Genomic DNA, 72,089 nt, shown 5'->3' with positions numbered 1-72,089 from the left:
CATTGGATCTTGGAAGTAGATCATTGATAACTAGAAAGACCCTACATTCTTCTGCCTTTATCTCCATTCATACCTTTACTGATGAAAGCAGCTTATAGGCATGCCACATTTATCCAGAAGCTACAGGGCAGGGCAGTTTTCAAAGAAGTAGTTACGTTACTCTGTGCAAGCATATTAGACAAAATAAAAATAAAATAATGTTGTGGCACCTTAAAGGTAAAGGTAAAGGTTCCCCTTGACAATTTTTGTCCAGTTGTGTTCGACTCTAGGGGGCGGTGCTCATCCCAGTTTCCAAGCCATAGAGCCAGCATTTTGTCCGAAGACAATCTTCCGTGGTCACATGGCCAGTGTGATTTAGACACGGAACACTGTTTACCTTCCCACCGAGGTGGTCCCTATTTATCTACTTGCATTTGCATGCTTTCAAACCGCTAGGTTGGCGGGAGCTGGGACAAGCGACGGGCGCTCACTCCGTCACGTGGATTCGATCTTATGACTGCTTGGTCTTCTGACCCTGCAGCACAGGCTTCTGTGGCACCTTAAAGACTGCTATATTTTACTGCAGGCTTCCATGGATCACAGCAATCCTGTGATATCCGTCAGGCTGAAGGACCATAACTGGCTTAACATCACCCAGTGAATTTCAAGGGTGAGTGTGAATTTGAACCCAGATCTCCTCAGTCCTAGTCTAGCACTTTAACCACTATAGTATAGAGGCTTTCATACAGAAAAGGCATGTATTTGGTGACCTGCTCAAAAACAATCCAACCATTGCTAGGGATGTCTGCAGACATTCTCTGAGGACAAGAAAAAAGAGAAGAAACATGTTCCGCTGAACAGTTTTCATAAACATGAACAACGACTTCAAATCCAAAACAACATTCGAGTTTATTGCAATCAAGTTCCACATCCTTTCAGAAAAGGCAGATAGGAACACTGCACAAAGCTGTCACAATGGAGACTGCAAAAATAATGAAAAATATATAAACTACATGCATTCCAATGACCTGTGTTGCTTGCTGCCATAAATTTTTAAACAACAATGAGAACTGAACTGGCATGACTTATTGACCAGAAAAGAAAAGAAGAAGAAAAAACATTCCAGAAACACATGCAGTTCTTGACAATATTGTTTTGTTTAATTTCTCACCAAAAAGGGGACCGTTTTGTCACATCCATCATCACAGCCTTGTTATGTATGACAGATTTCTCTCCATAAGGTACAATTTTAAAATCAATCAACCAGCTCAATAGAGTTGTCAAGTTAGTCAAATCCCATTCCCTCAGACTTCAGACCCCAAGCTGATCCCAGGGCCCTGAAGATGCCACAGAGTTGGGCCCTTGTGATGTTACCAAGGTGGGTCCTTGTGATGTCACTGACCCAATGTGTCCTAGAACTTTGAACTGCCTAGAACCTTCAAAGGGACTGCTAATTATGGAAAGGGGCCATAACACTGAACTCTGGATAAATAGACCAAGAATCTTGATAAAACCTGACGGACAGACAGACAGAAACCTTTATTGGCATCCTGTACAAAATTAAAAAACACTAAGATGTAAATAAAACATTCAGCAGCTAACACGTGGCAAGGAACAGCCAATAACATCATTAGGGCTTAGCATTCAGCAATAGCATGATGTGTCGCCTCTGCATGATGGAGTGGATGTATCGGGCTGTTGTCAGGTTAAGTTCCTTAATAGTGCCACCTAGGAGGTGTCAAAGCTTTCTCGGGTCGTCCCATCAAGAATGGAAGAAAAGGAAAGTGCTGAGATAAGACAGGCGGATATCCTTATCAGTAAAACAACATATGCTGCAAGGATTCAACCCTTCCCTGACCACAAGGGCAGACTCTCAGTTTTCTTGAGAAATAGGGCCAAACCTTTTTTGGAAGTAAACTGTCAGAAAGCAGTGCTTGGAATAGAATGTCCTGGGTTGAGAAGAAACAGATTCTGATCCAGTAGTTAAAGAATCTGAGCCAAGCCAGGGTCTATTACCTGTTAATCAAGTAAGATGACTGTTGTGTCCCCCTTTATTATGTCAATGGTTCATGCTTGTTATGTTAATTGTTCATGTATATTCATGTTGCTGAGAGAAATATGATAAGAGGCGGAGCCAGAGAGAGGGTCAGTCAGAGAAGGGAGTATGAGTAGCATGAGAGAGTGGAGAAGGGGATAGAGTGTGGAGTTTGGGGAAATCTGAGAGGTGGTTAGTTAGGAGTGTATTATCAAAGAGAAGATTGTTGTTAATAATAAATTTACCTATAGGAGATATTCATAAATCACTATCAATTTCTGTAATCAATAAACAAAAGTTACATTTAAAAGACTTTGAAGTGTGGAACTGAATCTTCATCTTCCTGAAGTAATTTTGATTTAGTGATCACCTGGTGGCAGCAGTGTAAAAGAGGGGATTGTTTGCCTTCGAGTGCTCTGAGTCTTGACGGTCAAGCAAAGGGGAACGAGGGTGAACGGCACAATGACAATTTAGACACAAAATAAAATAAAATAAAATAAAATAAATTATTATTATTATTGTTATTATCATTGTTATTATCATTGTTATTATCATTGTTATTGTTATTGTTATTGTTGTTGTTGTTGTTGTTGTTGTTGTTATTATTATTATTATTATTATTATTATTATTATTATTATTATTATTATTATTATTATTATTATTATTATTATTATTATTATTATTATTATTATTATTATTATTATTATATTTAGTTAGTGTTTAGGTAAATCACATCCAGCCTCTGCAGCCACTGTGGCTGTTCCCACTGGAGTGCATGTTACACATCTTATCTACAGCTTAGGGAAATTTTCAAGGACCTCCACCACTCCTGCGGCTTGAGGAAAGATGACCACCAGCCCATGGACTACTTTATTTCCAGGCTTTGTGCTTGGACATGTTTAGCCTTGAGGAAATGAGATGGGGGGGGGGAAGATATGATAGCACTTTTCAAATATTTGTCATACAGAGGAGGGGGCAGGATCTGTTCTCAATCATGTGCAAAACATGTAATAAAGAGCTCAAGTTACAAGATGCCAGATATTGGTTGAATATGAGGAAAACATCCTAACTGTTAGAGCAGTTTGAGAATGGAACCAATTACCTCAGTCCTGTAAGTGGTGACGCGCTCCAAGTCTGGAAGCATTCAAGAGAAAATTCCTCTGTCAGGTATACTAAAGTTTGAATTCCTGCCTTGAGCAGGGAGTTGGACTCAATGACTCCAGTCTCCTGATCATCCTTGTTGCCCTCCTTTGAACTTTTCCCAATTTGTTGACATCCTTCTTAAAGACTGGTGTCCCATCCTTGACTGAGTGCTCTGAGAGTACTAGCTGAAGTGTCAAGGAATTGTTATGCAAGAATGAAGAGGACACTCTTCTTCCAAAAATGAACCCTGAGATCTTTTTTGATGGTACAAGCAATTTCCAGAGGTCCAAAGCCAAACACCCATCCATGACTGAGTCTTGGAGGACTCAGTGTGTGTGTGAACCTTTTTTCTTTTAAACAAACAAGCAAAAAAAAAAAAGCTCTCTTGCAACCTGCAGTGGCTGTAGGGAGCAATTCGACAAATGGTGTCTGTTTCTGAAGGGTTCTAAATGTTGTCCACTTTTGGGAAAAAGCTCCCACAAGCCTCAAATAAAATACAATAGCAGAGACAGGGTCAAAACATGGCAGAAAGGTATTCTTTGTGCTCCAGAGAGAACAAGGGACCTTTTAGATCAACCTATTAACAAAATCTTTGTGAATACATAATTGGGAGGGGAGCAGAAATACAGCAGGGTGCCTCAAATAGCATGGACCCATAGTTTAAGAACATGAACCTCTGTTGCCTCAGCACTTTCTATGTGAAGAAGATGTCCATGATGGGGATAGAGTCAAGTGTTCTCCTCCTTGCATGTTGCATAAAGCATGACAAATAACTCCTGAATAGGGCTAGAGATCTGTTTTCATCTGCTCAGACCTGTAATCAGGGCTTCCTTAGACAAGACATAGGCAAAGCAGCAAAGAACCTGCAACCCTTAGAGGCCTTCAGACATGACAGCCACAGGTCAGAGGTTTTTAGACAAAATTCTTAAGTTTCATTTCACCCAGCACTGTCTTATTCAACACCAGCAAATGATCTTTTAGAAATAAGCCTCAGGGCCATTGTCAAAGTAGTTAATTCATCTACTATGGATGAGTTTTAGATTCAGAATTTATTTAGGAAACAAAACAAAATGGTGGTACCTCGACTTACGAACTTTATCTGTTTTGGAACGCCATTCGTACGTCAAAAGGTTCGTAAGTCGAAGTACCATTTTCCATTGAAATGCATGGGAACGGAATTAATCCGTTCTAGCATTTCAAAAGATTACCTTTGGAGGTCTCAAACGGCTTTTCCCCTGACATCGGAGGAAGCCTTTTGAGACCTCTGAAGGAAAAAAGGCAGGGGAAAAGGGCTTGAAATTTGAAAGGGCTTGAAATTTGAATTTCCCACCCTTTCTCCCTGCCTTTTTGGCTTCGGAGGTCTCAAAGGGCTTTCCCCCTGACATCGGAGGAAGCCGTTTGAGACCTCCAAGGCAACAAGGCAGGGGGAAAGGGGCACAAAATTCAAATTTCCCTCCCTTTCTCCCTGTCTTTCTGCCTTTGGAGGTCTCAAACGGCTTCCTACAAAGTTGGGGGGAAAACCTTTTGAGACCTCCGAAGGCGCCGATCGCTCCATTCGCAAAAAAATGGCATTGACTTGCAAACGGAACCTCACTGTAGGTCGATGCCAATTTTTGCGAATGGAGACGTTTGAAAATTGAAAAGTTCATATGTAAAGGACGTTCATAAGTTGAGGGTTGACTGTATCTGTTTCTGAATGGACTTGAAATGAAGTGAAGAAGCTCAAATCAAGTTGGGGCTTTGCAATATTTCAAAGTTTGCTTCTGCAGTTGAGCAACAGCTTCCATTTCAGAGGATCCAGGAATGACTGACAGCTGGGCAATAGTACTCAGCTAAAGCAAGGGTGGATTCACAGAAGGGCAGGAACTAAGCAAGGAGTAAATGGCATGGTGCTTATGGAAGGAAATAGGGAAACATTCCTCATCCCAGATCAGCGCTCTGTATTTTCTGCCATGTATATATGCCCCCCCCCATTCAGACAAATACAAATGCATACAAATTCTTTAAAATATTCGGATACAAATAGAGCTAGATAGGCTACAACTCAGCTTGAAGCAAATTCACAAGACAAATAATTGAGACCAAATCAAAGTGAACGGTATTTCCACGCACCCTATATGTACTTGGGTAAAAGTTTCTGCAAGCATATTCCTGGACCAGTTAGAAACCCAGTTTTTATATGAGGGTCTTGCCTGGATCTCCAAGAAAGAGCACCTTTTCTTGTTTCAAGGTCCCATGAGGAGCAACAATGAAAACGGAATTAGAAAAATATTTTGAAAGGCAAAATGTACCATGGCCGAATTTGCTGAGGAGTCTCTTCTCACCTCAAATTCATTTTCAGTTCCCTTTTATGATTCCTTAGCAGTTATTCCAATTACAGATCAAATGACACTTGGAATTCAAATGTGTGCTAGACACGGTGGTATATTCTGAACCGTTGGATATTGGCAAAGCACAGAGGGGCTTTTCAAAGGGCACAGAGCAAAGCACAGAACAGCCATCTCATCAAGAAAGAGGTCTCCATGATGGATGAGAAAGTACAACTGGGAATGCTTTAAAAACCCTCATAAAACAATTTCTCTTCGGATGGGAAGATAGAATTCTTTGAAATTTGTGCAAGAGATAAACGCAACTGAAAATCACATATAAATACATGATTTCTCCCTGTCATTCAACAGCAATCAGCTAATCTAATTTAATGCAATGCTGTGCAGTACTTACAGAGGGTTAATTTGTACTGTTTTGTGCGACCCTACCTATAATAGCTAATTTCTGCACATTAGCTTGGTTACCCTGCTCAACCTCATCTCTGAAGCTGTCAGATTTAAAATTACAAATGCACTGAACTGTACAAAAATAATTTCAAAGGCTGGCAAAACTCTTCAAAATGGGTTGGCTGGCTTGGGGTGCCAGTGGAATTCTTGCTAATCACAGTGGGTATTTTTTCTTTTCTCTTCAGCCTGGTTTTGCAAATTGATTTTAATTCACCTGGTTGCCCATCTGCCAACTATCTGCCATGGGGATGATCCAGATGGATCAGATACATGACATGACTGAGCAAGATGGGCATTAATTGCTTAAGTGATGACAGAAAGTTATCATAGGTTCTTTCTTTTTTTGGCTCAGAACCTACTGAGAGAGAACATGAGATCCTGGATTGAGCAGGGATAAAAACCATTGCCTGACTTGTTCTTTGTGAATTTGTCAAACTTTTTCTCCTTGCCTGCAAGTAGGGAGGGTTTGGGAGACTGACGTCAATTATAGTTTTTGTATTTGTGAGCTGATTCCGTGCCTTTTGCCCAAATTGTGCAGAACTGAAATAGGCACTTTTTTTTGCACAGCCTTTTGAAAACTGAAGCATCTGATGGGTTATTTGCATCTTTATTTATCCATAACCCAGTCCCTGAAGCATATCAATGTTTCAGAAATGTGACTCTGGCTCACCTCCATATCAGAGCAGTCATTGTTCCGAACAAGACCGTGATGACCAGTCACAAAAAAGCAAGCCCAATTGCTAACCATTGGAGACATAAAACACATTTGCTGTGACAATCAGATGTCTTTCAATATTTAGGAAAATGACTTGTTTGACTGATGTGCTCATCTGAAGGGATGAGGTGGCAATGTGGGTTAAACCGCAGAAGCCTCTGTGCTGCAAGGTCGGAAGACCAGCAGTTGTAAGATCGAATCCATGTGACAGAGTGAGCTCTTGTCGCTTGTCCCAGCTCCTGCCAACCTAGCAGTTCGAAAGCATGCAAATGCAAGTAGATAAATAGGGACCACCTCGGTGGGAAGGTAACAGCGTTCTGTGTCTAGTCATGCTGGCCACATGACCATGGAAACTGTCTACGGACAAACATTGGCTCTACGGCTTGGAGACGGGAATGAGCACCGCGCCCTAGAGTCGGACACGACTGGACAGATTGTCAAGGGGAACCTTTACCGTTACCTTTATATGTAATATATAGTTTCTCTGTGGCATTTAGGTAAATATGAGCAAAAGGCTCTTTTAGACCTCCCTATCCTTCAAAGGATGGTTTGCGCTAAATATATGAAAATCTCTCACTCTCCATTTTGTATTGTATCTCTAGATGCCACATGAACGTTTTCCCTGTCCTTGCTTCAGAGCAGTTTGCAAGACTTCGTTTTTGCATCCTGCACTAACTTTTTTCTCACTGATTTTGTACATTTATTGTACCTAATATACACCCAACATATTCATTAGTTACACATTTTACCACATTTAAGTATTTTCCGATTGTTCTAAATCATAAGTGTGGTTCCTAGGCTGGGAGGGATTTGGAATTAGCATTACTTTGGCTTGGCCTAGTAACAGCACAGCCAAACTGAGCATCTTAGGGGATGACTATATTGTTCATTTATTCCTTAATTTATGTTGGATTGGGCACAGATGAATTTGAATTAAAATTATGTGACTACACAATGCAAACCTCAACATGGGGAAGCCTGCTGTGGAATAATCTTTTTTGAGTCAGGGAATCATCTCTTTTTTTGTTGTTGTTGTTCAGCTGGCAGTGGAGGTTTAAATTTGTTCTGATCCAGTTCACATCACTTTTATCCATTTTCTGCCAGTGTGACCATCTGATCCAATGTAAACAGGTACTCTCAAGGGTGTCAGTTCCCCTCAAACAACTGCCTCTAATTTCCACACAGTGTCTTTTTGTATTTTCAAGTTTCAGCTCAGTTGAACAGTTTTGCAAGGGCATGCGGGGGGGGGGTAAATAAACCAAAAATGGAGAGGTTAAAATAATCAATTAGCATCTTGTTAGCACTTTAAGGCAGTTTCTGCTCCTGGATCATGCTTCTGCCCTCCTGTGTCCTACAAATCATTGTCTGGACAGCTGTACAGTGGTGCCTCACATTATGACGTTAATTCATTCCAGTGAAATCTCTGTAGAACGAAAATGTCGTAAAGTGAAAATAAAAAAGCCATTGAAACACATTAAAACCTGGTTAATGCATTCCAATCAGCTAAGAACTCACAGTCCAGCGAAGATCCTCCATGGGGCGGCCATTTTCGGGTGCCTGTGCAGTGAAAAATGGCTCCTAAACACAGTGGGGAGCCATTTTGAGCACCTGGTGGCCATTTTGAAAACCCAACGATCAGCTGTTTTGATCGTCAGGAAGCGAAAATCGGTTCCCGAAACAGGGAATCAATCATCGTGCAGCGAAATTCCCCCATTCAAAATGTCGTTTTGCGATCACTTTTGCAATTGCAAAAACCTCCTCATAATGTGGATTCATCGTTAAACGAAGCACCGGTCTTGTGAGGCACCACTGTAGTGATTCACCCCCGGAGACCCGGTTTGATGAACTGCGAATACACAGTAGATCAAACCATACTTTCCCCAATGTGTATGTTACACTGTGAACTAACTAGGGTTGCAGCTAAGAGAAGTCAAGTAATGGCAACACCACAAAATGCAGTTCCTGGATTAATATCCTTGTAGATATTCTGAAGAGTGTATAAGGTTATACAAATTTATTCTTTCTTATCCAATCTTCAAATATATAAAATAGCTGCAAAGCCTCAAATTTGTATATTTAATATTTTATCCCTCCTTTGACCTCTAACATGCACTTCATTTTGCATGTGAAAATCTTCTTGTTGGCCTGGCCGAATTTTGTTAATCCTTATTTTATGCATCTTAAAATAATGGGTTCCTAAGACCTTAATTTATATTAATGCCATCTTCTCAAACTTTTGACAGAATTCCATTCATAATGAAATGTTCGGGAGGTAATTATTACACTTTCTTCTTCAGGAATTATGGGAATTATTTATACTCCGAGTCTTAATATCATAGCTTCATTGCCTAATAGGAAAAATCCACAGGAAATGAATCATTGGAGGAAGAATTAAAAATCTTTTCTGTTTCAAATATATATTTTTCACAAAGATAAAAAGATTTCTAATAGCATAGAATCCACACTGCTGCAGGCAGAACGTGCAAATCAGAACTTCGTCTTTGTAACTCAAAGCTACCCATTAATACTCTTGCACCCTTTGTTGAAAAAAAAAGCTATAAAATGCAATGCTGTAATGATTAGTTAATGAAACAGTGGAGTGATAATGAGGCTATAAGAAATGTAAGTTAAATTATTAAATTTTTGAAAAAGATACCACCAAAAAAGAAAGGTAATGGAATTTCAGAAACACACAGCCTTACCTTTTTCAGCTGAAGTACGGTCAAAAGATACAAACTTTGTGGTAGCTCAGAGCCTTGCCTACAGCCTCGAGTCATGTTCTAATGGAACTCCTGACATTACAAATGCCTTCATTTGACAGTTGTTCCCCTCTTGTAAAATAATGGGTCATGCGCAAAGCTTATTATAAATTACACAGAAGCTGTAAAAGCCATAAAGATTTCAACTGACATTTACTACGGAGAAGTAGCTTGAGGATGTTGATACATATTGATAAGAATCTAGAGTGTGACATTTGGAAAGTTTACTCCTAATTCATTTGCAGAGCATGCCATATATATATAGTCTAACACACGGCTCTGTCATGTCATTCCATTGCGGAGTATACACCTGATGTTTGCAAAAATACAGCCATCTTTTTATCGCTTGTTCTCTCTCTCCTTCATGCTCAAGCAGTTTTCTTTCCTCTGTGGAATACACCCTTCATAATTATCTATACATCAACTCAATCTGATGTTTACATTCTGATCATCCTCGAGTCAAGTGGAAATAGTGAGCTAGGATTACAACCCCGCTCCTCAATTTCTCTATCTAGAGAGTGTAGGCAGATGGAGTAGGTGTCACCTCAAATAGTTATTTACACATCACAAAAAAAAAAAAAACCCAGGAGATATATCACCCAAAAAAAGGGGGGGGGTACTGATTTGCACAAACTTTAATGAGATATTTTACATGCACTGAAGAAAAAGTAGACATTTTATAACTGAATTACACTGCATTTCAGCCGATAGTGAGAGATCTACATTCCAAGAGATAATTATGGACGCAGTGTCAAGGTTCTTGACCTGCCTCCCTGAGGTCCTTTAACTTCAAGTTAGACCGACTGGACAGCTCTTTAAATGGAGGGCATCGCCAGAAGGAGGCACAATCCCCTTCCTTTTCCAAACTTTTAGAGGGCACGTGGTCAAGATTGTACGGCAATTGTTCTCAGAAGTGTCAAAATGGCAGCACTCAGTGGAGTCCTGGGCAAATCTGTGCAGTAGGATGACCAAGTTCCAGAGGTGGTGGCAAATGTGTGGCTAAGATGGACTGGTGGTCAGGTTCTGAAGCAAGCCGGTGAGGTCACCGGGTCTTTTAGAAATAAATTGTTCAACCTGAGTAGTAGTTTTTTACATAAACCCATCAGGATTCCAGTTAGCAGCTCTGATCAACTGATTCCTTCCTGTCTGCCCATCTTCAGATTCTCTTCTCGGGATAAGGCTGGGTGGTGGGTTTGCTGTGGGCTACTTAGGCTCAGGCCAGCTAGTGTATCGTTCCTTGGAAAAGCTGTCCCAGAGACATTGATAATAAAATAATGGAATTCAGCAGCCTCAGCTCAAAGCTTTTAGCACTTGTTTTTTTTAAGTCAACCAGAAAAACATGAGAAAGCAAAGCAGAGCACAGACAAAGAAGGGGAAAATGTTTCTCTCTATACCTTTTAAAAAATATATATTTACAATTCTGTCCTAGTCTTATAGTTCTCTGATTCTTAAAACATTAATGCATGCCATAAATTTTGTTGCCTGATATTGTGGCCAGTGTAAATAAGACCTTTCCAACACAAAGTGTAACATTTATTTGAAAAGAGAAGCGTTTGCCTGAGTTCCATTGAAAATTTATTCCATGCTCAGATTTGTGTTTTTATCTTGGGAATTAAAAATAACCACAACAAAGCATCTGAGGAATTACACGTATTTTCCTTTAAATAAAGATAGCAAACTCAAACAGAGAGATTTTTATCTGTGACAGATGAAGCTATGGCAATTACAATGAGCCCCATTGTATCCATCCTTTTGCTGGTTTATGTCCAGCAATTCCTCCAGGAAATGTCACAAATCCACGGGATGTCCTTGAGCTTCAGAGTTTTCATTTCAAGCTTTGATTTAGCTGATGAAAACCATACATATAATGCATTAATCCAGATGGTTCCCTTAGCAACTCTGCTTTTGCAAAATGCCGTAAACAAAATCCAAAGTTCATATCAAGACAATGGTGGATGACAGTGAGACATTGCCCATTGGGGAAGCAGGTAAATTGTTGAAGTGGAAGGTAGGGGTGGACAGAGTTCAACACAGATGAGGTTTCTGGGGGAAAGTGTTGATAGGTAACAAGGGCAAAAGGAAGCCCATCTTATGCATTTTAATTAGGAAGTATGAAGCATTTAGTATCAGTAGCAAGAGACGGTTTATTAGTTTTTGTACATATATGCCCTCCTCCAGATATTAGATAATCATCTGCAGTCCAAAGAGTCATTCTATCACTTCTCAGTTATGCATGGCCTCAAGATTGGTATGCTATATAAATTCAGTTTTTCTGCATTCCGTTAGGACTGACCTGATTCACAGTTCTCTGACTAACGTGTCAGTCAGGATATAGCTAGCTACTGAAATCTGGCCTTTCTAAATGATCCGATGCAACCTTTTGCACAATAATAATATCAAAAATTTTTAAATCTATTCTTAAAAGAGCAAATAAATTTACAAATGTGCATGTATTATTTCTGTACTGCCTTTTTAAAAAATCTTAGATTAATGAGAAAATATGGTAGAATGGACCCATGCAAAAAACAAATGAATCGAAATGAACCAGTATGGCATGGATATAAGAACATCATCTGTGAAGAATACAGATGGAAGGAAGCAGAAATTGGAAAAGGTACTTTTCAGACGACATTCCATAGAATCCCCTAGGCAGAATGGGATTCCATTATGGAATATATATATATATCCCAAACTCATAGGAAGCCACAGTAGAGGTTCCTCAAATAAGTTATGCACACCCCAAGCGTAATTCTTGAAAAACTTGTCATTCTCAATGAGACCGACTTTCTCTATATGTTGTGAAATAGTTTGAAGAAATTGCTAACCTTCCATAAGATTCTTCATCACCAGCATAAGAATGGACACTTCTATAATGTTTTGTTTGTTTGTTTGTTTGGTCAGTGTAGCGAAATGCCAACAGGTGATGTCATTCCTGCCTGCCCATCACAGAAGCTCAAAAGGGAGGAGCCAAGGATAGGGCAGGAGAGGTGGAGTCAGAGAGACAGTTGGGGATGTTAAATGGCAGTTAGGGTTTAGGAGAGAGAAGAAGAGGGTTAGTGATTTGAGCTGAGAGAGTTAAGATAGAGAATTGAGATGGTTAAAATGTATTGAGCAATCAGGAATGAAATTATAAGTACTATAAGATAGCTATTGATTAAAAGTATATAGTAAGGTAAAGGTAAAGGTTCCCCATGACAATTTTTGTCCAGTCGTGTTCGACTGTAGGGGGCGGTGCTCATCCCCATTTCCAGGCCATAGAGCCAGCATTTGTCTGAAGACAATCTTCCGTGGTCACGTGGCCAGTGTGACTTAGACACGGAACTCTATTACCTTCCCACCAAGGTGGTCCCTATTTATCTACTTGCATTTACATGCTTTCAAACTGCTAGGTTGGCGGGAGCTGGGACAAGTGACGGGAGCTCACTCCGTCGCGTGGATTCGATCTTATGACTGCTTGGTCTTCTGACCCTGCAGCACAGGATTCTTTTGCGGTTTAGCCCACAGTGCCACCACGTCCCTATATAGGTATATAGTAGTTCAGAATAAAAGTACTTGAAACCCCATACATAATCAAATCCTTGGTAATACCTGATACAGTTCACACGTGATTTACCTTTGTGATTTACTTGACAATAAATGAATATTTGTTACTCAAACCTCTGATTCCTAAGTTCAATAAACCTTAGCTTTGGCAGCACACATGTATAACATACATAATCGGTATTAGGAGGATAATACCTGGTGGCAGTTAGAAGAGAAAATGGTGTGAGCCTTTGTGAGGGCCAAAATAAACAGGGGCAACAAGGTCGAACGCCACAGTCAGCCTTCCACGTGTTGGAAGTATTTGTGCCATCCTATCTATGTTTTACATAAACTGTCTCTGAATAAATCTGGTGTCTTTGCCTTTGTGAAGCTAAGCATTCACACACAGAGAGACAGACAGACAGACAGACACATACACACACACCAAACAGTGACTGATCCAAAAAGAGATTGATCTAAAAAGACACAAATAGTGCATTACATGCTTCTACGTTTTAAAAGGCCATGCCAATATTTTCCCATCATGCAGATATTTCCCCTTATGTTTTGCACAGAAGGATGTTCTTGGTGTTTGTTCAAAGAAATTTTTTAGAAATGGGAAAAATCTCATCAGGAAAGGAAAAAAAATAAAGCTTTATGTCTTGTGGATGGAGAGAAAACATTCTCACAAGCAAGGCTTTACATTCCTAAGACATATTAACATGAGTCATCCCTCAATTTAATATTTCAGGAAATTGTCATTCCAAACTGCAAGATCGAATAAGCCTAATGAATATGAAATATGCTTTGATTAGTATCCTAATTGCAAGATACAGTGCTCCCAAAAGGTCTTATATACTATACTGAGATACCCAACCTTTATGTCTCCCTGGAATTAATTTATCTCCGAGACCTTTGAAAACTGGTGGTGATTAACATAAAGCTGTGAGATGTTGTCAGGTGTCATTTATGGCCACACCACTTTGATAGTTGAAGAGTTACATTAAAAACAATTACTTACGGCCACAGTGTCACTTAATGTGTTTCTCTCTGCCTGACAATTGACTTGCATCTGAAATTGGTAATACTCCACCCGCTCCCAAATAAATGAGATAAAAGTATATTTTGACAGAAGGGTTACGTACATGTCATAAGGAGAAAGCATTTTAGAATGTTTTGTATGGTAAGCATATCGCTTTAGGGTTCGCTCCCATCAGCAAGTGTAAGACATATTACTACGGGTGAAAAGAAAGTTTTAATATAACTTTATCAGCTGAAACCTGAAGACTGTAATAATGGTGGTGGGGCCTTCCAGAAACATCTGTTCCACTTTCTTGATGCAGCTACAGCCTGTGTATGCTGCCATGGTGATGCCATCACTGGGTACCATTTCTGTTCTTTAAAGATGACAGTGCATTGTGAACTCTAAGGCAGTGGTCCCCAACCTTGGGCCTCCAGATGTTTTTGGACTACAACTCCCAGAAGCCTCCACCACCACCTCTGCTGGCCAGGATTTCTGGGAGTTGAAGTCCAAGACCATCTGGAGGCCCAAGGTTGGGGACCACTGCTCTAAGGCATCTTTCTTATTTGTCTTCAAGCAAAAACAACCCAATCTGGCATTAGAATGATACATTTAAGGATGAGAAGGGAAACAGGAATCAGTTGGTCTTCCTGCTGTTCTGTTGATCAGAAGGATCTGTAAGAATTAAAAGCTAAGGCTGAATCCAAATGTCATTTAACAATAATTAATTATTGCCATAAAGTGGATTCTGACCTATGACAATCTTTTCCAGGGTTTTCTAGGTGCAACATATTCAGAAGTGTTGTTTTTTTTCCCCCCACAGATGCTCTGTGAATTCCAACTCATGAACTCTCAGCCAGGTATCCAATTCATTTTGATGACTATCTTCTGGACCCAGCAAAATTCAGCATCCTGTTCACAATTGATAGAATGTTACAGGAGAAAATACACTGTTTTTCCTGAGATGGAAAAATTGTTGAAAAATACGCACATCAAGAAAGGTCCGTAGTAAAATATAGACAAATATTTTTCCCCCAACCTTATCTAGAAATCCAGAAAGAAACTTGGAAAGCAAATGAAGATAGGATTCAGAGAAAGTGAGAAATGAAGACTGGGAAACTTTCACACAGTAAATGAACAGAGAAATTCGATTCAATGTGTTGCTACACATCGGCTGCAATCCAGTAGTAAGTTGATACTAAAGTAGTCTCATTGAAACAATGGTACTTACAGAAAAGTTGACTTACCAAATCCCTGTTGTTTCAATGAACCTACTCTAGTTCTCACTTGCTACTGGACTGCAGTCTGTGGACACTATATATGGAACACAAACAAACAGAGAAGAGTTTATTTCTAAACTTTGACCTCAGAATATAAAAATTAAGCCATATGGACAAGCCTATATGCTCACATTTTACTAAATTCAGTTTTAAGAAGCAAGTCTCTTACTGTTGCTAAGAAGGATTGACTGTCCTAGAATTATTACAGCTCTCTATTACAGTCAGCTAATTTTATTATTCTTTTTTTTTTTTACTGGAGATTTGGAAGTTAGCCACCAATATGAGGGCATGGAGCTTTCTTTTCCTGTGCCAAAGAGAAACCGGTGTAAAAGCCCTCAACAAAACTCTTGCCAATTGTTTCTGTTCTGAAGTTTTGGAAAGATTAGGGGTACTTCATTCTCTCTGCTCAAGGAGGCCCCAGGGAGTCTTCTCGCACAGCCTGCCAAAGCCATAGGAAATTGTTTGCAGTAGTTTTAGAATATTTACTGCCGCAGAAGATTAGCCTGAAATGCCCAGTTTCATTTCATGTTTGTTTTTTTTAATGGGGGTGCAGGGAAGAAATGGAAGAAGAGGTCTGAATCACATTCTTGATTACTTGAAGTGCACCACATATTTATTGAAACAAGAGTATCAGAGTAGAGAAGCCAAAGGTCTGGCTTTGTTATTAGTATGATGGGGGTACAAAAAAAGGCAAATGATGCTTTAGGCTGCATTAACCGAAGAACAGGGATGTGGTGGTGCTGTGGGCTAAACCGCAGAAGCCTCTGTGCTGCAGAGTCAGAAGACCAGCAGTCGTAAGATCGAATCCACGCAATGGAGTGAGCTCCTGTCGCTTTGTCTCAGCTCCTCACCAACCTAGCAGTTCGAAAGCATGCAAATGCGAGTAAATAAATAGGCACCACCTCGGTGGGAAGGTAAAACAGCACTCCCTAGTCATGCTGGCCATGTGGCAACGGAAACTGTCTTTGGACAAGTGTGGGCTCTAAGGCTTTAAAACGGGATGAGCGCCACCCCTAGAGTTGGACACGACTGGACTAAAAAAAAATGTCAAGGGGAACCTTTACCTTTTAACAGAAGAATAGTCTCCACATCCCATGAGGTACTAGTTCCCCTCTATTTGGCTCCGGATAGGCCTCATTTAGAGTACCATGTCCATCCTGGACATCACACTTCAAGAAAGATGCTGACAAATTGGAACAAGTTCAGAAGAGGGCAACAAAGATGAAACCAAACCTTAGGAGGAAAGACTGAAAGAACTGGGCCTGTTCAGCCTTGTGAAAAGAAGACAGGGGGATGATATGATAGCACTTTTCAAATACTTGGAAGGCTGTCATACAGAGGAGGAGCAGGATCTGTACTCAATCACCACAGAGTGCAAGACACGCAACAATGGGCTCCAGTTACAGGAAGCCAAATTTCAGTTGAATATCAGGGAAAACTTCTGAACTGTTAGAGCAGTAGGACAGGGGAAGCAATTACCTCGAGAGGTGGTGAGGGCTCCAACGCTGGAGGCATTCAAGAGAAAAGTAGACAACCACCTGGCAGATATTCTTTGATTTATATTCCTGCATCAAGCAGGGGGTTGGACTTGATGGTCTTATAGGACCCTTCCAACTTCACAGTTCTGTGGTTCTAGAGCAAAGTCAATTATGGAGGCATGTTTTTGGAAAGTTTAGAAGGATCTCTAAGTGAAGGATCAACATAAGGGCACAGTACTGAATAAAAAGGGCTTTAACTAGAGATTGGTGTTCTTCATTAACTAAAGTTTTAACTAGGGATTGGCACTGCTCACCTTTCAGTATTCATGTTTTAATCATCTTCTGTTTAAGCTACTGCAAGGGACTTTTTTAAAAGCTGGAACTGCAATAGGAAGAAAATAGCCCAAATTCATATGTGACTAGATGAGATGGATGTAACCAGCCACAAAATGCCCCCGGGAAGAATATTCCATTACCCTTTTCAGATGGAAAAGTGCTATTGCCAGATAGATAGATAGATAGATAGATAGATAGATAGATAGATAGATAGATAGATAGATAGATAGATAGATAGATAGATAGATAGATAGATAGATAGATAGATAGACAGACAGACAGACAGACAGACAGACAGACAGACAGACAGATAGATAGATAGATAGATAGATAGATAGATAGATAGATAGATAGATAGATAGATAGATACCGTATTTTTCGCTCCATAAGACGCACCTTTCCATAAGACGCACCATTTTTTTAGGAGAAGAAAACAGGAAAATATAATCTGTTTTCTTCGCTCCATAAGACGCACAGACTTTCCACACCCCTGTTTTGTGGGGAAAAAGTGAGTCTTATGGTGCAAAAAATACAGTAGATAGATAGATAGATAGATAGATAGATAGATAGATAGATAGATAGATAGATAGATAGATAGATAGATAGATAGATAGATAGATAGATAGATAGACAGACAGACAGACAGACAGACAGACAGACAGACAGACAGACAGACAGACAGACAGACAGACAGATAGATAGATAGATAGATAGATAGATAGATAGATAGATAGATAGATAGATAGATAGATAGATAGATAGATAGATAGATAGATAGATAGATAGATAGATAGATAGATAGATAGATAGATAGATAGATAGATAGATAGATAGATAACACCAGCAACTTCCAAATGGGACATCCAACTGAAAGTCAGCCATCTCATCCAGATTGAAAAACTGATGCAACCAGCCACAAAATGCCCCTGGGAACAATGTTCCAGGCCATGTTCTGGGCAGAAAATGGATATTGCACAAATCAGACTCTTCTGAGTAGGACAGCTGCATGAAATCCACCCATCCCATCCCACTTTTGTGGCTAACTGTTAGGGACCCTTGACTTTTGTTGGTATGTCCCATTTGAAGTCTCCATTCTAGGCTGGAGTTTTTGTTTTTGTTTTCAGTACTGATGTTCTGCCCAAATTAGGTCCTGGGATGTTCTTCCTAAAGGCCTTGTGTGGCTGTTTGCATCAGTCCCCTTCGGTTGGATGGGATGGGTGAATTTCATGGGTCTATCCTACTTGGAAGTTGCCAGTTCTGGGCTGTTTTTCACAACATTGATTTTCTGCCTGGAAGAGATACTGAAATTATGTTCCTGGGGTTTTATGCAGCAGGTTGCATCTGTTTTATCCATTCACTTAATGGGACATGGTGGCGCTGTGGGCTAAACCGCAGACGCCTGTGCTGCAGGGTCAGAAGACCAAGCAGTCGTAAGATCGAATCCACGTGATGGAGTGAGCGCCCGTTGCTTGTCCCAGCTCCCGCCAACCTAGCGGTTCGAAAGCATGTAAATGCGAGTAGATAAATAGGGACCACCTCAGTGGGAAGGTAACAGCGTTCCGTGTCTAAGTCGCACTGGCCATGTGACCACGGAAGATTGTCTTTGGACAAAACGCTGGCTCTATGGCTTGGAAACGGGGATGAGCACCGCCCCCTAGAGTCGAACACGACTGGACAAAAATTGTCAAGGGGAACCTTTACCTTTACCTATGTGACATGAATTTGTTTGGGTTATCCCACTCAGACATTGCTGTTCCATGACATCGTGTTCCATTCCAGCAGGTTTTGGGGCAGTTATGGGCTAATGAAAGAGTAATATTAATTGACTTTGAGGTCCAAAATATTATTTTGATGTTTTTTCCAGCACAACCCACTATTTCTGGTATCACTTGTTATCAAGAAGTCCTCATTCCACCCTGTTTCATTCAGTTCTAGCTTTTACCTAGTCTTGTTTGCATTGGCCTTTAGCCGATGCACTGTCTTTCACTCAGTTTCAAATCGAAATCACACACTCATCTGCCTTTATATTTAAAAGCAAATCTACTGTGGTTTTGCACAAGCTGCAAATTTACTCTTCAGAGCTAGATTGCAGTAGTTTAAGGGGGAGATGATATGGCATGGAGCCAGACATGGGTCTCTCTCGACTGTTTGTCTGGGAATATGTGTATTGTTCTTGGTGTATTGCAAAAGTTTGGATTCTGTGCCCCTCAAAATGGTCTTCAATGGAAACTCTTCTGAGAGGAGAAGGTAAGAAGGCAGACTGCAGGCTGGTGACTCTGATGGTTCAGAGATAATGGCTAAAATCTTGTTCTGTACATGATCAGTCACAGTGATTTTTCAGATATAAAGCATCAGAGTCTTCCTCACAAAGATATTATGGTTTCTCTGGAATCTGTTTTGTAATCAGCAAGCCACTGGCAGCCATCTTCCATTACTGGAAATCCCTGTCATCAAGATGACTACCTCTGGGTGCCAATTTGGTAACTAAAAATTCGCTGCCATGCTGGGCTTCCAGATGATGAAAGGGATTCCACAGTACTCTCAAGACCTTCAGGTGGAGGGGATCAGAAATGATCTTTTTCTGAAAAAATCACCAAGGCTGGTGATGTCATCATTGAAGAACAGGATTTCATCCAGTGAATCCAATTATGGTTTTAGTTTGAACTTTACAACAGCTATTCAAGGTGCTGAGCTGTTTGGGTGGCTTATGGTTCAGCACTTTGAATTGTTCCCATAAAGTTAAAACAAAAGCCCAATGTGGATTCACTGCCATCATGAAACTAGAGTCATCAGCCTCCACTGGGTTGGACACAATGGTATTTGAACTCCCTGCCAGCTCAGTAATTCTGTAATGCTAACTGTTTTTACTTTAACCTTGTTGTATGGGCAACAGATATCCCATATCTGCTATACAGATTCTCTCCTCTCCCATTCACCTTGAGTATTATTTATTAGCAAAGTGCGTGTGTCTGTGTGTCTGTGTGTGTGAAGGGAGAAGAAGCATGAGGCTGCTCTGATCTGTAAATATCCATAGTAGTGCCAACATGCACTGTATAAATTGTACAGTGTCGTATGTTGTAAGTACTTAGACCGGACTCCTCCAAGAGGCATATAGATTTTATAGGCAATAGTAATGAAGATTAAGTAGCTCTCCCCTTTCAACTGACTCAGTATTGAATCAACTCTCCTGCATTTACTAGCAGTAGACTTTATCTTGATTTATTAGACCCAAAAAGAAAAGTGAATAAACAAAACCTACCATATTGTCGGCATCCATAGCAGAAATGTGATTTCTGACTCTTTTTACATTTTGATCCTAGCAGTTGTATCTATCACCAAATCTGGGACTTTGGGTGGGATTCTATGCTAGATATGTGAGTGAATCTCTTCAAATGAGACAAGCAGTATTAATACATTGGTCCTACCTAACCTGATTCCATATGCATTGTGCCCAATTACTCAGTCATCACGAAATAGTAACTAATGAAGAAGGTATGTTGCAGTGAGCATGAGGGCTCTAGAACATAGATGGGCAACCCCCTAGTAGGTTTGGGAGTCAAATTATTGCTCACAGCCCCTGTTCTGGTCATGTAGGTATATCTCTGTGTGTGTGTGTGTGTGTGTGTGTGTGTGTGTGTGTGTCTGTGTGTCTGTGTGTCTGTGTGTCTGTGTGTGTGTCTGTGTCTGTGTCTCTGTGTGTGCTGCTCACAGCCCCTGTTCTGTGCATGTAGGGGTCTGTGTGTGTGTGTGTGTGTGTGTGTGTGTGTGTGTGTGTGTGTGTGTGTGTGTGTGTGTGTGTGTGTGTGTGTGTGTGTGTGTGTGTTTAATGTGTACTGTGGGGATGATAGGGGATGCCTCCTGGCTATTAATGCAGAACTCCTTAGGAATAGAAATGAGATTTTTTTAAAGCAACAAAACACAACTATGGTTTATCTAAACCACTAGATAAATCCCTGTGAACCCTAGACAACTTACTCTGTAAAAGTTCAGGTAATACTAAATTAACAAAGACATTGCTTTCGAATTTGTGACAGGAAGGGTTTGCATGTGCACACACATTAAAAAAAAGAATGGATGCCTATGTCACTGTCTCTGGCATAGCTCCAATACTGTGACAGCTAGTTATCTGGTTTCAGCATTTAGCTGCAGAGGCAGAGGTTGGGAGTTTGATTTCCCACTGTGCCTCCTTGACAGTGGCTCAACTCAGTGATTCATGGGGGCCCTTCCAGCTCTGCAGTTCTAGGCTTCTTCTTCTTCTTCTTCTTCTTCTTCTTCTTCTTCTTCTTCTTCTTCTTCTTCTTCTTCTTCTTCTTCTTCTTCTTCTTCTTCTTCTTCTTCTTCTTCTTCTTCTTCTTCTTCTTCTTCTTCTTCTTCTTCTTCTTCTTCTTCTTCTTCCTCCTCCTCCTCCTCCTCCTCCTCCTCCTCTTCCTCCTCCTCCTCCTCCTCCTCCTCTTCTTCTTCCTCCTCCTCCTCCTCCTTCTCCTCATCTTCTATGCTAACACCCTAAAAGTTTGTTGTTTTTTAAACTGTGAATTTTAAAGAGTGCCCTGCAGTACCAACTTCAGTCACTAGGTGGCAGATATCCCTAAAAAGACTATAAAGAATCTAAGTATATTCATTTCATGAAGGCCCCCAAACCCATAAAACAATGCAGAGGCAGAGGTTCGGAGAAAGAAGGAAGATGTTTTTATTTGACAAGGTACAGAAAGGGAGAAATGAATAGAGAGGATGACGATTGGGTATCATAATAAATAGCAAGAAAGTTCAACAACAGGAACAACAATAAACAACTCTCTTCTGGAAGATACACACTTCAGTGGTCCCTGTAGTCATTCTGAATAACAACAATCATCATTGGGGCTTTGGGAACAATATCAAGAAATTCACACAGTACTATAAGCAGTTGCAGATCTCAGAAATCACACCATCAGGGCTACAAAAACCAGCAGTATTAGGAACAGCATACATACTGTGCCGATATTTAACAGATACTTATTTTTTTTGTTAAAACTTGTATCTGTTATATAATACCAGTCAATGTTTTCATAATATTGACTGTGTCTGGTGTTTCTGAAGAACAGCAACAACAACAATCATCATCATCATCATCATCATGATCCCATCCATGGGCACAGACTTTGTTGTGGTGGAGGGACTTGCATGCTTCAGTGAGGTTGAGAGCTATGCTGAAGGGTCTCACAAACCAGGCAGGTCTCAGCAGAGAAGCCAGACCAGCTGTGTTCATCAACCATCAATTATGATCAAAGGAAATGAATAGAAATCCATACTGGATTGGTTGTTGCCCGGGTCAACAAGGACCATGTCAGATGCTATAGCCCCTGGGCATCTGGTGACAAATGGGCTACAGGGCTCAGCAGAATCTGTTGAGGGACCAGGACAGGCTGCTACAAAGCTACTGGAACAAACTTGGACTCTCGCCGAAAATTGAGAAATTATGAAATTATGAAATGTTATTATGAGGCAAACCCAACAGCCTGTGTTTTTCAAAAAGAAATCAGGAAAACGAAACACCTGAATAGCAGCATAACTGAACAACGATTAATGGGCCAGAGAAGGTTTATCATCTGGAGTAAAGTGTTTTCAGAACTAGAATTGCAATAACTAGAAAAGGTAGCAAAATCAACACAGAACAATGACCAAACTATGGAAGACAAATGGAGGGTAGAGGTAGACACAATAGTGGAAGAAAACATATCAATAGAAGAGCAACTTATGGAACAACCCAGAAATTATGAGTTGACAGAACGGCAAATATAGTAACCCACATTAACCAGAACACAGAAAAAGGCTTCTCAATTTGCGCCAATTAAGGCTGTGAAAATGTAGAATATTTTGAAAATAACAGAATTAAAGGCTCAATACAAGAAACAACAATTTGAAAATAAATTAAACAGCTGGAAGAATAAACCACTACAGGGACAACTGCCTGAGAAATTTTGATGGAAAGCATGATCATAATTCAACATGGGCATGGCTAGAACTGGGGATCCTTAATAAAGAAACTGATTTTTGCTGAACGAGAATAAGTACTCCAAACCAATATAATGAAAGCTAAGATCCAAGGAATTAGTGTCAACTCTGCCAAGAAAAAGATGAAACTGTGTTACACCACATCTATGAATCTCCAAAAATTACATAAATAGATTGCAAAGTTAGACATAATAGAGTGGCAAACTTAGTGCAGTGGTTATTATGCAAGAAGTATAATTTGCTAGCCTCCAAAAACCCATGGAAACATCAGGTAAAGAAGGTGTCAGAAAATGAGGAAGTCAAGATCTTGTGGAATTTCTAGATCCAAATGGATAGACACCTTGAACATAACACACCAGACATAGTAGTAATAGAAGGAAGAAATGTCCAGATCTTTGACATTGCAATTCCAGGGGATGCGAGAGTTGTAAGTAAAGAATTGGAAAAACTAACAAAGTACAGAGACCTGGCCATCAAAACATCTCACATCAGGAAGAAACACTTCAGTGGTCTCCCTAGTCATTGGGGCTTTGGGAACAATATCAAGAAATTTCACAGAGTACTATAAGGAGTTGCAGATCTCAGAAATTACACCATCAGAGCTACAAAAAGTGATAATATTAGGAGCAGCATACTTACTGTGTGAATATTTAACAGATATTTAGGGTTTTGGATTTCTGTAATTTACATTGACTGTGCCTGGTGTTTTTGAAGAAGAAGAAAGGAAGAGGAGGAGGAAGAGGGATGGATGATAAAAAGCACAGAGAAGGAGAGGGAACAACATTGTGAGGGGACTGGTACATTAAGAGATTTCTAACCTTTTCAAAGCTGGTTAAATCTGCTGGCTTGAGTTTACAGATCAGTAGAGGAAATGCATAAAAATTGCCTAGGGGAATTTTAGCCAACTTTAAATGAGAAAGGACAAGATGCATTAACAGTACTACAACTTGGTGTCTTTAATAATACAAACACAGCTCTAAGATATTAAAAAAGTGGGTGGAGGGAGAACTGACTACCAGTATGTGGCTGATAAGAAACATCAAACTTAAAACAGAATTCTCTCTGCTGGAAGTGGAAAAAAGTTGAAAAATAAATGAACACCTGGAACTGATAACATAACAGAACGTAAAAGATGCTAGCTCTCTTTCTTTCCTTTTCCTGAAACAGGATTCATCTCCCGTTGGCTTCAGAATAGCAGGTTTTTTATAAAAAATGAAGAAACTGAAAACAGTAATGAATTTCCATAGAGGATCTTCATCAAGAACTAGAGAAAATCAGGGTACATATTACAGGAGAAGTAGGGAAATCATACTCCTTTATAGCTGTGCCAAAGCTTGCTATAATAATAACTCCCAATATATATTTATTTCCCTTGCAATAATCTGCCCTCCATCACCTTAAATTAATGTGTGGCTTCAGAAGCTCCCTCATGTCTTCTCGGCATCTATGTCATGCACAACCTCCCCCCGGCTAGGCGGTTGCTGGCACTCCCTCCCTTCTCCCCTTCTTTATCCTGCTGCTGCTGCTGGTGGTGGCGAAGAAGGAGCCGGAGGGGGTCATAGCTGGGTGACAAGGGCTTGTGTGCCCCCTCCTCCTCCTTGGAGCCCCAGCCAGGCTAAGGAAACTCCTGGGCAGTTTCCTCGGGCTCTTGCTCCACTTGGCAGAAAATCTGATGCGGCCCAGCCTCACCTAGACTCTGCCTCTAGTGGCCCCCAGGTAAATTGAGTTTGAGACCCCTGGTTTAGGTGATATTGACATGTGACCCAAATTGGTCTTATGCCCTTAGAGACCTGCAGATCTGCAGATGATGGTTGCTATGTAGGGATGCCTATCCTGACTTGATTCATTATTTTTACTCAATATATGGGACATCACACTTTTTTGTAACCATAATATTGTTGACCACTCTAGAAAGAGTTTATATATTTTGTGCATTTCTACAAAACGGGGATTTTTTTTTCATGGAACATAGAGGTAAAAGCATTGGATGGGTTGTGTGTGCTGTTGTGATGACTCAGATGGTCTTTTGATACCTGTTGTGTGTGATGAAAGAAGCAAGACTTTTAGGTTTCTTGGTCTTTTATTGGAGGTGAGATATCTTTAAGGCGTCAGAGAAACTTCAAGATGCCATATTGATGGCTGAAAGTCTTCAAAAGTGAGATTTCTTCCTACCCCTGTTATTACAGCAGCTTTGCTCCTGGGGAAAATGCATATGAAATAAGAAACATGTAGAAAACAACAATAAAAATGCATCATGACAGTGAAGGATGTAAAGTCATCTTACTTTTGAAAAGTCTTCCAATTAGAACTTTTCCTTCAATGTTTTTCTCCACTGTTCAATCCCCTTCTGTCAAATTTCACCTAAGTTTAGTCCCAACTGTATGCATGTTTCTATATGTCTGCTTTCACTGGAATTGAGGTACCATTAGGAATGAGATGTTTTGGACTACAGATTCCATAATTGTCCATTCAAGCAGCTCTGCCTTACAGATAGACACTTAAACATATCTCACTTGGAAGAAATGCCTGAACCACACGTCCTTGAGACCGAGCTAGGCCTAGTTCCACCTAGCTTCCTGTTCAGAAAGAGAGCTTCCAACTAGCACTGGGACAGCAACAAGAAGCTTGTTTGTTTATCATGTAGAATTCCAAGAACTGAAAATTATGGAATTTGTAGTCTAACAAATACAAAAATTCTGTCCCTAGATTCCACCCTCCTTAAACCATCCTTCCATCATTCTTGTGGGTATTCTTCCAGCATTTGAACTGCAGAAGTGGATACTAGAGATGGAGGTATTCGTATATGAATACGAATATCCCCACACAGGTGGCGTTAACGAGGGTCCAGCCCATGGGGCCAGACGGTCCACTCACTGATTTGCCATGAACGCAGACGGTGCAACTCTATGATTGGCTCCACAGCACGCAATCCGCTTGCCACTCTTCGACCTGGCAGCGAGGCTCATCCTCCTGCCTCCTGCCAGGAGTGGCGAGCTGATCGCAATCTGCAGAGTCATTGGAAGAATTGCAGTGTTTGCAGCAGTGGCAGATTGGCGAGTGGACCATCCGGCCTCATGGGGCTGGACCCTCGTTAACGTCACCCGTGTGGGGATCTTCATATTCATATATGAATACCCCCATCTCTGGTGGATACCAATTATCATAGATACCACAATTCCTTAGCTTTTTAGTAGTTCTGACTCCTGCCCTCTGAAGATGCCGGCCACAGAGACTGGCGATACATTAGGAAGAACAACCTTCAGAACACAGCCAAAGAGTCGAAAAACCTACAACAACCATCATGTTTAGTAATTGTTTATTCTAGTACCTTACTGTCTTGGGCAGTTAACCCAACAAACACCTGCTAGTCTCCAGAGGGTTGGAAGGTTTACCACTTGTAGAAGCAAGTGAGCTAGACCTGGTCCCGACAAACCCAATATGACAAGACGGACTGTCAAAAATAGTAGCTTCAACTGGGAATGGGGAGTAATTAGACAGATTTGCACTAGTTGCTAATTGCTTATCAAGTCCAATTCAAGATGTTAGTTTTAACTTTTTTAAGTCCTCAATGGCTTGGGGTCTGGCTCTCTAAGAGATCGCCTGTCTGGACCTTCAGCCCTTCAGAACAAGCCCTCTTTAAAATACCAACTGTTTCAGAGGCATGATTAACAAGCATGGGAGGACCTGCTCCTCTGTGTCTCCCTGCTTGTGGAATGCACTTCCTTCTGAGTTGCTGTCTGTTTCCACTCTGACTGATTTTAAGAAAGGAGTAAAACACATCTTTTCATATGATGTCATATGATGTTTAATGTATCCTGTTGTGTTGTTTTTAAGTGTATCCTTTGTTGGTCTTAATTATTTCAGGGTGAGGTTAGTTTACATAATTTATGATTTTTTATGAAATGTCATTTCATCTGTTACTGTTCTTTGGAGAAGTTCTTATGTCATCTTGCTCTCTCTCTCTCTTTTAGTGGTGGAAAGAAAGAAAGAAAGAAAGAAAGAAAGAAAGAAAGAAAGAAAGAAAGAAAGAAAGAAAGATGTACAGTATATGCCTTTCCTACATATTTTACCTTTTCACAAACATGCAGCAAGTGTTTAACAGTGTTCTGTTATCCCACAATAACCCTATTGAACTTGGTGTGTGATAATAATGGAGAAAGTGCTGTCAATCACTTATCTCATTTTCTTTCACATTAATGCCATTAGTCACATAGTAGCTTTAAGGGTTTTGTGCTCTTAACCATGTTGAAGAATTAGCATAAACCAAAATTGTAATGTATCTGGCTTAACTCTTGGGTGGCCTCCTAAGATATTAAAGAAGGAAACAGTTTATTTTTACTAGGAATGTGCCCTCTTTCTCCTCTTCTTTCTTCTTCTGAACTACAAATCGTAGAATCCTCCAATCTGGGAGTCCCACCGGACAGACAGCCATCTTAAGGTGGTTCCTATCGGAGAACATCCCATGTTGAAAGGCCTTGTAGCCTAGCACAGATGTAACTCTTCCTAGCTTCCTGTTAAAAAAGGTCACCAGAAAGTGGACAGGGAACTAAGCAAAGAAAACAGGATACTGCTGAACAGGAAACTAAGCAGAGTTGAGCTTATGCTAGGCCATGAAGCTTTCCAGCTTAGGTCTTCCTCTTAGTGAGCCACTTTAAGATGACTGTAGGTGTCTGTCAGATGGGGCTGCCAGAGTGGCCTCTTTGTGAGATGCTCAGCTGCCAAAGTGGGGCTATTTTGCCTGCTTGGTAGGGAAGAGGCACTGCGAGAGCTGTGGGAGGGCGAGAGCAGAGCCTTTAAAAGGTCTGCTCACCCAAGCGTTGTCCTCTTCAGCAGGGAAAAGTCAGAGGAGACATAGTTAACTCACTGACATCCAGATCCCAGAGGATGATGACCCTAGTTAGGGCACTCCGTTGTTTACAATTCAGTATAGTTTTTCAAGCCCGTCATGTTCTGGGAGTTGATAATAACATAGCTGACGACTTGTCCCATCAACAGATGGATCGGTTCAGGGCGTTGGCACCAGGGGGCATAGGTTCAACCTGACGTCTTGCTGACTGAGGTATGGAATCTTGGCAGGCTGAGGCCAACAGAGCCATGAGTTCCACTGGCACCTCTAGTACTAGGCGTAGTTACACAGCAGCTTGTACCGAATTTTTCCATTTCAGAGACAAGGAAGATTTAGGGCAGGAGTGGCCTCCTCTGGATGGCCTCCTCTGGATGACCATTTGATGCATTTTGCGGTGGACCTACACTGCAAGGGTTTAGCACCCTGGTCGATACAAGGAAGGATGTCTGGCACTTTATGCCAAGGTACAGGGGTTATAATATAGACTTTAGGATAAGGGAAATGACTGAGGGTTGGAGCAGGGAGAGAGTTTGTGTCAAGGATTCTCCCCAGATATTTTGCAAAGGTTGGTAAATGCATGGCATGCAATTTGTAGGAATCAATTTGAGGCCTGTCTATTCAAAGCAGCAACGCTTATAGTATTTTTTGGTGCCTTTAGAGTGAGCAAATTAGTGGCTATGTCATGGAAGGACTGGGCACAGTTACCTGTTTTGGGCTGTGAAGTATGCCAGTCAGACCAGTCGGGGTCAGAACCTTGGACTGGGTGCCTTCACTGCACTGGAGTGGAGGGGACGGAGCGGCCTGCTGTTGGACAGTTTCCTCGATATGGTGCCCCTGAATCCTCTGCAGATGGCCTCAGACATTTTGGTGGTCCATCTGGAGGGCAACGACTTGGCTCAGAAGTCAGGCAAGTCTTTGATTCTTCAGATCTTTGCAGAACTGAAGGATTTTTTTTCCAATTGTTGCCCGTCAACATGGGTAGTTGGTCAGCTATCATTCCTAGGTTGGTGTGGAGGGCTAGTTGCGACCCTAAACTTACGGATAAAGCAAGGAAAGGAGTTAACCGGGAAGTTGGTAGGACGGTTAGGCAAGGTTTAGGTTCAGTTATATCACACTTAAGGGGACGTGGTGGTGAAGGGGTTAAACCGCAGAAGCCTCTGTGCTGCAATGCAAGGTCAGAAGACCTGCAGTCATAAGATCGAATCCATGTGACAGAGTGAGCCCCCGTCGCTTGTCCCAGCTCCTGTCAACCTAGTGATTCAAAAGCAGGCAAAATGCAAAAAAAGAGAGTAGATAAATAGGTACCACCACAGTGGGAAGGTAATGGTGTTCCGTGTCTAGTCGCGCTGGCCACGTGATCATGGAAGACACGACTGGACAAATTGTCAAGGGGAACCTTTACCTTTATATCACACTTGAACATCAGAGTATCTAGGCCAGAGTTATATCAGCCTGATGTTGTTCATTTGTCTGACATGGGGTTAGAAATTTTCTTGGAGGACCTGCAAGGGGGCCTTAGGGCCAAGATTTTTGGCTTGCTGGGGGGCATGGGGTACACATTGTAACCCCATTCCCATGGCAGGTAGTGCAAAGGGAATAGGTTTAAATGAGTTCAAAATGGGCATTTAGGGGGTGCCGAGCACCCCTCCTCTCAAGTTGGAATTAGCAGAAATTAGTTGAGGGGAGGGGAAGCAGGGTGCTCCTGTTAATTCTTGCCCGAGGGCATGCTGTACAGTTGAACAGCATGCTTGTGGATTAGGAACATCATGGAACAGAGGTCTGGAACCTAAAGTCATTTTAGACTATGGGCACAGACCAGTATTGCACTATGGTAGGCCCCCCTGTGAAAGGGAAATTAAAGTTTTAAAAGTTAATGAAATTGTGGACCAGTTACCCTATGTTATGTGTCTCATCTCTTTATTCCAGGCTGAGTGGGCAATAGCATTTGGATCAAAAAATAAATAAATACACATCCCTAAACTTTAGTGCCAATAAAATAGAGAAATACAGTCACTCAGCAAAATAAACTATTTGTACACCTTGCTGAACAACTCTGGAAATCTGAATTTCAAAATAAATGCATATACGTATTTATGTAAGGGAACTCAAATTGATGGTTGGGAGTTATATATTGCAGAATGTAGTACACAACCAAAACTGAGTATCAAAGTATATACATATTTAGCAGAGATGTTCCTTCAAATAATAAAGCATGTCTATTTGTGATAGGAATTTTTTTCATCAACTATGTATCTTGCATTTAGCATGCATTGAGTTTTGATTGGTCATAGGATGATAAACAGAGGCTTAATCTGCAAGTTTGATTATTAAGGCATGCATTTCTGAAGAAATCTTATTGTCAGAGAGAAGACAGGTTAATAGAAGGAAACAAACATATGTCTTGCTAGTTTGAGTCTCAGAAACGTGATGTTTCAAAAACCAAAGTTTTCTATATTTTCAGAAAAGCAAAATTCTAATGTGATCCCAATAGTACCATCTTCTAAAAAAGAATAATTGCATTATCTTCTTCTTTTCCTTCTGCGTTCAACTTTTCTCAGCATTATTATCTTCTCCAGAAAATCTTGCCTTCTCATGTTGTGCCCAAAGTAGAACAGCCTCGGTTTCAACATTTTTGCCTCTAGAAATAGTTCAGGCTGGACTTGATCTAGGACCCACTTGTCTGTCTTTCTAGTAGTCCAGGGTATCCACCAAGTTCTCCTCCAGCCCCACATTTCAAATGAATCATTTTTTTCTTATCAGCTTTCTTAACAATCCAACCTTCACACCTATACATGATGATCAGAAATAAAAGATCATGATCGCCTGTGACACATCCTGACATTTGATTATCTTTTTTTATTTTGTCATTGCTGCCCTTCCTAGTTTCCATCTTCTTCTGATTTCTTGGCTGCAGTCTCCATGTAGATTGATGATTGAACCAAAGATATACAAAATCTCTATTTCATTTTCCTCATTGTCAATGCAAAAGTTGTGCAGTTCTTCTGAAGTCATGATTTTCTTCTTCTACTTGTTCAACTGTAGTTCTGCTTTGGCGCTTTCTCCTTTCACTTTCATTTCCCCTAACAGTCATTTCGAGTCTTTGCTTGTTTCTGCCAGTCAGATTGTGTCATTTGCATATCTTTTATTATTGATTTTCACTCCTCTTTCCTCTGAATCTAGTCTGGCTGTATGATATGTTCTGAACAAATAAGGGAATCAAATGAACCCTTGCCTGACAACTTTACCTATGGGAAACCATTCTGTCTTTCCATATTCTTTCCTAATGGTAGAGGGCTCAGTTCCATAATTTGGCTTTAAAGATTCCCACTGAATCATGGGACTGGGAATTCCTTTTTCCTGAGAGTCCCGTCTTCACATAGTGGTGTACATCCATTTCTATTTCTGTGTAAAGTTACACTTTCAAAGATGAGCTTGAAATATCTGTTGAGCGGTCCCTGCTCGTATTACTGTCTTCTTGCATTTAAACTCATTGATCTCTTAGGTCTGAGCACACCAAATGCAGTTTCATAAAGAGATTTCATAAAATACCAGGCTTCCTTGGCAGAGAATAGTGTATTTATTAAATCACTTTGCCAAGCTTGGTCTGATAGTATATGCAGGAATGAACACACACACACACAGAGAGAGAGAGAGAGAGAGAAAGAGAGATTTTCCTAAAGGTGACAAACTTTAGGAGGCACTCTTATGCAAAAAGCAAAATCTTCATAGCTGCACTTTTCAAGAAACTGGGCAATGGGATATGTTAGAGCCCAGGAAAAATCCTATTCACCAAAAGGTGGTGCTACCAGGTAGTTTTCTATTGACTTTCCGGGGAGCTTTTTATACCCATCATGAGGCAATAGCAGTGACAGCCAAGAGCATGCTATTATACAATAAATATTAAGAGAAAGCCAGATGTGCCATCTCAGGAAAAGATGAGACAGATCTTTGCACCACTGTCTTGTGCTTCGAGATAAGAAACATTTGTGATGTGTCATTGGCTTGCCTTTCTCATTTTCCAATACTACAGATCAAAGCTTTGGCATGAGGGGCTGGAAAATTACTGGCTCCCTTGGAGCAATCGGATTCTTTGATCGCTGCTGACAAATTCCCTTATCCAATTCTCCATTAGACCTCGGTGCACTTTCTAGATCTAGGAGTTCCATTTGATTGTCTGGTACAGCCCCCTCAAAGAAAGAGACATTCTTATTCATAACCCAAATGCTGTTCCTTCCTTCCTTCCTTCCTTCCTTCCTTCCTTCCTTCCTTCCTTCCTTCCTTCCTTCCTTCCTTCCTTCCTTCCTTCCTTCCTTCCTTCCTTCCTTCCTTCCTTCCTTCCTTCCTTCTGTGACTGGCGGGGGCAAAGCCAGTTTCTATAGCACTGAATTTTAAAAACACACACTCCTCCAATTGCTTATATTTTTAGGGTAAGCAGCACTACAGAATGAATTGCCATGGACAACAGAATGTGTTCCATTTAGAATGAAAATAGGAAGAAGTTGCCTCTGGGGGCTTAGAACAAACATCAGAAGAGATTGCTTTTAAAATGTACTAGGGAGGGTGCGCTTCTCAGCAATATGAATCCTGAATTTCTGACTACACTGATATCCGCAGGTTTGGGAGATACTTGAATCAAAGTCAGTGTGGCCACGCATCTCTTAGGCAGCTACTTTTTATTTTGCCTTGGGCTTTTCTAGAACCTACCCAAGGGTCTCTAGCATTGCCACTGGGAAATAAGGGGGCTCCACCAAAGGACAAAATTGTGCATTCCCTATGCTCTCTTCAGAGGGACGTGGTGGCGCTGTGGGCTAAACCGCAGAAGCCTGTGCTGCAGGGTCAGAAGACCAGCAGTCGTAAGATCGAATCCACGCGACGGAGTGAGCTCCCATTGCTTGTCCGAGCTCCCGCCAACCTAGCGGTTTGAAAGCATGCAAATGCAAGTAGATAAATAGGGACCACCTTGGTGGGAAGGTAACAGCGTTCCGTGTCTAAGTCGCACTGGCCATGTGACCACGGAAGATTGTCTTCGGACAAACGCTGGCTCTATGGCTTGGAAATGGGGATTAGCACCGCCCCCTAGAGTCGAACACGACTGGACAAAAATTGTCAAGGGGAACCTTTACCTTTACCTTATGCTCTCTTCGCACATGGGTGGAACCCCATAACTCATCTGGCCAAAGAGACTCAGGCAGTGGTTGAAAAGCAAAACAGTCAAACTGTTCTCCAGGCTCCAACAGTGGTGCCAGGTAGATCAACCTTAAAGCATTCAGTTCCTTTACAATTGCATGCCTTTCAATCGTACTTTGAACATTCCCGACTGCTTCTGCCATCTTCACACCAAGCCATTCAACTCCCTGTTCTCTTTCTTTCCGCTTTTCTCCAGCCCTTCTCGACAACAAACTCTTTCCTTTGCCTGATGGCCAAACCTCCTCTTTTTACTCCTCCCACCACATTCCAGGACTGGAAGAAGCTGAGCCCAGAGGAGAACAGATGACACTGAGGCCAGACAGAAAGGGATTGTCCCAAAACTGACCCAAAATGAGTCTGGACACTCTCAAAGATTTGTTAGCAGTTTGGACTCAGAGAGACACACAGGGAGCAAAACAGTAAAACTGAAAACATTGATTCGCTAGTACTCCATAGAACAAAAAGGAGAAGCCAGGATCATGGATAAGAAGGAACACCATTTGGCACCATGTAGCTTGCCAACAGACCAGAAGACTCACCCAGCCCATTCCTGTCTTTTTAGCCACCTTTGGTCGTGCAGAAATTAGTAGATAAACTTGTTTTCACCTGCCGGTAACTACAGACTCTGCTTCTGGTAAAGGAGAAAGGAGAGGACTGAAAATGTGGCAACCTAGGAACAGAAAAATTACATCCTTTGTGTCTGCTTCCTGTATAAATGATTTTTGGTGTTGCTATTCCTTCATTTGGAAGCATGTCAGCTAAATTCAAATATGGCATTTTAATTCGCATGAAATCTGCTATATTTTGGTCTTGCTCTCAGCTGTTTGCCTGCCTTTCGCATGAACATTGCAGCAACAGATGTACTATACAATCAGGGACGCTTCCTTCTGAATTTATTTGAATCAATTAATCAATGAAACTGTGCTTGTGATGCTCAGTATAGTCCTTGCACTCGTTTTATTTCAAGTAACAATGCCACCTGCTGCCTTAAATATATGGCAGAAGGCTCCTTCAATAGTCTGTTCTACTTCGTAAAAGCCATTGAATTAAGCTTTATAGTAAAATGCATATCCAACATTTCTAAGGGTCTCTGAGATGGGTGTTAGCTCCCTGAACCTTCTACAAACAACAGCAACAACAAAACACTGTAGTGGCATGTTTGCTGCAGATCCCAAATTTTATATGTGTTCAGGAACAAACTGTTCTGTCCATGAACTCAGGGGAAACCATGAAGTATATTTCTACAATGGAATATTCAGAATAATTGCCATCAGTATAATACTCAAGAAGGGGTCCTATTCACTGTTTGCATGATGGAACTTGAATGCAATAAAAGAAAGGAACGGGCTGTGTGTTCTTGGGGAGGGGTGGGAAGGTGCCATCGTTTGAACAAAACAAGGAATACAAAGACAGAAGCACACAACTTGAAATGAATATCATTTCAGAGAAGAAGATGAGTGGCACAATCTTTTCTCCAAATGCCCATTGCAGGAAATAATATCAAGACACAAACATGACTTGCTCTTCAAACTTTTTAAGAGCAGGAGAAACAGCCCAACTCAAGACCATTTAACTAGTAATGCATTCCAGATCTCCCTGGAATTGCTAGAGACATCGCTTAAGGTGGGCTCCCCAAACGTCTCAGGTAAAATCACAGGTGGGCAACTAATCCCTGGCCTAGTGGATTTGTGGATTATAATTTGAAGATTCTTTGACATGTTGTCCAGTTTAACAATGTATGGGGAAGGGACTCAGCACGTGTTCAAAGGCACTAAGTTCATTTTGCTTCATCCACATGCACCAGAAGCTGATCTTGACTCTGGACGTGAGTTTTTTGTCTTGGAGTCAGTTTCCGGTTGAGCTTCCACAAGGCAAATTCTGACAGGGAATTTGTCAGAATCCAGAACATCAGGATTCTGGGGAGATTAGGGGAACGTCCTGCCCAAGCTGCGAGATCATCACGGCATAATTTCTCTCCCTAACTCTCTCAGGAGAAGCGAAGAAAGCCATTGTCTCAGGGCCAAACTGCATATTACAGATAAGATTCCCTTTTAAAAGGAAATATATCAAGTGCTGAAAGATGTATGATTGTTACAGCAGGAGGTTTCCTCACTCCACATAATCTGCAACTTATCTTGATTTGTTTTGTGACTCACCAGGGTGGGGGGAGTAAACCAGGCTTCGGTGGCAAATCTTATTTTTCAGACACACACACACACACCCTGACTAACTCGCATCTCTGGAATAATAGTGTGACTGAAACTAATGATGGCTCTTCTGCAAGGCACTGTTTAGCCCAAATGGCCACTAGTCATCTCTCCACCATGGAAATATGAAATCAGCTGAGAATTTCTAGTCATGTGAGGAGCCCTTTTGCAAAACCATGGGCCCTGAGAAGTAGCCCAAGATGCCAGCCCATCGGCATTTATCTTGGCTTCACCCAAATGGACAACAAGCAAGCAAGATCTGATAGGAATGGCGGAACTCTTCAGAAGAACACCAGCTGTTTGGCTGCCAGTGTTTCTGCGGCTACTCATTGTTAGTTCATGTTCCTTTGAGAGTATTAAACCCAAGGATCATGTGCATTATGCTGCGATTGCAATATAAGGAAGACCCCTTGGGGCGATGCCATATGACACACACTTAAGCAACGTATTAAAAAAAAACAACAACACCTAGCATAAACAAATAGTCCAGATGCTTGGTAATAAACATTAAATGGAATAAAATTCCAAAGAATTGGGTGTCAGGGAAAGAATCCCACACTACTGATTACTGAGTTAATTAATCTTCATGGTTCCCCCCCCCCCCCTTGGTATATTTCTGACAGTACTCCAAATGACTCATTTGGGCTCACAAAAATTAGACAGCCTCCATGCTGGAGGCAACACAACATATGTCTGTAGTAGTTGCTTAACTTGCAGAAGTGGACTTGCTGAGACATCCTGTTGAAGAATTGCCAGCCCCCCTGAGAGTCTTTGCCTCTAGCATGAAAACAAGTGCATTTAAACATGTTGCATTTAAAAATAGATCTGCAGAAAGGTGGTGCTTTTAAGCTAAGCACACACACACACACACACACACACACACACACACACACACACACACGTAAAACAAGGACAGAAGAAAAAGGTGATGGAGCCAAATGAAATGAACAACCCATTCAGTCCTTCTGCTTTTTAACAGTCTATGGCACAAAGCAAATTACTTAGTTTCTATTCTATCTATCTATCTATCTATCTATCTATCTATCTATCTATCTATCTATCTATCTATCTATCTATCTATCTATCTATCTATCTATCTATCTATCTATCTATCTATCTATCTATCTATCTGTCTATCTATCTATCTATCTATCTATCTATCTATCTATCTATCTATCTATCTATCTATCTATCTATCTATCTATCTATCTATCTATCTATCTATCTATCTATCTATCTAAATATAAGTTTATATATAGGGGACGTGGTGGCACTGTGGGCTAAACCGCAGAAGCCTGGCTGCAGGGTCAGAAGACCAAGCAGTTGTAAGATCGAATCCACACAACGGAGTGAGCGCCCGTCGCTTGTCCCAGCTCCCGCCAACCTAGCGGTTCAAAAGCATGCAAATGTGAGTAGATAAATAGGGACCACCTCGGTGGGAAGGTAACAGCGTTCCGTGTCTAAGTCGCACTGGCCATGTGACCACGGAAGATTGTCTTCGGACAAAACGCTGGCTCTATGGCTTGGAAACGGGGATGAGCACCGTCCGCTAGAGTCGGACACGACTGGACAAAAATTGCCAAGGGGAACCTTTACCTTTACCTTTACCTTAAGTTTATATATATCAACTTTTGTATAAGAATTGATCTTGCAAATGCAAATACCCTTGTTGAGAAGAACAAAGAAAATCTCACTGTCTCACATGTTGATGTTTCTCATTCTTATCTGACGGAAATGACAATAACTCTGCTACTCACACCATCATAGTTGTTCAGGTCCTCTACAAGCAGAAAAGGAAGCTGAAGGCTAGCCTGAGTGCTGAACCTGTGGGATACAAGTGGGCAACCTTTTTTGGTCAAGGAGCTAACTCCCCCTAGAACGCACTCTAGAACCTCTCCACTGCCCCTTTGCCAAGATTTAGTGACAAACCAGGCACCAACATTTAAATAAAATTGAATATACTTAATTGTTTCCTGATGAAAATGTGTCAAGCAAAATCCAAAACAAAACAAAAACCATGTGGCACCTTAAAGACTAACTATTATATTTTAATGTGAGCTTTTGTGAATCAAGTCCACTTCATCAGACATATGGAATAAAAGGGGACACAGAATTCACAAGAAAAACAACACATCCATCGACTTTAAGAGTCTGGGGGGGTTATACCTCACATGCAGTAGTTTATGGCCCATGTTTGCTGTTCAGTTCTATTGTTTATTCTGCACTTAATTTTATTCCGTATGTCCAATGAAGTGGACTCAATCTACAAAAGCTCACATTTAAATGTAATAATCTTTAAGGCGCCACATAGTTTTTGTCTTTTCTTATTTGTTTGTTTTCCTTTGGATTTGTCTGACATGCCTGCACAGACCAACATGGCTACCTTTTCTAAAACTACAAGTAAAAAAATTATTCTAACCAATGAAGTATATATTGTTTTATTTAAATGGCGATGCTCCTTTTTGGGATTTTCCTAGGTTGCTATGGAATTTAAGAAACATAGAAGAATCAAACTGAAAGGGATCTATAAGGCCATTGAGTCGAAGTCTGAATGATGTGTAGAAGGCTTTGGGCCATAAAAATAGCCTCAGGATAGGTGTCATGTAGGCCACCTTGCCCATCCCTGTTACTGTCAGAAGGTATTTTATCATAGGATCATAGCAGAACGTTAGGTGTATAAGAAAGAACATAAGAAGCTGCCTTATACTAATTAGAGTATTTCTATATCTTGTTTACTATTTAAAAACAACTCTTCAGGATCTCAGCCCCTTCTGTAGGTCAAGTATGTTCTCTGCTACTCTTTAAAGGGCCCTCTCTTCTATTGATGATATTCTGAGATCTTCTGTGAATCTCAGTTGCTTGAGATCTATAACCTTTAATTTCTGGTAGGGAAATGTACGATCTGGATACATACAGCATCTCTATTGTCACAGTCAATGACCACTCTTGGTATCCCTGACCTAGTGCAAATTAAATTCTTTTGCACCTATAACATATATTTCTTCTTTCTCTTATAGCCTATCCTGGTTTTGAATGCAAAGTGTGCCAGTGCATTGTGTGTTCCCGAAGTGCTGTTTGCTCATCAGAGACAGCCTCTGACTCCTGCATAAATAGCGGTTCCCTTTTTTTGCCTCCCGGGGAAATGTTTCTAGATATTATTTTAACACCTTCAAAATGTAAGGAATTTTTCAGCTGGACAATTGCACTGACATACCTGCACACTTTTGCTGGCTGATTATCCCTTGCACATTAGAGATGTAAACATGAGGACTTGTCCTCACAAATGAGAATGAGGGAGTGCAAAAACTTTCTTCTCACACCGTGAGAGGGTGATGCATTTCAGGAGGCTGCCAAATACTGCAAATAGAACAAGCAAGGCAGCCACACAAAAAACACAAGGTGTAAAACACAAGTAAAAGTTTTTTACGTGTCACATCTATCTATCTATCTATCTATCTATCTATCTATCTATCTATCTATCTATCTATCTATCTATCTATCTATCTATCTATCTATCTATCTATCTATCTATCTGTCTGTCTGTCTGTCTGTCTGTCTGCCTGCCTGCCTACCTACCTACCTACCTACCTACCTACCTACCTACCTACCTACCTACCTATCTATCTATCTATCTATCTATCTATCTATCTATCTATCTATCTATCTATCTATCTATCTATCTATCTCCTACCTACCTACCTACCTACCTACCTACCTACCTACCTACCTACCTACCTACCTACCTACCTATCTATCTATCTATCTATCTATCTATCTATCTATCTATCTATCTATCTATCTATCTATCTATCTATCTATCTATCTATCTGTCTGTCTGTCTGTCTGTCTGCCTGCCTGCCTGCCTGCCTGCCTGCCTGCCTACCTACCTACCTACCTACCTACCTACCTACCTACCTGTCTGTCTGTCTGTCTGTCTGTCTGTCTGTCTGTCTACCTACCTACCTACCTACCTACCTACCTACCTACCTACCTACCTGTCTGTCTGTCTGTCTGTCTGTCTGTCTGTCTGTCTGTCTGTCTACCTACCTACCTACCTACCTACCTACCTACCTACCTACCTATCTATCTATCTATCTATCTATCTATCTATCTATCTATCTATCTATCTATCTATCTATCTATCTATCTATCTATCTATCTCCTACCTACCTACCTACCTACCTACCTACCTATCTATCTATCTATCTATCTATCTATCTATCTATCTATCTATCTATCTATCTATCTATCTATCTATCTATCTATCTATCTCCTACCTACCTACCTACCTACCTACCTACCTACCTACCTACCTATCTATCTATCTATCTATCTATCTATCTATCTATCTATCTATCTATCTATCTATCTATCTATCTATCTATCTATCTATCTATCTATCTATCTATCTATCTATCTAATTGGTCAGTCATTCTGTGCTTGTGGAATGTGTGTGTGTGTGTGTGTGTTCATGTGTGTGTGTGTGAGAGAGGGGTTGTCTTCCCTGCACCAGGGAGATTTATTTATGCTTCCATCCTACTATATTCAAATCAGAGAGCAGCTTTCTGCCACCAGCACTTTGGCTTAGGATGAAGGTGGTCTGCTGTGTTAAACTGCTTGAGAAAATCCACTAAAAGCCAAGATAGCATTGTTGCACTGGGAATACAAGATAAAGATAGCTTGCCTCTGATGATATACTCACTGATTAGACTCATGCAAAGGATTAGAAAAGTTAACCTTCCTTTTGATGACTACCGCAAATGAAGATAACAGTGTTAGAAGTTGCTAGGATAGCTGTGACAGCACAGCATTGCCCAACTAAAGTTGCCTAGTTTTCCTGAGATATTGCTGATTTCAGAATTCTTTACGTGTAATCATAATGGTACGTGGGGTGTGGGCATATTAATTTATCTTATTTCTTTTTCAGCTCCATGCTTTTATACCAAACTGAAACTATAAAATCATCTCTTTATAAATAATATGTATTTATAAAACAATATTTCAAACAGAAAAAGTGCCCACATTGTTAATTTAAGTATCATTTTTTATTTTAAATGGAAGGGGCCATGTTACATATTGTACAGGGGCACTTTGTAGGTTGTTGACCTTGGTTCTTCAACCTTGCTTAGCTGTGAGATAATTTTATAAGCCCTGAGGCAATTGTTGTATCCCAGGTTGACCTTTCTCACAGGCATGTTGGGAAGGTGCATGGTGGAGCGATGGATGTCTTTTTGAGTTCCTTTAAGAAGCAGTGTGGTCAAAACATAGGATCAATCAGTTAGTATGTCAATCAGAATTCATTTGAGGAGTGGTCAGACTGTGGCAACTTCACATTTTAGTTCTCGCTCTCGAGTCACAACATATGAGTCATAAAGATGTTCAACCTTCTCCCCAAGATGCTGATAGATTAGGTGGCATGGGCCCCCTATGGCCATTAGGGTTGCAGGTCTTGGCAAGGGTGAAAGAGAAATGTGTGGCATACAGCAAAAAGAAGGGAGATAAGACCCTGGAGGAGGAGGAAGCAGGAACAGCTCCCAAGGAGATGTTGATACTGTAGTTTGGAAAGCAGGAAATAGTTGCTGTTCCCGAGACTGATAAAGAGATTTGGATGGCATAGGGACAGCAAGCTTAGATCAAAGAAAACTAATACAGGTCTGGGGTACAAAATGAAAAGACAACTAAAAGATGAAGGAGACCAATACTTTGGGGTACAGTCGTGCCCCGCTTAACGATTGCCCCACATTATGATGAATCTGTTTTACGACAATGTTTTTGCGATTGCAATTGCGATTGCAAAACCATGGTCTAAATGGGGGAATTTCACTTAGCGATGATCATTTCCCTGCTTCGGGAACCAATTTTTGCTTTACGACAATAAAAAACAGCTGATCGTCGGGTTTTCAAAATGGCCGCTGGGTGCTTAAAATTCCTGCTGTGCTTAGGGACGGATTCCTCGCTATACAGGCACCGGAAATGGCCACCGTATGGAGGATCTTCGCTGGACGGTGGGTTTTTAGCCCATTGGAACGCATTGAACGGTTTTCAATGTGTTTCAATGGGGTTTTTAATTTCGCTTTACGACATTTTCGCTTAATAGCGATTTTCCTGGAATGGATTATCGTCATTAAGCGAGGCACCACTGTATTCCCAGGTACTTTCCAAGAGGACTGTGGTTGTTCTCTTTTTCAGATGTCTGTCCTCTTTGGAGGACTGCTAGGGGACAGACCTCTTGTTGAAGGTGTCCTATATTTAAAGGTCTATCCAAACTAAGTTTGATTTAAAGGATATCAGTGATCTGGAAATTGACCAGCTCAAATCAGCACCTGGAGAGAAAACTCAGCGGGCACCCAGGTTACCTGGCTCAAGTGATATGTGTTGTAATTTTGTTTAGAAAATCATTTTTAATTTTGCATATGTTCATATAAATTAGAAAGTGTGCTTTTATGCAATTTCTGTCACTTCTGGCATGTTTTTTTGCTGGTGCACACCCTCCTTTTGGTGATGGGTAAGTGCCCAGCTTATTCAGGTGTATGCAACTGATGGCTTTGTGAACTTTTCTCCATTTTTCTATATATTGTGTCTCTGCAGGCTTCACCTTGGGAAGATGGATTAATGGGTACCCTACAGGGGCTTTTCTCCTCTTAAACTGGACTTCAACAGATTATAACCAGCAGGGAGACCCCGAAGAATGCCACCTCTAATTAGCTGTATACATGTTTAAATTAATGTTATGTGTAAAGGTTGAGTGCATCTTGTGGCTCTCAGGAATTTTTAAAGATTATGGTCTGAAAAGTTAGAAATTTTCACTGCTCCAGCCTGTTGGCTTGTTCTTAACCAAATGTGCATGCAAACTGAGTTGTTTGACGTGTTGCATTTTCCTGTTATTGCTCAACAGTGGAAACTTAAATGATGTGGAACCCAAAAATGAAAGTTAATTTTTGCAATGAATCCAAATCAAATCAAACCTCTATTGTTTGCCTGAAAGCCATAGCAATCAGAAAGGGGGAAAGACGCAAAATTGAGCAGGAAAGAAGAAAAGAAAATACAAACTAAATTAACAAAGGCATCTCAATCACTCCTTTTGCAATCAAAAGCTTTAGTCTTAACAAATTGACAGAAGATTTTACTTGCTGCTACTAAACCCTTCATCTATTGAATTTATCAGTATGCCATAAGAAGAATGGCAGTGATTTGGGATGAGGGGGCACTGTGAACAGTTGTAAGTATGTTAGCCCATTTAAAACAAGAAGCATTGCTTTAATTGTCTGGGTGATGCACTCACATAAGCAAATCTGATTGCTCTGTGGTGTCCCTATGATTGCCAATTTTCCCAAAATCTTTTGCATTTGGGGGAAATTGCATTACCTATGCTGTCCTTGATCGGCTAGGATCACACAGCCAGACATACGATGATGTTACTATAGAGTTCCTAAAATCCGCCTCCCCCACTTCATACCAAATGTGTAACCAAACATTTGAAGTGCTGGCCAAAATATTTTTCTTCGAAGCATATCAGACAAAAAAAGTTGAAGGAAAAAGAGATTCCCCAAAGACTTTTTTAAAATAAAATCTTCCCAAAATGTAAAAGAACAGAAAATGACAAGAATTCAGCCACATTTTAAAGAATGCGAAGCCAATATGTGCTAGCCCATCTTTTGCTTGCATCTTTATTTCAAAAGCATGATTGGTTTGGCTGATGGGACAAGGTTTCCTGGACACTACCTCCCCCTCAAGACTGTTACATTTTCATAACTAAAGTTAGCACACCCCCTACATGCTTTAAAGCAGAGGTCCCCAACCCCTGGTCCACAGCCCGGCGCCAGTCTGTGGCCTGAGCCATACCGGGCCGTGGAGACAGACCTCCCCCCCACATTCGCTCACCCCCCCAGCCCCTCTGCGCAAGCACAAGTGTGCCTGTGCCCACATGAGCACCCTCCTGCTCCTTTGCGCATGTGCACGTGACCTCCTTCGCACATGTGCATGAGTGCGGGGGTGCCATACCTTCCCCAACTGGTCCAGGGGGTTAAAAAGGTTGGGGACTGCTGCTTTAAAGGATAACTGAACAGTGCTATGGCCCTAACAAATATTCAGTCTGGGTTTAAAAGGTATCCTGTTAGAATCTTAGAACTGCATCACTGAACCCAAGGGATGATCATGTCCACCGCCTGCCAAGGAAGCACAGTGGGGAATCAAACTCCCATCCTCTAGCTCTGGTGCCAGATTCCTAAACCACTGAGTGATATGGCAGTTATAGCAGATGAATATTTTTATTTATTTATTTAAAATATTTTACCCCTCCTTGCACCTTAAAAAGAATCCAAGGCAGCTCACTTCATTAAAAGACAATATTTAAAGCTAAATACATTAAGTATACAAATGTTAAAAGGATCAAACAAATACTGCTATGAGAAATGGTAAACAAAAGTAATACTGCCCATTCAAAGCAACACAACAATCCATTTAGAAAACCCAGCTTAGTCAGCCAGTCGCTGAGGGAGAGCTTGACTGAAGAGAAAGGCCTTTGCCTGCTCGCAGAAGGACAGAAAAGCATATACGTTCATTACATTTTGGAGTCTCTCATGGGAACAAATTAGATTTTGTTCCAACATGACCATAGTGGTAATTAGCATTGTAGCATTTGCTTCTGTGTCGTTGACCAGCTGGTCAAAGGCGTGCAAAATTAGGTTAATTTTAAGTGTGCAGATACCATCCTCATTATAACAGCTGCAATTCCTCCAATACTGGGAAACTAAACAGAGCCAGGTTAGCCTTGTGATATTAGAGGGTATAAATAATGTAAGCCTGAATTACAGTTTGCTGCAAATGAGACCAAGGATCATAAAAGGAGATGACTGGAAATTAAAGATGCCTTTGGACATGTGACACTGAGGAGCCCTTCCCCCCCAACTTATAGGAAACATAAACATGAGTAATAGCTTATCAGATCTCAAAGACCATCATCTGTATCTGTAGGGAGAGCAATTGTGAGAAGGAAGAAGAAGTTCAGCAGTATAATGCTGGAGAGTCGAGGAAATTACATCAAGACAGGATACCAGAAGAGCCTGCCCCGATGCCTGCCATTTACTCTCACTTTGAAGAATTGATTTTTAAATTAAGCTGTAAAAATTATATTTCTTGGTGGCTAAGCATGCATAAAATGAACCTGCCCTCTGCATGTTTCTGAGGACTTTTCTAGTCCTAGAGAGAAGCTGGATGGAATTCTGATTCCTGCAAGGATGGCCTGTATGTTTGATTAACAAAAGGGCTGTTGCTATAACTAACAGACAGGGAGAGCAAAGGGAAGACTTGAACCTTGCAAACAGGACTTGGTGGAAATAATATATACAGTATTCCATGAATATATTTTCAGTATTTCTTTGTGCTAGGAGTCAGGGTTTAGTGGTACAGTGCTTGCCATTTCAAATTGATGTCCATAGTGAGTTCTTCAAACTTGGACGCTTTCGGTTAGCAAAGCCACAATGGCAGACAATTCAAGAAGAGAAGCTCCAACAGCTAAGTGGATTTCTTTAAAAGATGAGAAATTGATTTTATAAAGACATTGAGATGGAAATTGGGTTCCTTCAGCACCAAGCAGCAGAAAGGTATCCCTATCCGGAAAACCTCTTAATCTCTCAATTCACAGTAAGGACATTTCATATTGTACAAGATTTCTTGCCTCTAGGCAAGAATGGAACAAGCAGTGGGTGGTTTTTTTTAATGATCAGGTCTTTGTAATTTGTGCACACTGCCTCTGTGCAAAACTGGTGTTTTGTCCCTGATAGTAAACAGAAGTGGTTGTTTAAAGTGATACAAATGGCCCATCTGATGTGTCTAATCTTTGACAGTATGTGCAACAAACCAAGAGCCATCGTAATTTTACAGAATGATATTTGTGTTATTCCATGGTTTGTATTATTTTCACAAGTTCGATCAGCAGTTTGAATCCTCGCGGCAGAGTGATCTCCCATCGCTTGTCCCAGCTCCTGCCAACCTAGCAGTTCCAAAGCATGTAAAAATTCAAGTAGATAAATAGGTACCACCTCAATGGAAAGGTAACAGTGTTCTGTGTCTAGTCGCGCTGGCCATGTGACCATGGAGATTGTCTATGAACAAACGCTGGCTCCATGGCTTGGAAACAGGGATGAGCACTGCCCTCTAGAGTCGGACACGGCTGGACATTTGTCAAGGGGAACCTTTACCTATTCATTCTAATAATGCAGTAGTACTCCCAGAAAAAAAATTGCCTTTGAGAATGCAGATAAATTTTCTCTCAAAATCTATAACTCTGCCTCTTCACCTCCATAATCTTAGCTCTTGATATGTACATGGTTCACAATTCTGTTTCTTGGTTCTGTGAAAGCAAGTGCGGCCACAAAGTAGATTGCACTCTATTGGGAGATCTTCAGTAAACCATGAAACATTTTCCACTTCAGATTGTTCAACAAAAGCGCAACAACAAAAATGCACTCCTTCCATTCTAACTTACAGTACACTGTAGAAATGAAAGACAGATGGTGGAGTGGAATGAGAAATGGATTGTTGTGTAACAAGTGTGTGACCTGTGTTGTAGGCTGAGCAATGGTTTAAAGGCTTCTTTGTTCTTCGATGTTAAGAATATGCTCTCACCTTCATGAACTGCTATTTTGTACCTGCCTGTAGAAATGTGCCACTAGTTCATTTGGAGTGTGCAGGAACACGAGTGTCTTGTGTAAATAAGGATTCTGTAGTTTGGGCAGCTGAGAATTCGCTGAGCAGTCTACGGATAAAAGATTCTCTCTCTTTCTGAATACAACAGAGAAAAGTAGATCTTTGCTTCAGCCCTTCCATTGTCCCTTTATTTGAACATACAGTATGTGTCTTTTGAAGAAATATTATATAGCATACCACAAATCTGTAGTTTCAAAACAGGATTAAATCAGACCTGGGCAATAGTGACCATAAGATTTCTATGTTTTTACTGCTCGTTGATGAGCATATGTGCAACATGAACATAAACATATAAATAAAATACAAGTAAATGATCAATTACTGTCTCCCATGATGATTTTAATTGCTTTGATTATTGTGATTTTAATGTTTTAGTTTCTTTTTCATTCATTCTAAATATATTTTAACGATGCTGGTTAACAATGTTCCTTTTGTGTGTGTGGAAAAGAAGAATACAAATGTAGTATATAATAAATTGGAAGTCTTTGCTCATGTGTAAGAAAGCCAAGCAGTTTTCCCAGGACTTGTTGTTTAGTCATTTAGTCGTGTCCGACTCTTCATGACTCCATGGACCAGAGCACACGCCAGGCCCTCCTGTCTTCCACTGCCTCCTGGAGTTGGGTCAAATTGATGCTGGTCACTTCAATGACCCTGTCCAACCATCTCATCCTCTGTTGTCCCCTTCTCCTCTTGCTTTCACACTTTCCCAACATCAGGGTCTTTTCCAGGGAGTCTTCTCTTCTCATGAGATGGCCAAAGTATTGGAGCCTCAGCTTCAGGATCTGTCCTTCCAGTGAGCACTCAGGGTTGATTTCCTTTAGAATCGATAGGTTTGTTCTCCTTGCAGTCCGGGGGACTCTCAAGAGCCTCCTCCATATATTATAGTATATTGTTGTAGTATATGTGTATATACTACATACATTGTAGTTAAGTCCTAGGACTTACAACAATATAAAAACATATTTTTCTGGTGTATTTCTTTCCTAGCTGTTAGAAATAAATCTGGTTCAAATCCTGCATGGTGAAGACTCCAGCTGCACACTTAGGACTTATTTTGACCATGCTTATAACAACTACATGACTATTTTTTTTACAACAGTTCACATACAATTCACTTTCAGACATCCCCAATGTCACAACACCATCATGAGGTCATCTCCATAAGTGTGAAGGTGGAATTAGCAAACAACCTGCATTTAGAATGGCTGGCTGAATGATAAATTATTATTCAACCTCTTGCACATGCTGTCTTGTTTCTGTCATTACTTTTTGGAATGTAACACATCCGACAAGACACAAGTCTCTCTTTTTCTCTGCTTGATTGAATTAAGAAATGTTGCTCCCAATGAAAATGGCAGCGGCAATTTGTTTGTTTTGATGCTACCATTATGATCGGGTATTATGAAATTTCTTTCAGGATTTTTGTTGTTGTTTAGTCATTAAGTCGTGTCCAGCTCTTCATGACCCCACGAACCAGAGCACACCAGGCCCTCCTGTCTTCCACTGCCTCCCGGATTTGGGTCAAAGTCATGTTGGTTGCTTCGATGACACTGTTTGCTAGGAGGTGATGGGACCAGTGGCCATGATCTTAGTTTTTTTGATGTTGAGCTTCAGACCATTTTTTGCACTCTCCTCTTTCACCTTCATTAAGAGGTTCTTAAATTCCTCCTCACTTTCTGCCGTCTGAGTGGTATCATCTGCATATCTGAGGTTGTTGATATTTCTTCCAGCAATCTTAATTCTGACTTGGGATTTATCCAGTTCTGCCTTTCTCATTATTTATTTATTTATTTATTTATTTATTTATTTATTTATTTATTTATTTATTTATTTATTTATTTATTTATTTATTTATTTATTTATTTATTTATTTATTGAATTTGTATGTATGTATGTATGTATGTATGTATGTATGTATGTATGTATGTATGTATGTATTTATTTATTTATTTATTTATTTATTTATTTATTTATTTATTTATTTATTTATTTATTTATTTGTTGAATTTGTACCCCGCCCATCTAGTCAACTGACTACTCTGGGCGGCTTCCAACACATATAATAACAATATAAAAATATAACATTAAAGATCAGTAATAGAATTATTCAATATGGGAAAAAAATCAAATAATAACTGAGGGGAAGGCCTGCCTAAACATCCAAGTTTTCAATTGGTTTTTAAAGGTGCCCAGTGAAGGGGCCATCCAGATATAAATTAAATAAACCGGGGGACAATATACAGCCTTGTCATACTCCTTTCCCAATTTTGTACCAATCAGTTTTTCCATATCCAGTTCTAACTGTTGTTTCCTGTCCTACATATAGACTTCTCAGGAGATGGATAAGGTGGTCAGGCACTCCCATTTCTTTAAGGACTTGCCAGAGTTTGTTGTGCTTGACACAGTCAAAGGGTTTTGCGTAGTCAATGAAGCAGAAGTAGATGTTTTTCTGGAACTCTCTGGCTTTCTCCATAATGCAGCACATTTTAGCAATCTGGTCTCTAGTTCCTCTGCCCCTTCGAAGTCCAGCTTGTACTTCTGGGAGTTCTTGGTTCACATACTGCTGAAGCCTACCTTGGAGGATTTTGAGCATAACCTTGCTAGCGTGTGAAATGAGTGCAATTGTATGGTAGCTGGAACATTCTTTGGCATTGTGCTTCTTTGGGACTGGGATGTAGACTGATCTTTTCCAATCCTCTGGCCACTGCTGAGTTTTCCAAATTTGCTGGCATATTGAGTGTAGCACCTTAATAGCATCATCTTTTAAGATTTTAAATAGTTCCACTGGAATGCCATCACCTCCACTGGCCTTGTTGTTAGCCAGGCTTTCTAAGGCCCACTTGACTTCACTCTCCAGGATGTCTGGCTCAAGGTCAGCAACCACACTATCTGGGTTTGTCAGGGAAATCCAGATCTTTCTGATATGATTCCTCTGTGTATTCTTGCCACGTCTTCTTGGTGTCTTCTGCTTCTGTTAGGTTCCTACGATTTTTGTCCTTTATCATGTCCATTTTTCCATAAAAGTTTCCTTTGATATCTCCAATTTTCTTGAACAGATCTCTGTTTTTTCCCTTTCTATTATTTTCCTCTATTTCTTTACACTGTTCATTTAAGAAGGCCCTCTTGTCTCTCCTTGCTATTCTTTGGAAGTCAGCATTCAATTTTCTGTAACTTTCCCTATCTCCCTTGTATTTTGTTTCCCTTCTCTCCTCTGCTATTTGTAAAGCCTTGTTGGACAGTCATTTTGCTTTCTTGCATTTCCCTTTCTTTGGCATGTTTTTGTTGCTGACTCCTGTACAATGTTATGAGCCTCCAGCCATAGTTCTTCAGGCACTCTGTCCACCAAATCTAGTTTCTTAAATCTGTTCTTCACTTCCACTGTATATTCATAAGGGATTTAGTTTAGATTATATCTGACTAGTCCAGTGGTTTTTCCTACTTTCTTCAGTTGAAGCTTGAGTTTTGCTATAAGAAGCTGATGATCAGAGGCACAATCAGCTCCAGGTCTTGTTTTTGCTGACTGTATAGAGCTTCTCCATCTTTGGCTGCAGAGAATATAATCAATCTGATTTCAGTATTGCCCATCTGGTGATGTCCATGTGTAGAGTTGCCTCTTGTGTTGTTGGAAAAGGGTGTTTGTGATGATCAGCTTGTTCTCTTGACAAAACTGTATTTGCCTTTGCCCTGCTTCCTTTTGAACTCCAAGGCCATATTTACCGGTTGTTCCTTTTATGTCTTGACTCCCCACTTTAGCATTCTGGTCCCCTATAATGAGAAGAATGTCTTTCTTTGGTGTCAGTTCTAGAAGGTATTGTAAATGTTCATAGAATTGGTCAGTTTCAGCCTCTTCAGCATTGGTGGTTGGTGCATAAACTTGGATTACTGTGATGATGAAAGGTCTGCTTTAGATTTGTACTGAAATCATTCTATCATTTTTGAGATTGTAACCCAGTACAGATTTTCCCACTCTTTTGTTGACTATGAGGGCTACTCCATTTCTTCTATGGGATTCTTGAACACAATAGTAGATATGATAATCATCTGAATTGAATTTGCCCATTCCTGTCCATTTTAGTTCACTGACAACCAGGATGTCAATGTTTATTCTTGCCATCTCTTCTTGTTCTAACAGATTAATTTTATGCAAACAAGCCAGGAAGATGGTTAGCATATAGAATAAAAAAAGAGAATGTTTATTCTTGCCATCTCCTGTTTGACCACATCCAGCTTACCAAGGTTCATAGATTTTACAGGATTAATCCACATGAAATGCAAGATGGTAATGCTGCTGGAACTGAAATCTGAATTGAGAGAAAATATCGTTTTTAAATGCTGCCATTGGGAGAGAAATAAAAATGAGCTTTACAAAACTATCCAATGCCAACTGCCAGCCAAAACAGTGCCTCCATGTCTCAGCCTCTTTTTGGTTTGGGGTGGAGAACTTTCCCGAGGAGACACAAAATGTGAAAGAGGCTGCAGCTTTTCCATTGTCTCCTTATTCATCCCTGCAGTGGCATTTCTTTCCACTCCCTTTCCAAGTCCATCTATGAGATTGGGATAGGCTCAGAATAAAGGAAATGTTTCCCATGAGAGAGGTTTGGGGGAAGATTCAGCAGTGGAAGAGAGCAGATTGTCCTAAACAGACAGTTTCCACTATCAAACGTGGTAGCTGGGTGGAGAACTCAGTGGTTTAGGTAAGAGATGGGGATGAAGTGCCGAAATGGTGCTTTGTTTTGGTTTGTGGGTCATCAAACTTGATGAATCATGAACCACGAAGAGCCCCCCAGTGTTGTGATGAACCACAAATCAATTCATTGGTTCTTTGGGTCAGTATTTTTTTAACAGCCCCTGGGGCTATCAAAAAGGAGAAAAAGCCCCAGCCACCACAGTCTTCTTATGCCGTGCAGCATAGGAAGAGGGGGAAGGGATCAAAGTGATTCCCCAGCTCCAGATCACTTTGATCCCTCCCTGCCTCTTCCTATGTCACCACCGGGGTGAAGGCACCAGAGCTGGCGGATTGCTTTGATCTCTTTCCCTCTCTCCCTATGCGGCTAAGGATAGAAAGAGGGCAAAACCCCGATCCAAGCCATCACCCAGCCCTGGGGATAGGTTTCCTTTCTGGCAGGCTTTAGCAAGCTGCCAAAGGGAAAATCCCTCTCTGCTTATGCCTCTGAGGAACAGCATGACCAGATAGAGAATGAAGGGATGAATATTAAAGGGTTATATTTAGAGATGGGGATATTCATATTCATATACGAATATGAATACAGATGGAGATAGCCATCCACTCACTGTTCTGCTGCTGCTGCGGGCTCTGCACTCCCTTCCTCTCGCTCCAGAGCTCATGGTGGATTAGCCACTCCTGTCAGGAGGCGGGAGGACAAGCCTCTCTGCCAGGTTGAAGAGCAGCTAATTCACTGCGAGCTCTGGAGTGATAGGAAGGGAGCGTGAAGCCCTTTGTTCCCATCTCTAGTTATATTTGTTGCTTTGTATTTGTTGGGGTGTCTGGACTCCAAGAATACGAAACCACAAAGATCTGATAAATCAGGGGTATTTGTTGACTATCCTGATTCATTTTTATATTCATGCCCTTGTATAGTTTAGGTATCTGGGTGCAGACCCAGGGGTTGGGAGTTCTATTCCCCACTGTGCCTTCTGTGTGGCTTTGGGCACCCCTAGGAGAAGGGAATGGTAAATCACTTCTGAGTACTGTCTACCTATCATCATCATCATCATCATCATCATCATCATCATCATCATCATCATCATCATCATCATCATCATCATTATTATTATTATTATTATTATTATTATTATTATTATTATTATTATTATTATTATTATTATTATTATTATTATTATTATTATTATTTTAAATGCCAAGCATAGTCAATCAAAATTATAAAAAATACTGACTGGTATTATACAACAGATACCTAAGTATCTGTTAAATATCAGCACGGTATGTATGCTGTTCCTAATATTGCCATTTTTGTAGCACTGATGGTGCTATTTCTGAGATCTGCAACTGCTTATAGTACTGCGTGAAATTTCTTGATATTGTTCCCAAAGCCCCAATGACTACGGGGACCACTGAAGTGTGTTTCATCCACAAGTGAGATGTTTCGATCGCCTGGTCTCTATACTTTGTTAGTTTTCCAGTTATTTATTTTCAACTCTGGCTTCCTCTGGAATTGCAATGTCAATGATGTAGACATTACTTTGTTCTATTACTACTATATCTGGTGATGATGATGATGATGATGATGATGATGATGATGATGATGATGATGATGATGATGATAAGGATAAGGATAAGGATAAGGATAAGGATAAGGATAAGGATAAGGATAAGTAGTAGACCTCTGGACAAACGTTTCTTGGAAAATGAAGACAGGGCTGTTAACACTCATAGGCGTCTGGTCTCCTACTGACAGAGTATCAGTATTACATCATCATAATAATGTGATTCCATCTTAATCTTCATGGGTCTTTTGTAGGGAATTCTGGTATTCTTAGTTAACTGAGTTTCAATAGAATTCCTTGCTGCAGTTAGAGAAGTTCACAAGAAATATATAGTAGAGTATTAAAAGTACCTTACCCAATTAGAAATCCCTGGACTTATTATATGAAACCTTGACAGTTGATGTGGCATCAACTGTCGGACATGACTTAACGACTAAACAACAGCAACGAATTTCAAAACATTCCAGTGATTTTGGAACAAACAATATTTAAAGAACTCAACCAGCTTATTACTAAGTTTGTTTGGCAAGGGAAGAAACCAAGGATAAAATTAAAGGTACTTCAGGATCGGAAACAGAGAGGAGGAATGGGTCTCCCGAACTGGCTGCTGTATTACAGGGCAGCCTCATTAACGTGGATCAAAGACTGTTAAAATTGGAAGGTCATGATTTGAAATGGGGGTGGCATGCCTTTTTTTTGGTACATCAGACAATTTTAAACAATTTAATAATCATATTTTGAGAAAATCTTTACTATGGTCTTTGAGTAAATTTCAAAGACAGATGTATGTCAAAATACCATGTTGGGTAACACCAGTAGAGGCATTTTCTCTTACGAACTTGAGAAAAAACAAGACAATCTCAAGATATAGAGAACTATTAAAACCAGACGAGATACTGAAAAACAAAGATGAATTAGCAGTGCAGGGATTTGATATGGATTGGTGGTCACATTCCCAATTAATTTCAAGATATGGTAAAGATAAGCAACAAGGTTTATACTCGGACAATACTCCCTTTGAGAGAATCCTCCTGGATACCAAAGATAAGCCTAATAAAGCCCTATATAATTTTTATTAGATTTTGATACCCAGGAGGAGGTGATTAAAGAATGTATGATAAGGTGGGCACAGGATATTGGGGACAATATAAGTTTGGCTCAGTGGGAATAAATATGGAAAAACAATATAAAACTTACCAAGTCAGTAGCATTTAAAGGAAATATTTATAAAATGTTTTACAGATGGTATATAACTCCCACAAAACTAGCCAAAATGGATGTAAAGAAATCAAACCTCTGTTGAAGATGTAAGCAAAAAGAAGGTTCTTTTTCCCATATGTGGTGGTCATGCGGGAAAGCCCAAAAATATTGGAAAAGGGTTGAAATGCTTTTGCAAGAGGTTCTAGAAAGTCCAATAACTCTAACCCCTGAATTTTTCCTTCTAAACATAATTACAGAATCAATAGAACCAATGAAAACATATTTAGCCATCCATATCTTGACAGCTGCAAGAATTCTCTTTGCTAAACATTGGAAAGACCCAGAGAATCCATCACAAGAGGAGTTAATAGCAAAAATTCTAGACACGGTGGAAATGGATAAATTATCAGAATGGCAAACCATGAGGATTCCTGGCATAAAATTTATGACTGGCTGAGAAATAGAATGCAAATTAATATTTGATAATTGGAAGCCTATGATCAATTTAGAAATAGAATGTATATTATAATTAAGTTATAGATACAAAAGCTTGTCCCTATGAAATGTAACAGATGAGAATGAGCATTTTAAAACATTTATGTTGATTTGTACCCCCTATTTATCCCATGCCCCCTTTCCCCCATCCCTACACCTAACCCATAAAATAAAATAAAAAAATCAAACACTGTAGATATACTCTGAGGAACCAACAGATCTGCCCTAAACAGACTTCTGTCTTTCATATGTACTTAGAGTGAGTTGCTGGCATGCTGAGAGAGAAGAAATTCACAGAATACAAATCTTCCACATACAATTTCCAGTTCCTTAAACTTCAGTCCTGAAGTGAGTTTGTATTAAAAGCAGTTTCTATAAATTTCGTTATTCTTTTTAGTTAGCGAGTATAAGGTAGACAAAACAACAACAACAGAAATGTGAATAGATCAGCCCAATCCCATCAACACCCTGCCTGGTTTTGCACACAAGCTAGCACTTTGTATGGTGAAATCACTCTAGAAGCATTTGAAGCAGAAAAAGGGTATCTTTACTTACAGTTACCATCCTACAGTCAGAAGGAAAAAAGAGGGATAAATGAAATCTCCAACATATAGCAGACCCTGCATGCTTGCTGCTTAGAGGATGGACAAAGGAAGAACAGAGGCTATCAACAAAACAATAAAAGAAAAAGAAGAAAAGGAAGAAAAAGGAGGAGAGGGTTAGGGGCTTGCATCAAATGCTACAGGCAGGAAAATAACTTTGCCAATCTATCTGGTGGCAAAATGCAATCATATTAGGCTGTAAAGCCCCCTTCCTACTGATACCCAGTGTTAATTTATGCAAGACTGTTATTATCAGTGAGCACCTACATCTTTTGTTACATTGGTCTTCAGTTATGGGTTAGAACCCTAAATTGCATCAGGGATCAACCTAAAAGTGGGTCACTTGAAGGCAAAAACTCTTTTAAAAAAACTTTTCAAGAGAAGAGAAATGAGAGAAGCTGAAGCAGATAATATCGGGCAGGAAAGAGGAAGACGGGAGCAAAGAGAGTGGCCGGGAAGAGAGAGAGAAAAAGCTGAAAGAACTTCATACATAAAGAAGGTGAAACTGAAGCCTTTAAAGACTGATATATGAACAGACCTCCCAAAGCCCATGCTGATGTGTTGCTTTGTGGAGATATTATAGGGGAAAGAGGAGAAGGGGGGGAGGGAGTAATATTTATCTGTAGTGATCTATAGACATATATGGAATAAATGAAACTAAGTCAAACCGTTGCATGCACATTCAAGAAGGCATATAAATTAAAAGAAATATCCAACGAGCAAAACCATATATATTTCCTGGATGTCTTGGAAGTGATCGGGTGAAGAGATAACGCCCCTGCTTGATTTCCATCATTCTCTTCCCGTTTTGCTAGGCTTTGTTGCCTTCGCTATCAATTTGTAGGGATGGAAAAAAAAGTTTTATAGTTTATCAGCACTGTCTCAAGTTATGCATTAGATCAAGAGTGGCTGTCATTCAGGTGACAGAAAATCCTGAACCGTGCGCACTTTTGGAGGCATAGCTAAACAAAATTCATTTTTAAAAGACTGATATTGAATCAAATGTGACTTTTGTGTTTGTTTCTGCATCCATATGAAGGATAAAGGGGAATTTTTTATGGATGGCTTTGAAAGACTTAAGTGTCAATCTGTTCACTTCAGAAAATATAGAATTTGTAGGAGGAAGAAATGTGAAGAAGGGCTTGTCAAAACAGCTTTGAATTTGAGCTTCTCTGTCTCTTCTGATAGCAAGAAGGCCAGAACTTGGAAAAAGGGCTGAAGGTACCAGAATATGGTTGTTGTGGGTTTTTCGGGCTCTTTGGCTATGTTCTGAAGGTTGTTCTTCCTAACGTTTCACCAGTCTCTGTGGCCGGCATCTTCAGAGGACAGCACTCTGTGCTCTGGTGTAGTTTGCTTGGGAGTTGAGTGTAAGCAGCCCCTTATCTCCAAGAAGATTTATGGGGGCTGCTTACATGGTGGCAGCGGTGGGATTCGAACCCACGCCCCCGAAGAGACTGGAGAGCTGTTTGTGACTCAGAGAAAAGTTAAGATTGGTAGTAAGGTACTTTATCTCCTTCGGTCTGCTTTGATATGTTCTGTCCGGTCCTAATTATTCCCCCCTTATGGAGCATTGCCTCCCTGCAAAGCTGCCAGGAAGACCTAGGAATGCCCTCCAACTTCACAGTATCTGATTCCACTTTTCTCTCTGGGCTGTGAGATAGGCTTTTGTCTTTTTCTGTAGATGGGTGATTGGTGTGTATTGTTGTGGGTGTATTGTTGTGCTAAGAAGAAGAGATTATCTGTTCCTGTGGTTGATGGGTATCAATAGCTGTTCTTTCATGTCTAGTCACCCCCTGTCCTTGTGGCTGGGTAGAGTTTGTTGACCTTTTGCACCCTATATTTTTGAGAGCACAGAGTGCTGTCCTCTGAAGATGCCGGCCACAGAGACTGGCGAAACGTTAGGAAGAACAACCTTCAGAACACGGCTAAAGAGCTCGAAAAACCCACAACAAACATTAGGTCCCGGCCGTGAAAGTCTTTACGAATATATTGAACTACCAGAATATGATGATGGAGGTGACATGTGAATTTGCAAAGCTCTCTATCCCTCACCCCAAGGAATCTCAGCCCAAGATAAGGTGAAACAAACCTTTTCAAAGTTTGTTGTGGGCCTTTATGTCATTACATTTATACTCATATATCACCACTGTTGCACTTAACCATCCTTCTGAAGTCACTTGCTTGCCCCTTCATTTCCCCTCTCCAAAATTTACCATGTGGATGAAGTTGCACAACTTTTGAAGAACCAGGTCTGCAGCTTGGGGATGAACTATGACTTAGCATTGCTCCAGGAAGGCCAGGAGGCTGCTGTGTCCATGACTTTGTTTCTCCACCTTCTACTGGCAAGCCAGCTGCATCTTTTTTTCTTCTTCTAATAAATGTAGTTATGGCTACAGTGATCTATATTTCAATTGCCTCTTGATAAGAGAACTGTATTGCTCTCTAAGTGGGAAAATATTCAGAAGCTACACTTAATGCAAAAATGTATTAGACAGAAATTTGTTTGGCAAGTATGTTACTAGTTCTGAATATACTTCATTGTTGTTGTGTAGTCAAACACTTTTGACTTATGGTCTTATGAATTAGGGACACACACACACACACCCAGCTCCTTTTGTTAACACCCTTGCTCAAGTCTTGCAAACCCAACTCCATGCCTTCTTTTATTGAGTCAATGCATTGCTTTCTTCAATGCCTTCAACTCTTCCTAGCTTTTCTTTTCTTTTCCAATGAGTCTTGTCTTTTCATGACAAGCCCAAAGGAAAATTCCCCCGGTTTAGTTATATTTGGTTCTTGAGAGAATTCAGGCTTCCGTTGAGTTAGCATCCATCTATTTGTCTTTCTGACGGTCCACAGAACCCCTAAAACTCTCATCCAGCACCACACAACAAATGATTTTTTTCTGTCAGTTTTTTTCATTGTTCAGATCTCACATCTGTATATAGGAATCAAGAATATGATTATATGAATGACCTTGGTCTTTGTCTCCAGTGACATGCAATTCTATGATGATGATGATGATGATGATGATGATGATGATGATGATGATGATGAATAGCAGCAATGACAAGAAGTGTCTTCCCCCCTTCTCCCCTCCCCAACCCTCTGGAGGTGCCTGGTTCACTCCCCTGACTTCTTTGCTCTAAGTGCATAAAATGTTGCATTGATAGCATTCTGGGCAACAGAAAAACTCCACAGGATCTTCCTCATAAGCACCTTTTAAATATTTTTTTGTGAAACTATGGAAGCTTTTGAGAAGACTCAAGTGTAGGCTCCTTCTCGTTGTTTGGGGCTACTAAGAATAGGAAAAGACAAACAATCAACAGATGACTGAGTGAAGATTGAGGCAATCCATGATTTTATCTGAGGTTGGAATGAAGTCAGATTCTGTCTAAAAATCAGTGGAGCTGCTTGGCTTGATTCTCAGTGGGGCAGTGGGTTGGCCTCAGGTTCAATCTGAACATTTCAGGAACTGTCCCATGTGCTGAATCGATTTGGAGGCGATAAGAGTGCAGCACCTTTGACAGTTCAGAGAAATGTGCTGCCCCACTGGCATCTGAGACAACAGCCTTTACTGCCCAAAATGCTGGGAATCTCTCTAGTTAAATGAATCTGCCAGCATAGTTGTTCCATAACCTTGTTCTCATTTAGCCAAAATTTGCTTATTATTTCATATATGAGATGGAAAGAAACAAAAAAGTCTGACATGTGAGAGAAAGTGAAAACAAATATATTCATGAGGATGATGAGGGAAACCAAGCCCTAGGGAGGAAAGACTGAAAGAATTGGGCACGTTTAGCCTTGAGAAAGGAGGGGAAATATGATAGCACTTTTCAAATACAGTACTTGGAGGGCTGTCATACAGAGGAGGAGCTTCTTCTTCTTCTTCTTCTTCTTCTTCTTCTTCTTCTTCTTCTTCTTCTTCTTCTTCTTCTTCTTCTTCTTCTTCTTCTTCTTCTTCTTCTTCTTCTTCTTCTTCTTCTTCTTCTTCTTCTTCTTCTTCTTCTTCAGATCCTGCCCCTCCTCTGTATGATAATCTTTCAAGTATTTGAAAAGTGTTACGCTCTCAATCAGCCCAGAGTGCAGGACATATAATAATGGGCTCAAGTTACATTGCCCTCCCACTCCGGAATAATGAGGCGAGATGCAGGTGATGGGTATAAATAGGGCCACACTTTATTAAATCAACATGCCACAACCTATGGCTTAGAAACCAGGGGGCTGCAGTAGTGCAGTTTCAGGTTTGGTACCAAACATCTCACAGGACCCCCTCACCAACCTATATGGGGGAGTCCCACGCCCCATTGTCGTGCTGTCCCTAAGACAGCATGACCCCGGCTGGCGAAAAACCATGCCCCCCAGGGCATGCAAGCCCCCAGCCTTTGGCAGCCCTCAGCCCAGGAAGGGCCCCAGCAGGTCTTCCTTGCCAGCATTGTAACCTCACAATTTGCAGCACTGAAAGTTCAGACCTGCTATGCACTGCTTGAACTCCATGGGCACTCACAGTTTTCTTCTGCACTACCCGCCACGGAATGGGCAAGCTTACAAAAGAGGCCGAGCAAATGGGGGAGCATCCTTTTAAGGACGCTTCCCCCTCCCCCCCATTAACTATGAGAATAGCGTGTCTCACGCTATCCTGAGGGGAGGGCAGAGGAACTCCGCTAGGCGAAAAGCACCGGCGAAGCCGAGAGAAATGAGATTTCAGAATATCAGGAAAACAATTCTTAATTGTTAGAGAAGTACAACAATGGAACCACTTACTTCGTGGGAACCTCATGGAGCAGTGGTTAAACTGCAGCCAAAACTTTGCTCATGACCTGGGTTTAATTCCAGGTAGCTGGTTCAAGGTTCACTTAACCTTCCATCGTTCTGAGATGGGTAAGTTGAGTACCCGGCTTGCTGGGGTGGGGTGGGGATGTGTAGTCAGCATAATTAAATTGCAAAATGCCCAGAGAGTGTTTTAAGTGCTACGGGGCAATATATAACCAGCATGTTCTTACCTTGGAAGGTGGTTAATGCTCCAACGCTGAAGGCATTCAAGAGAAAATTGGACAACCATCTGTTAGGTTTGCTTTGACTTAGATTTCTGCATTGAACAGGAGGTTGGATTTTATGGTTTTATAGACCTCTTCCAACTCAACTATTCAGTGATTCTAAGATTCAGTAATTCCTGATTGCGTGCACACACACACAGAAATACAGTTTTTAAATTAAATCTCCCATAGATTGGGAAGGTGAAAACATGGGGGGGGGGGAATACCCAACTTATGCTTAAGTCTCTGGATGCCACTTGGTAGACAAATGTTTTAAATCTGTGGTAGTTCATGCACATCAAATTAGCATTTTTAAAACATTGTGCGAATGCTGGTTACTCTCAACTAGGATTGTACTGTGGTTAGAGTGTCTGTCTATGGTAGTTGAAAAATGGGTTCAAATTCTTTGGGTAATCTTCTGCCAACAACCATCTCTCATCCTAAGCTACCCATCAGGCTTGTTGTGAGGATGATAGATGGGTTGGTAGGAGGATGTGCGTCAATGTGAATTCCATGGCCAAAAAGAAGACTAGCATTGTATGCTACACAAATAAAAGATTAAGGGTGTTTCAGTAGTTAGTTACAGGTTGGGAAGTGGATCTCTGTCAGGCCACGTTGTTGTGAATAAATCACATTTAAACTATTTCCCATCCCTCTGAGGGGGTGCTAACTACCTAGCAGAGATTAAGCCCAATAATGAAGCCCCATCAATCTGTGTAAAAAGCCTTGATGATAGATGCAATAAAAATGCAGAGTATCATTACAGACCCCTTGCAGGCTGTGTTGTTCCCATGGAGAATTGCAGTATAATGAAACCCAAATTAGCAGCAAAGTAAAGGAGTGTATGTATGTGTTTGTGTGTGTGTGTGGGGGGGGAATAAAACTTTTTGTCTTGTTTATTTTGCTTGGCTAATGTGTGTGTGTGTGTGTGTGTGCACGTGCGCGCACGTGTGTGTGTGTGTGTCTGCACCTGCACATACTTGCACATGTGTGGGTTGGTGGAAATAACATAAATGCTTAGCATCAGAAATTGCCTCTCAAAACAGAGTGAGGAAGACCCCCCAAAATGGAATTAATTCACTTTTCTTGTCTCACTGATTCCCCATTTTACGTTCCCCATTGCTTGTTTTTGAAGACCTCCTCTTGTTCACAGTCAGCTGGCGCCCTCCATCTACTTTTTTCCTCTTTGAACTGGCAGGGAATGGGCAATAGCCCTGTTCTGAAAAATTCTGCCAAACTAGCTTTCACCATTCTTATTGAGTTTGATAGAAAAGAAATTTCCTTTTAAAAGAATTTTGCAGAAGAATAAATGACGAAGGCATTTTTGTGGGTAAGGTTCAGAATTCACATGCTTACCTTATTTGTGTGGTGGCTAAATACCTATGTGTACATAGTTTGCCTTCCATTGCAATGTCTGGTGACAGCTGGAAGCCCCTCCTGTCAGCTTCCCACACTTCAATTAGAGCCTGTGGAAAAAGTTTTAAGGTAACTTCTCCTACGGACATTGAAGGATCACAAATTATATTCAAGTTCAGAGGAAGGTGACAAAGATGATCAGGGGACTGGAAACCAAGCCTTATCAGGAAAGGCTGAAAGAATTGGGCATGTTTAGCCTTGAGAAAAGACTGAGGGGTGATAGGATAACACTTTTCAAATATTTGAAAGGCTGTCATAAAGAGGAAGAGCAAGATCTGTTCTCGATCATCCTCGAATGCAGGACATGGGCTCAAGTTAAAGGAAGCCAAATTTTTGTTTAATATCAGGAAAAACTTCCTAACTGTTAGAGCAGCAAGACAGTGGAACCAGTTTCCTCAGGAGCTGGTGAGTGCTCCAACCCTGGAAGCATTCAAGAAAAACTTAGATAATCACCTGGCGGATCTGCTTTGATTGTATACCTGCATTGAGCAGGGGGGTTGGACTTGATGGCCTTGTAGGCCCCTTCCAAGATCACTTTTCTATGATTCTATGTGGTTAGCCAATGCTGCAGAGTGCTTAAGAAATGTGTAAGAAAAGAGACACGTACACAGTACCCTTGGCCATCTTGAAATGTTACCACAGGCACATAATTACCATCAAAGAAATTCTAAAGGTCTTTGAAAATAAAACAGAAAAATGGAAGATTTTTTCATGGGGAAGTAAAATTTATGAGAAATTGGAGGACAAAGCATAACTGATCTCACATTTCTTTCATGTTGGGAATAGCGGCTATCACCTTATGGAAAGACCTCTTATCACTACTAGTAGCCCCTGCACTATTTCACACTTATTTCACCCTTTCCCTAAATGAACGCCCAAAATGCCATCCATATTTTATGACCTACCTGTAGAAAAATGAGAGAGGAAAGCCCATTGCAGTGTGTCTCTAGCTGGGACCTTCATCTGCTATTCTGCCACACGGCCCTCTCATAAATGTGTTTTAGTTTGCTGCTTCCAGAGAGCTGGACCATAAAGAAAGCTGACGGCCGAAGAATTGATGTTTTTGAATTGTGGTGCTGGAGGAGGCTCTTGAGAGTCCCCTGGACTGCAAGGAGAACAAACCTATCCGTTTTGAAGGAAATCAACCCTGAGTGCTCGCTGGAAGGACAGATCCTGAAGCTGAGGCTCCAGTACTTTGGCCATCTCATGTGAAGAGAAGACTCCCTGGAAAAGACCCTGATGTTGGGAAAGTGTGAATGCAAGAGGAGAAGGGGATGACAGAGGACGGGATGGTTGGACAGTGTCATTGAAGCAACCAACATGAATTTGATTCAACTCCGGGAGGCAGTGGAAGACAGGAGGGCCTGGCGTGCTCTGGTCCATGGGGTCACGAAGAATCGGACACAACTAAATGACTAAACAACAACAACATATCTTCACAAGCCAAGCCTTTTGTCTTGTGTCAGACAGAAAATGGAAAGCTGATGGATTCAGATCATTGGCCCATCTAGACCAGACTAGACCAGTCCTGCTGACACTGACGAGTCATCAAGCAGAATTCCTCCTTAGTCTTTGTAGTTGCCTTAAGATGCATGCCTCTCCTCCTTAGTAACCAAGACCAACCCTGTTTAGGTTCTGAAAGCAGAAAAGATTGTGTGCAATGTAAGAGAATTGATAATGGGAATGGGTTGGGAAAGAGTTTACTAACCCTCCATTCCACAGTTGCAGGATACCAAGCAGGTGAAGGAGAGGGTTCTTTCTGGTACAAACTGAGAAAGCAACTTCTCAACCACTTGCTCTTTTCTCATTAAACCAGTGGCTCTCAAGTTTTGTACCTCCAGATGTTTTAAACTTCCAGCTCTCAGAATCCCATATTTCCTCTTGCGTGATTTCATTGTACAAAAAATACTACATTGGTCTCAATTTAATTATTTATTTAGTCCACCTTTCTGATTTTCCAAAATCTCATCACTTACATTCTAAAAAACCCATTGGTTTAAACTCAGTGGCTTGAAATGCCAAGCGTTAAATTAATTGCCAGAATCTCACCCGTTGTATTAAAACCTTCTTCATCTCACCTTAGAAACAATAGATTTTCTTCTTATAAAACTTTCAGAATCCCTTTTTGGGACTCTTGTTCCATCCTGCCATTGTTTCTAATGATATATAATCATAATCTGTCTTGGGAGAGCTGGATTGCCGATGATCTATAGTGGCATAATGGGCTCTCAGAACACACCAATGACATGTGGAGGCTATACATCACCATCCCCAACGTTGCTAGTGTCTGGAGTTCAAAGAATATGGATGACCATAGCACCAGCATTAAACAAAACCGAGGGGGTGGTACAGAGGGAACACCTCATTGGTTTCCTCTCACTTCTCACCTTCCCTGTCAGCTTCCTGTGCTTGCTTTTCGGTCCTTCCTTAAAATACATTTGTTTTGTCATCTGGAGAAGCTCAAAATGATCAGGCGATCAGTCCACCTAGGTCAGTATTATCTACAACAACCAGATTTTCCTTCTCCTCATTTTTTAAAGAATGTATAAATTCTATAAATTAGTTAAGAAATCAGATATTCATTCTATGCAGGAAAATGGATAGCTTTCACTCATCTCTTATTACCAAAAAAAAATTTATTGCCATCCCACCCCAGAATAATGATGTGAGACACAAAGTGATGGGGTAAACCAGGGCCACACTTTACTAATCGTTGTAATACTTTCAACATTCCAACAACAGAGAGGGGCCTGCTGTAGTGCAGAATGAGTATAAACGGCCTACTTTTCTAGAAGAACAGGTTAAGCTTTCCAGATTTAGTTCATTCACTCAGGCATTTAAGCTCCACTTTTTTAGCCTGTATATGGTGGGTTCCCACTAGTACAGACTGTTGACTCCAATATCAATGTGGCTGTGCATCCACCCTGGGTTTTACTTTGAACTTTACAGGAACTGTTCAAGATGTAGAACCTGATCTTCAAGATGCAGAACCTGATCTTTAGCAACTTGGGTAGCTGTTTTAAAGTACAGACTAAACTCAAAGTGGAATCATTGACTCACTAACATTGGAGCCAATAGCCTCTACTGGTTCCCACTTCTAGTCTCTCTTCTGCTTCCTTCTATTGGTCCTTGCACAGCAGATTCTGCAGGGTCATCATAGGACTCAATTGCCGATCATGCTGGTCTCTGTTGGCAACATTCATTGAGATTTATTGCTGCCCATTGCAGAAACTTCGAAAGATTTCCAAAGTCACCTGCTTTGCTCTTGTTGCAAAATAACATTTTAATGATCAAAATACAAGTAAGGGTAGAAGTGACTGATGTTACTGCTCCTTTGCTTTTATGTCTGCTTCATCTAATAACCAAAGGAGGTGCTTTAAACTGAATATTAATATCATATTGGCTTAATGACCAACATTTGTAAAGATCTACTGCTTCTATTAATCATTTCTATATTGTGTCTAATTTGCAAAGCAATTAGCAATCAGCACTGTGCGTGCTCTCACAAGAATGTTACAAGAGGTTTTAATTTCCCATTTCCTGCCCATTATCCTGGATCTGTCTCTCAAAACACCTGTATCCCTACTTTTCCTTTCTTCAGATCTTTCCTTAGAATCCAACTTGGGCCTCTTGGAGGAACCTTTTGGCCTCAACATACCCCACTGTTAAAGAGATTCAAAGTGGATATTATGCAGATATGACATTGCTTAATCACTGGGAAACCAAATATGAGATAAATTGAAGCCACAAGGCTGAGTTTACGAGAGCTGAGCAGGGCAGTTGAGGACATGACTTTTTGGAGATTGTTCATTCATAGGGTTCCCATAAGTTGGAAGCAACTTGTCCGCACATGACAACAGTATTTTACCCCATAGGACAGGCTTGTCTGATAACCTGCATTTCCAGCTCCATTCTGCTTTCCATCCTCTTTCTCCTTTTCTTCCCAAGGGCCACAAAGGTTTTGGACAGCGACATTTCTTATACTATATAGTCACTGAGGCTCACTTGGCTCTTGACTATCCTTAGCACAAAGTTTGGGCAACATTTAAATTGAACTGATTTTATTAGAATCTATTTTAGCAGCATTGTAAAAGGGGAAAAAAAGTAGACAGGATGTTTGGAAAGCAGCAAAGTGATGCCCAAACTCTTTGCTCTGACCTTGTTCATCTTGAGACTGATTCTGTTATAACAACACTGCCAATATTATCTGAATCCAAAATTGTCTGGCATGATGCCAGTACACAGCCATGTTCATGCACATGCACACATTCCATAAGGAGCATTGGAGAGGAACTAAAAAAAATGAAAATATTTTTCTATTAAATGGAGTGCCATGGAGGGGTGTGGTGGCCCTTTGTAGCTGCATGCTTCTGTATGATGTTATAGCTTCCCTCATAGACTCTTAGGACAGCACTAGAATTCAAGAGAAGATCTATGGACCCATCCACACACAAAAAAATTACAAAAATGAGATGTATTTGCTACAAAAGCCCCTATGCACTCTCCAATGGCTTAAAAATATTTTAAACATTTCCATAATTCCCCCCTTCTTTTTCTTCCTTTTATTGCTACTTTTTTCCCCTGTGAGGGAGGGCAGGGTGTATACACCTTTTGGGAGGGTGTATATTGCCCACTCATTTCACATGCTAGCGAGGTTATGCTCAAAATCCTACAAGGTAGACTTCAGCAGTATGTGGACCGAGAACTCCCAGAAGTATAAGCTGGATTTCGAATGGGCACAGGAACTAGAGACCAAATTGCTAACATGCGCTGGATTATAGAGAAAGCCAGAGAGTTCCAGAAAAACATCTACTTCTGCTTCCCAAACTAGAATTAAGATTGCCAAAAGAAATATCAACAACCTCAGATATGCAGATGATACCACTCTGATGGCAGAAAGTGAGGAGGAATTAAAGAACCTCTTAATGAGGGTGAAAGAGGAGAGTGCCAATAATGGTCTGAAGCTCAAAATAAAAAAACTAACCACTGGTCCCATCACCTCCTGGCAAATTGAAGAGGAAGATATGAAGGCGGTGATAGATTTTATCTTCTTGGGCTCCATGATCGCTGCAGATGGTGACAGCAGCCACAAAATTAAAAGATTCCTTCTTCTTGGGAGGAAAGTGATGACAAACCTAGACAGCATCTTAAAAAGTAGAGACATCACCTTGCCGACAAAAGTCCACATAATCAAACCTATGGTTTTTCCAGTAGTGTTGTATGGAAGTGAGAGCTGGACCATAAAGAAGGCTGACCGCCAAAGAATTGATGCTTTGAATTGTGGTGCTGGTGGAGACTCTTTAGAGTCCCCTGGACTGCAAAGAGAACAAACCTATCCATTTTGAAGGAAATCAACCCTGAGTGCTCACTGGAAGGACAGTTCCTGAAGTTGAGGCTCCAATACTTTGGCCGTCTCATGAGAAGAGAAGACTCCTTGGAAAAGACCCTGATGCTGGGAAAGTGTGAAGGCAAGAGGAGAAGGGGACAACAGAGGATGAGATGGTTGGACAGTATCATCGAAGCTACCAACATGAATTTGACCCACCTCCATGAGGCAGTGGAAGACAAGAGGGCCTGGCGTGCTCTGGTCCATGGGGTCATAAAGAGTTGGACATGACTTAATGACTAAACAACAACAAATATTGCCCACCCTTGTTCTAAATAAATCAATAACTCTAGAGAAGCAAGGATTTAACAAACGCCTTTGTCCTTGTGGCAATAAAGCCATTGAAAGTTTAAGAGACTTTGGCTGAGACAGAAGACTGCACTGATAGCATCTGCTCTCAAAAGCAAATGCACCACTTCAGAGATGGCTAATGACTTACCGAGCAGTTAAATATAACTCTTGTCGCTTTGTCCTCGAAAGCTATAATCCATGTGGAGGAGTTATAGAAATGAGATTCATCTGCAAGAATTTCTTATAAATGGCTTCTGTATAACATCTACCTTGCCAGAGCACACCAATTCCCCAGGCTTCCATGAACTGCTTACTGAATGGGTGAATTGTATATGGCTTTCCAAGGCAATTTTTATGATTGCTAGCCTGTAACATAATCATAGATGAGAACCACTGGGGCCTGAGACAATTTCCCATCTATTACCTCTGCATTCTGACAATTCTATATCACAGGGTGTCCAGGAAATACACAAGAAGCAAGGGGGTACTGAAGAAGGGTAGACTTAACTAGCTTCTTTTCACCTCCTTCACCAAATATTTAGTCATATATAGACCAAGTACTTGAGGAGCATTGTGGGAGCCAGGGGAGGAGAGAGGAGAGGAGAGAAGGCGGACACGTGCAGTTTTATGAGAACATAAATAAAGTCAGCTTTAGATTGGCTCTTTTGTCTTCATGCCCCCCACCCCAGGCCTTTTCTTTTTCTCATTTAGAGACAAATAATTCGGTCGTTCCCCATAAATGGTATCTGCTGTCACCTAACACACTAGCGAGCCAGGAAGACACAAACCTCCAGATTCTTGGGACAATCCACAGGCAGGGATAATGTCCTTACAGCTTTTAGCCATCAGATGGCACCAGGCTGAGATGTTTATAGGAACAGATAAAGACGGATGTAACAAAAAGCTTGCCTAGCCTCCCAACGGCTGAGCCCTACAGCCTTCCTGTGATATTGGACCTGACAAAGTACATTCAAGTATTTTTTTTTGCAGCATTTCAAGAGAACCTAGAGTTTAGCACTTGGCTTATGTAACACAGTCTGGATTTCTCTCAGTTCTCAGAGTGGGGAAATCTAGAAGTGTCGTAGTGCCTGCCAACAGAAAGGAAGAGGGCTGTATGCTTTTCCCCATATGCCTGCAGAAATAGGAACATAAGGCAAACATCACATATAGGCTAAAATTCAGTAGTAATTCACAAGTGGAGTAGGGCATTGAATCACCTTGCCTACAAAGGTCCGCATAGCCAAAGCTATGGTTTTTCCAGTAGCAATGTATGGAAGTGAGAGCTGGACCATAAAGAAGGCTGACGACTGAAAAATTGATGCTTTTGAATTGTGGTGCTGGAGGCAATTCTTGAGAGTCCCCTGGACTGCAAGGAGATCAAATCTATCCATTCTGAAGGAAATCAACCCTGAGTGCTCACTGGAAGGACAGATCCTGAAGCTGAGGCTCCAATACTTTGGCTATCTCATGAGAAGACTGGAAAAGACCCTGATGTTGGGAAAGTGTGAAGGCAAGAGGAGAAGGGGATGACCAAGGATGAGATGGTTGGACAGGGTCATTGAAGTGACCAACATGAATTTGACCCAACTCTGGGAGGCAATGGAAGACAGGAGGGACTGGCATGCTCTGGTCCATGGGGTCACGAAGAGTCAGACACAACTTAACGACTAAACAAAAGAGGATTGTTTTTGATCCTTTGTGGATGGAAGAACCCAGAAGGTGGTACTGGGGGACATATGCTCAACACATTGAGTGTTGCACTTTGGTGTGTTTTTGGGTTCTGTTTTGCCCCTATGCTATTTAACGTTTACATGAAACAACTGGGAGTTGTCCAGAGTTTTGGCTTTGAATGTCACCAGTATGTGGGTGACACACGACTCTACCTTTCAGTTGCCATTTGAATCTGAGACAGCTATTTCAGAGATCAGTAATGGACTAGATAAGGCCAAATAAACTGAAACTTAATCCAGACAAGACAGAGGTGCTCCTAGTCAGTCAAAAGGCAGATCAAGGCATAGCGATTGAACCTATACTCGAAGGGGTTACATTCCCTCTGAGAACACAAGTACAGACCTTGAGTGTGCTCATGGACTTGTCTCTGAGCCTAGATGCCCGGGATCTGGCAGTGGCCCACAGTGCCCTTACACAGTTACAACTAGTGTACCAGCTAACCTGGCCACAGTGATACATGCTTTAATTACACCCCGGGCAGATTACATCTACTTTACTTTATCACTTCATAGCCAGTCAGGCTGTATGCATAAACGGAAATTAAGCCACTCTTAACAGATGATGGTTGGCATATAACACAAACACATATAAATAATCAGAGAAGCATAAGACAATAAAGTGATAAAATAAGCATTCTCAAGCAAGTATTCAGTTGTAAAATTAACTTGTAGAGATTGTGTAGCAGCCAATGAGTTCCATTTTTTCATGGCTCATTTAACAAATTCAGCAGTCCTATAGGATATATAATAGTCTGTGCTGCTAGCAGAAATAAAGCTGTACATAAAGGGGACTTGTTTTTGATCCCAGTTGTTAGGGGTTTAGGATATTGCTTCCTCAAATCCACATAAAGAGGGCATTCAATTAGGAAATATACCATGTCCTCCATCATAAAGCATCCTGCTGGGCAATATCTATTTTTTTATTTATTTTATTTATTTTATTTTATTTATATCCCGCCTATCTAATCAATTAAGATTACTCTAGGCGGCTTACAACAATAAACAACAACAATACAGTTAAAATAATTATAGCGCATATAACTGGTCCATATAACATTCCTGGACCTTTTTAAACTGCAACAAGTTCAATTTGTATTTAGCGTCAGTTGTCTCAGCTCATGAGAGCTAATGAGGGACAAATATGGAGCACCTTTCCAAAAGACAATATATTCTACTGAAGAGGCAACTAACTACAGAAGCTTTGGTGGGGTATGGATGTCACTGTTGTATAATCTTTTAATAAGATCTTCTCAATCAGCCTTTTATCCCCTTCTATGGATGTAGGCCGGGGAATAACCCAATTTAGATATAATTGTGGATATCTTAGCTGCCCAAGAGTCCCTTCCTATTTCTTCATAAGCCAATGAAATCAGCAGTGAGGCCATATAGTTGTTCTTGAGCCAGAACAACATGACTGTTTTCTTAGTGAGAGTTCCCACTGAGTAGCATGATCTCTCAGAATGGACTCTGGTCATCGTACCCTTAATGCTCTTGTTAAAAAATTATGTTGGACATATTCCAATATCGTGATATTTGAAAGAGCCCATATTGGGGCTCCACAGAGCAACTGAGGAAGCAATAGCTCTTCATACCATTTTTGTATCCCCATTTTTAACCTGATCCAGAAGAGGAACAAAAAAATAGCATTGATGAATACCTCAGCTGACAAGAGTTACAAATTTTAAGAGATCTGACAATGTTTCTGAACTTTTAAGTGTCACTCCACGTGAGTTGGTCTCTTCAAGCATTGTTTTCAAGGTGCTTGCAGAGTGACCACATTATAATCTGCTCCAGAATTTTCCGTGAGATCCATATCAGGTGGACTGGTCTGTAGTTCCTTCTTTATACCCTTTTAGAAAATAGGTACAATATCCACTCCCCTCCAATCATCTGGCACCTCACCCAATTCTCATGATTTCAAGAAAATAACAGAGAGTGGTTCTGAGATTTCTTCAGCCAGTTCGTTCCTTCAATACTCTTGGATGCAATTCATCCAGCCCTGGAGATCTGAACTTGTTCAAAGTAATAAGGTATTCTTTGTCTATTTGTTTATCCATCCCAAGCTACAGTCCTGTACACTTCATTGGTACTTCACATTTGCCTGGAGGGTTATAGATTGTCTTTTGAGGGGGAAAAACAGAGCTAAAGTAGGAATTGAGCACTTCTGCTTTGTTATTGTTGTTATCATTTTTCCATTCCCATTGAGAAGCTGAGCTATTTTTTCTATTCTTTTCTATCTTTTGTTATGCACAGACCTGCGGGTTGTTTTTTACAGTGTTTCTTGCTAATCTCTGCTCTTTCTCATTTTCTGCCTTCCTGACACCATCCCTGCAATTCTTTGTTGCTCATCCATGCTCTTTCTTTGTGAGCTGGTATTCCTTCCATTTTCTGCGTGTGTCTTTTTTTATTTTCAGGTCCTCTCTGAGCTTTTTGTGAAGCCATATTGATCTCTGTCTCTGTCTCTGTCTCTCTCTTTCTCTCTCTCTCTCTGCTATCTTCCACCTTTCTTCTTGTTGTAATTCTTTGTATTTTTGCCTTTAGAATTTCCTTTTTCAGAAACTGCCACCCATCCTTGTCTTGTTATGACTTCCCCTTACTTAATGTTGTTCTGAGTTTATTAAAAATTACCTAATGTGTTAAAATGTTATCTGCATTAAAGTGTTAGTGTGTGCTATTGTGCTACTTCCCACCCAAAAAGGGAAAGGAAGGGAAGGAAAGAGAAGAGCAAATCCTTCTCATTCATTTTAGTTAATGAGAATGCAGTTAAACCCCTCTCCCTTTCATGGAGCTAGGATAATAATTTCGCAATTGCTTAACCTCTCCTTTGAGCTGGTCTTTACATCTGTGTTCTTGCACTGACAATATATTAGAAAGTTGAAGGAAAGGCAGATCTGTCTGAAGGGTAGCAAGAGATTTTGCTCTATCCTGCATAAGAGAATGGCATCATGTGGTCAGTCCCCATCATTCATAAGCGGATTTCCAAATGTGTTGTACAACTAAGATAAGGCATCCATTACCCCTCCTATTTTGCTGCCGGGATGCATATTATAAGGTTAAAGGGGATAAAAATAGGACAAATATGAGCATTGGATTATTTTATTCTTTTGAAGTATATCAGAAGATGAACATGCTAACAAGAAAGCCAGTCGCCTCTCATCTGCTTTGCCAGATGTCATGTCTTTGTAAGGAGAGATACGTTAGTAAACCTATTTAAAATAACGAGCTTCATATTCCATTCCTTCCTTTTTCTTCTCCATTCTCTCCATTCCTCTGTATCAAACAAAAATCTGCTTTCAAGTTAAAGCTGCCATTTGCGTCCCTTTGTATTTTTTTTTAACCTTTAACAGCATTTTAATTCAGCTGTTTAATTTCTGATCACCAGCGATGATAAGCAGCCCTTTTAAAATAAGAAAATGAAGTTGTATCATCCGAAAGGTCTCTGACACGGCATTAGGTTGTTCAAAGGATTGTAACATATTTAATGTACGTCAGCGAGCTCCATATCTTTAAAAAAAAATCTCCAGAAAATGTTAGCACCATACATTGGCTGTTGATCAAGCTGTGTATTTCTGAGGAATTGTGCTCTTGAAGTCTTAAAATGGCTTCTGAGAATTCTCTGTGTCTGATGTCAGATGGCTACAGCCATAACTAAAGCCCAACACTTGGGCTGTGGATACAGAAAAGATGTGTGAGGATGGCAACCAGGGCA

Source organism: Pogona vitticeps, chromosome 11 (genome assembly GCF_051106095.1).
Source record: "Pogona vitticeps strain Pit_001003342236 chromosome 11, PviZW2.1, whole genome shotgun sequence".
In the NCBI taxonomy this organism is placed as follows: domain Eukaryota; kingdom Metazoa; phylum Chordata; class Lepidosauria; order Squamata; family Agamidae; genus Pogona; species Pogona vitticeps.
The sequence above is the reverse complement of the archived record's forward strand: the minus strand, read 5'-3'. Positions refer to the sequence as shown.